This window comes from Medicago sativa, chromosome 1 (genome assembly GCF_051527215.1).
Source record: "Medicago sativa cultivar Bolivia chromosome 1, Bolivia_mono, whole genome shotgun sequence".
NCBI lineage: Eukaryota > Viridiplantae > Streptophyta > Magnoliopsida > Fabales > Fabaceae > Medicago > Medicago sativa.
Window position 1 is genome coordinate 31150989 of NC_140749.1, and position 72089 is coordinate 31223077.

General features: G+C 32.2%; 4 protein-coding genes across 4 annotated transcripts; all 4 read right to left on the minus strand.

Moving 5' to 3' along the window:
- Positions 1 to 26771: 26771 nt before the first annotated feature.
- Positions 26772 to 33220, minus strand: LOC146954251 (uncharacterized). Its single transcript, XM_085715488.1, has 4 exons — positions 32940 to 33220; positions 31115 to 31185; positions 28902 to 29037; positions 26772 to 27310 (listed from the first exon to the last, which is right to left on the minus strand). The coding sequence occupies exons 1-4, from the start codon at positions 33097 to 33099 to the stop codon at positions 27225 to 27227; spliced, it is 453 nt and encodes a 150-aa protein (XP_085571614.1). The 5' UTR covers positions 33100 to 33220; the 3' UTR covers positions 26772 to 27224.
- A 1878-nt stretch (positions 33221 to 35098) lies between these two features.
- On the minus strand, positions 35099 to 50234 carry MSH1 (MUTL protein homolog 1). Its single transcript, XM_085715492.1, has 22 exons — positions 49983 to 50234; positions 48535 to 48676; positions 48309 to 48406; positions 48145 to 48220; positions 47723 to 47842; positions 47147 to 47194; positions 46897 to 46961; positions 46639 to 46724; positions 45590 to 45754; positions 45133 to 45242; positions 44914 to 45019; positions 44765 to 44840; positions 43934 to 43992; positions 43750 to 43817; positions 42638 to 42811; positions 40897 to 41103; positions 40538 to 40794; positions 40286 to 40429; positions 39593 to 39650; positions 38477 to 38776; positions 36220 to 36948; positions 35099 to 35596 (listed from the first exon to the last, which is right to left on the minus strand). Exons 1-22 carry the CDS (start codon positions 50099 to 50101, stop codon positions 35387 to 35389), a joined length of 3417 nt encoding a protein of 1138 aa, XP_085571618.1. The 5' UTR covers positions 50102 to 50234; the 3' UTR covers positions 35099 to 35386.
- Positions 50235 to 62578: 12344 nt separating this feature from the next.
- On the minus strand, positions 62579 to 63392 carry LOC146954253 (B3 domain-containing protein At2g33720-like). Its single transcript, XM_085753753.1, has one exon. The coding sequence runs from the start codon at positions 63390 to 63392 to the stop codon at positions 62700 to 62702; it is 693 nt and encodes a 230-aa protein (XP_085609879.1). The 3' UTR covers positions 62579 to 62699.
- Positions 63393 to 69322: 5930 nt separating this feature from the next.
- LOC146954254 (uncharacterized) lies at positions 69323 to 70135 on the minus strand. Its single transcript, XM_085753873.1, has one exon. It carries the CDS (start codon positions 70133 to 70135, stop codon positions 69323 to 69325), a length of 813 nt encoding a protein of 270 aa, XP_085609999.1.
- Positions 70136 to 72089: the final 1954 nt, after the last annotated feature.

Genomic DNA, 72089 nt, shown 5'->3' on the forward strand with positions numbered 1-72089 from the left:
AGAGTTATGACATATAAATTAACGTTTTGACTTTGCTTCCACGATTATTTAATCTGGTTAAGAGATTAATAGGGTTATAACTTAGGAAAGGGTTTTGAGTCAAGAGATTGATCAAAACCACTTAGTTAATTTGTCGTAAAGAATGAATAATAATTGAGAGTAAAGAGAGGTAAACTAGTCATATAAAGCAATAGCGGATTCACCGGTTTAATCATTCATCTCAAAGTAATTTTCTCTCGCACTTTATTTACCAAGTATTGAACCAAAAATCTTCTGCATAGGGCAACCAATATAATCTTTACACATCCTAACGAATAACGCACTTGCTAGAATTGATATTAACACAGTCCTTGTGGATCGATATTTATTACTACTTCGATAGTTTTGGTACACATGCCAAGTATCTATCACTCATTGACCGCATTAATTGAGCCTATCGATATTTTAGACTAACAAAATGCCCCCCCAAAAATGTCATTTTCGACTGGAAGATACAAAGGAGAAAATTGGCATTTTTGGGAACTCGACGCCTTTCTTAAAACATGATGTCATCTCAATCATCACTTTCAAAAATGATATTTTCAATTTCCCCTTTACCGTACAACTTCAAGACTTAGTGGGCCACCACTTTGTAGTTGAAAAGTTATTGGGGTCTTTCCATTGTCTTAAGGCACCAAGTGTCACATGTTAACCCTTCATCTTCCTCTCCTTTGTGCTTCCTCAATTCTCATCATTACAGCGCCTCCTTTCTGGAGATTTTATGGATTTATTTTCCTCAAAACTTTCAACTTCCCACTAACTCAAAACTATATCATCTCTTTTAAAACATGTGGCGGTTACTGAATAGGGAAAATGAAGAGCTTGTCTCATCAGCCACCTTCATCATTTATAAAAAAAAAAAAAAAACCCATGTTCCCGTTCCTTTCATGAACCAGTCTTCCATTTATGTCTCTGTCGCAATGAAACAAACTTGTATGAAAAATCCATGGTATTTTCGAAAGTCTGAAAAAATTGAAAATAATTGGAGATTTTTCAGCATCCCATTATCTCCACTATCTTTCAATATGGACATATGACACAATTTTAGAGGATGTAAACTTAAAAGTTTCCTTTGAACTTTCCCCATTCATAACATTATAAAATGTAACTTCCTCTTTTGATTTGATCTTCCTATAAACCAACTCTAAATCTCTTAACACTTTTTCACAGATCAACACAATCTTTCCTTCACACCTTTTCCCTATACTTTATGGCTTCATCTTCAAACCTCTACATCTTCATGAGTAATGAAGAATTTCTAAAACTGAAGGTTAAAGATTCTCTTACAGCATTGAAACTCCTTATAGAAAGCAAAAGTCCTTCCTCTTTTCCTTTTCCAGGTTATCCCAAAAAATTTAACCCAAATTATTTTGAAAGTGCTCATGAGGGTCTCCTCCAACAATTTCAGGAAAAGGTTTTGAATGTTGACTTATTTCAAGTGTTACAATAAAATTCTAACATTGGCTTGAACTTGATTCTTTAGTCAATACTCTTCGCAACTATCAAGAATCTGATACGAATGTGTCCCTTCTTGCTTTTCTAGTCGAATTTGCTCCTATTTTGGAATAGATAACACAACTCCTTTACAACAAACAAAAGCTTGTCCAGAGGATAATAGAGTGTAGTGATCTTCGATTGCACCATCTTCATGGATATGCTTCTGCAACACATGAAGCTTTACCTTTTGAAGCCTAGGTCACAGAAGCAAGTGTGACGGTGCAATCAAAAGTTGTAAAAGCTATTGAACACCATGAAATGGTTGTCAAGTTTGGATAAGATGTAGCATTCTCGACTCCAAAAAAGGAATTCGTGGATGCGAAGTTGAAAATTTGTGAATCCATTTATGGAAGGCTGAAGTTTAACCCTCAACTTTAGATTGCCCTTTTTTCGACTAAATTAGTCAGTTTTTAAGCTTTAGTTTGTAATCTTTGAGAATGTCTATGGTTTAGACAATTGCCTCATGGCATTAATTTTTGTTTTGTTTGGAATTCCTGGTTCTTTGTACTTCTAACAGAACTACTCCTGTCTTATTTTAACTTCCTGCAAGATAGGCTTATATTTTTTCAAATATTTGTCATTTATTCTGAATACCCTGCTATCCTCAGAAGCTAATTCTTCGATTTCATACGCACCATTTGAAAATACTTGTACAATTTTAAATGGTCCTTCCCAATTTGGAGACCATTTGCCTAAGACCTTATCTTTTTTGTCCATAAGCAAAAGTACTTTCCACACATAATCCCCAATATTGAAGGATTTCGACTTAACCTTTTTATTGTAAGCTTTTGCAACACGCTCTTTCTGTCTTAACAGAACCTATAAGGTCCTTAACCTTTCTTCATCTACATCAACCATTTCATTCAACATCATGCTCTAGTATTGATCTGTTGGAATTTCCATCTGTCTATGCACCCCGGTTTTGATTGGAAATAAACTTCGACTGGTAAAACTGCATCGTGCCCAAAGGTTAGTCAAAAAGGTATAGAGTTTGTTGATTCTTTAGGAGAAGTAGACAACCCCAAAGAATCCAATCTAAGGTTTTATGACAATTTTTTGGGTTTATGATTTACATGTTTCCTAATCAAATTAATGATAGTCTTATTGACAGCTTCAACTTGAACATTAGCCTGAGCATAATATGGTGTCGAAGTAAGCAACTTAAAACCTGTTTGATTGGCAAAATCAACCATATTTCGTCCAATAAAAAATGAACCTTGATCAGTAATGATAGTTTCAGGAATTCCAAACCTATAAAGAATATGGTTTTGGACAAAACTAATAACAACTTCTTGATCAACATTTGGTAACACAATGGCCTCAATCCATTTAGTAAAATAATCTATTCCGACTAAAATAAAACGATGACCTCTAGATGAAGCAGGATGAATTTCAGCAATTATATCTAAAGCCTAACCTCTAAATGGCCAAGGTTTTATTATGGAATGTAACTCATTTACAGGTACATGTTTCTGGCACTATTGGCACCCTTTTGCAAACTCAATGCAATCTTTCAACATATATGGCCAATACAATCCTTGTCGAAATATTAACCATTTCATTTTTTTACTTGTTTGATGAGAACCACATGACCCACTATGTACCTCAGAAAAAGCTAAGTAAGCCTCATTTTCATTAAGGCATTTAAGTAAAACTCCTTCATAAGATTTCTTAAACAACTCATTTCCAATGATCACATAACTTATGGCTCTATATTTAGTCTTTCGACTTTTCCTTAGAAAATTTGTATCTTGAGGCAACTTATACCAAATCATTTGCCACTTGGTTTTCAATTTGAGGCACATGTTGAATATTAACATAATCAAAATTAGATAACAAAGAATTGGCAGATACGAAATACCTGATCAAATTTTCACTTATGCATTTATATTCTTTTTCCAATTGTCTCACTACCAACTCTAAATCACCTTTGATTTCAAAATTCTTTGCCCCTAGTCCTAGCAGATTTTCTAATCCTACTATTAAAGCTTCATATTCAGTCTCATTATTGGAGCAAAAGCCATTTATTTTATATTTAAACTTTGTTGGTATATTCAATGGAGATATTATAAAAATATCAACTCCAATACCATATTTGTGGCTAGAGCCATTAAAATATAAAGTCCAAGGCTGATTTTCCACATAACTTTGTGTTGCTTCGATCAAGGAATGATCAACTATGAAATCAGCAACAATCTGACCTTTGACAACTTTCAAAGGTTGATAAGTTAGTGAATATTCAGATAAAGTTAAAGTCCATTTTTCAATTCTATTACGTAAAATTGGCTTTGACAGCATATGCTTAATAACATCAAAGTGCGAATAAACATAAACAACTACAGGCTTTATATATTGCTTAAGTTTGGAAAATGAAAAGTACAGGCATAGGCACAATTTTTCAATAGGACTGTATCTAGTTTCAACATCATTTAACACTCTACTAAGGTAATAGATGGCTTTTTCGACACCATTTTCATCCTCTTGAGCTAACATGCTTCCTATTATCAAATCAGATGTTAAAATGTTCAATTTCATACTTTTATTCCTAATTGGAGGCAATAAAATTGGAGGCTTAGTCAAATAATCTTTGATTGCATCAAAAGCTTTTTTTATGTTCATGCCCCTAGTTGAAATTGTCCTCTTTCTTCAATCGAAGAAGTGGTGAAAAAGTTTGTGTTTTGCCACTTAAGTTTGAGATAAATCTTCTTAAAAAGTTGATTTTTCCCAACAAAGACTGAAGTTCCTTTTTCATCGAAGGAGGTTTAGTTTTCAATATAGCCTTGGTTTTATTTTAATTTATTTCAATACCTTTTTTGTGCACAACAAATACTAAGAAGTCACATGCACATACACCAAAGGCATATTTCAGTGGATTCATTTTCATATCCATATTTTCTCATTCTTTCAAATGACAGTCGAAGGTGTTCTCAATGATCATCTTTCAAAGTAGATTTTACCACTATATTATCAATGTAAATCTGCATAAATTTATCAATAAAATCATGAAACATTGAATTCATTGCTCTTTGGTATGTAGCACCAACATTTTTTAGGCCAAAGGGCATTACTACCCATTCATAGGTGCCTAAAGCTCTTGGACATCGAAATATTTTTTTTGATACATCTTCTTCAGCAATAAAGATTTGGTTATAAGCAGAGTAGCCATCAAGCATACTCAAATATTCAAACCCTGCTGCAAAATCAACTAGCATTTCTGCCACTGGCATAGGATATTCATTATTTGGTGTAGCATTGTTCAAATCTATAAAATCTATACAAACTCTAAGAGACCCGTTTTTCTTAATTAAAGGAACAATGTTTGCTAATCATTCAACATACCTTGCAAATCTAATGAACTTGCTTTTGAGGAGTCTTTCGATTTCCTCTTTAATCCAGACATTTAATTGTAATCCCAAGCAAAACAGTCTTTATACTTCTTTAGAAGTGCAATTATTTTAACCTTAAATTCTGGACCAATTTTGGAACTTATGTAAGTTGGCCTTTTTATTGATCCATCCCCCAAGTCAATTTCTTCCAAAGGATCCTAAGCTTGGATCTTTTTGGTCACAAGAAAAGGATCTTTCTCAAAGGTTCATCATCAAAGATGCAATCGAGCTTCTGAACTTCCACCATTATTTCTTTAGGTTCTTCACTAATTGTTTCGACAACATCTTTTTCAATGGTTCCTATAACAATCTTTTGTTGCAACTCAGCCTCTAAGGCCTTCTTGATTTTACTTTCGGCCAAATAAGTCGTAATCTTGTTCCAAGCATCTTGCTCAGACATATGTTTATATTGGTTCACCATAAACCATAGTGACTTTTAAGTCTCCACAAGAGGGACTTCCTTTACTATATAACCTGCGATTACAATACTAAGAGCATCCACCCCAAGATTTAGTGAAGTATCAATGATTAATAAGTCTATTACTCACATCACTTACTTGATTATCCAACCATGATGGGTTACTGAGCAATGATCATGACTTAGACCAATCTACTCCTTCTTCTCACACTTGTGTCGTCCAAGTATTCATAGTCACTTCAGACTATCCTAAGTGTTTAAAGTCTCTCCAGACTATTACAAAGGTTTCCCTACTAAAAGAGGTACACAATTGTGTCTAGGTTTGTATTGCTTGATACAAAGTCATTTATAGGATTAGTTACTCTCGACGAAAGGATGATACAAAAAAAATCATATATTAGTTAAAGATTACTTCAAACTACTTGATTGATTAATGCCATGATCTAGATAACTCTCACTTGAGAGGATTTTACATAAAGTTCCTATATTATGTTTTATGCTTTTTCTTGATTTTGTATTTCAATTGAAACACAATCAACTTCTTTTAAATGTGGTGTTAGAAACGCTTACACTGGTCTCTCTTCTTCAACAAATTTCCACGTATTGAATGGTTAATCACTTATACATAAGGGAATAGTTGTTGGTTAAGATGTATGATGTTGTACTTTTTAGCCGTTGTCTGCATTTGTTTGATAATGATCTCTTTATGATGAAAGACTCTTTAGTGATTCACATCTTTGGAATTCATGATATCTTTAAGATGATGAGCACTTTGTGCGTTGAGATTTGTTCTTCAGTACAATATAGGTGATTACTTTATTTTGCTCATTGTGAATCATCCAAAGAATTTCTGAGGCTTGATGATTAATCTTGACTTTGTTGAATTCAGGCTATTCATAGGATCGTCACGTCCAGATGATTTGATGAATTTTTTTATGTTCTTGTGAATAAAGGATTTATTAGGTACAAATGGTGTATCAGCCCCTTATTGAGTTTGAGTTGACAAGAGGATACACTTGTTTTATTTTATCAACTTATCTTAGCTTGTAAATCATTTGCTTTGTTCGCATCCTGACAAGTGATGTGCTTTAGATATTTCTGATTCCTTGAATATTCTATTAATCTCGTGTTCAACTATCTTGCGTGATATTTGCTGAAACAATTGAATCTTGCACACTTGAACATACATTAGTAGACAAATTGTTCCTTCATAGATAGAACTTCAGGTGAAGAAGCTCCTTTTCTTTGTTTTATATTTTATCATCAAAGCCTAAGATATGAGATATTCAAATCAAATTGGCTCTTACATTCTTTCTCCATTCAACCTTTTATTCTTTATCTCATTTACACTGCCTTATCTCCCTCTTTATCCCTCTCAAAATTATATCATCTCTCGACTCTATATGTGCGTGCCTCTAAGAGAGAGATATGAGAAAAATACACAAAATATTATCTTTTTTATCTCCCTCTCACATATATTATCTCTCTATTATCTCTATCTCTATCTCTATCTCTACCATATCTTATCGATCTATTCTCTCTGCTTATTTCTTCTTTATTCTTTCTATCTTCGATATATCCTATTGATTCTCCCTTCTATATATTTTATCCTCTCCCTACCCTTTATTGTCTCTCTCTCTCTCTCTCTTTAACTCTTTCATATCATGTTCATATTGGAGAAAGAAATAAAGAGATAATTAAGAGAAAGAAGCAAGAGTAAAAGATGAGAAAGAGATATAAGAGAGAGGTAGAGAAATGAGAGAAAGAGTATTTATTGTGTATCTCTCTTTCCTTATCTTCCTCAAAGAGGGGTACGAGATAAAATAATACATATCAAATATGGAAGAGGTATAAAGGGACCAAAGAGAGAATATAAAGGTAGAGACGAGAGAGAGAGAGAGAGAGAGAGAGAGAGAGAGAGAGAGAGAGAGAGAATCATTACTCTCTTCCCCCCTTCTCTAAACACTATTCTCTTTGCCCTCTCCTATATCTCTATCCTCTCTCGTCATCACACATTCCTATCTCTCCCATGAATCTACCCCCCCCCCCCCCCCCGCTCTCTCTCTCCCTCCCTCCCTCCCTCCCTCCCTCCCCCCCCCACTCTCTCTATCCCTTATATATATATATATATATATATATATATATATATAGACACACATTATTGTGGCGCCCTAACCAATTTGATATTTTTAAATAATGTAAAAAAATAATTGTATTTTTGCAATTATGTTCTTCTATTACACTTTGATTATCAGATATGTCACAGAAGAACTTAATAAAAATAAAAAAAAATATAGTACATTTAATTACAATTTTTTAATTTAAAACCAGACTTGATTTTTTTTAAATAATTTGGAGCATACATAATAACTAAACCGATTATAAATGAAAATTTTAAAAAGATAACATTGAATAAAATAAAATTAGTTACTATTTGGTTATATTTAGATTACTAAACGTTTAATCTATTACTCACTCTGTTCCATATTAAGTGCTACAGTTGACTCTGTCACACATACCAATGCATATTTTTTTATCTTTAATATGTTTAATTATTTATTATAAAAAATTATGAAAATTTAATATTTAGAAAATATTCATCGAGACTAATCCAACAACATCTTATTTGATATTATTTATCTTTGTATATTAATAGAAAAACATTATCAAAGTATGTCAGGTCAATGGTGCGCATTGTCAACTAGGTTATCTAATATAGAACGGAGGGAGTATTGATATCGAGGATTGAAAGAGTATTTTCATCATCACTAGAAAAATGGTGTGCTGATTAGAGGGTTAGAAGATTGAGATCACTCAATGATCCAATGACATGTTCGACTGAGCAACTAAAACAAAATTGATTATATTAAGATTTTGATGCTAAAGCGTGACAAAAAAACAAAAGACAAAAGAGGAATCTGATTTGTCTTAGGACACCTGTCACTAGGGCTTATGCATCTAGACACAAGGGGTCTGATGGGCTATATATTTAATAGAAGAAAAATATTTTTTTAACCCTAAACAAACCATTAAGTATCATTTGAAAATTATTATGAAATCTTGAGTTTGAACTCACATGAATGTTTTTAACATAATAGTATTGACATTATTAGTTGAACTATGTCTAATAAACCAAATTGTAACTAAAGAAAATTGTAACTAAAGAAATTAGACTCCAACAACATGCTTGTGATGTTCTTAACAACCAAAATGTTTGAGTTTCAAATGGAAGATATACATACATGTAAGAGTAGTGATATTTTAACAACCATTTTGGTACAATCTTTGAGACAACTTTGTTTTTCTCTCTTCTCATTAGTCAAAAAAAATAGAGAGAGAAAAAGGAAGGGAGAGAACAAAAACCTAATGTGAGTATAAGAGAGAAAGTTGTACAAAAGTTATGCAAAAATGGTTGTACAATTACCATTTCTCTACATGTAATACATCTTGCATTAATGTTGGATAGTACCTTAATTAAAACTAGGTTTTAATATGTTTTTTATCCATATAAACATAGTCAATTTCATTTTTAGTCCTAGTAAAAAAAAGTTACATGTTTTGATTTCTATAAAAAAAAAACTTCAGCATGTAGTTTTAGTCTCTAAACATAGATAATTATGATTAAACTTCATTTTTAGTTTTTCTATAAACATAGTTAATTATGCTTAAACTTTTAAAAAATTTGATCGATTTTTTACATACTTGGTTAAAACATTAAAAGTTGATTTTTAGATCCAAATTTTCATTAGATTTATCTTGAAATTTTGATTGTTTAATAAATTTCTTATTTAATTTATTACTTGTTAAAAAAATCCTAATTTTTTATAATAGAGTTTCTAAGAATGGTCTTAACATGTCTGTAAAAAATCAATAAAAAATTTATAATTTTAAGCATAATTAAAAAAAAAATTAACAAGGACTAAAACTATGTGTTAAAAATTTATAGGGACCACAAACTGCCACTTCTTTTTATGAGAACTAAAAACAAAATCCTTTATATTCATAGGGACTAAGAACTTATTAAACCCTTAAAATTACCAATGAAAGAAAACCATGAGAGAACAAAAAAAGAAAATAGAAAAGTTGCAAAACAAAAAAAGGTAATCTGAAAGGGAAAAATGATAAATGGATGACACAATTATTTACTTTGACACATCTTTAAATCAAAATTATTTAGATGCAAACAAAAATAAACAAAATGAAAGAGAATATAATTAAATAATGTTATTAAAGTTTTTTTTTTATGTGTGTTTAAACATTTTCATTTAGAATTGTGTCCGTGTAATACATGCTCTGAAAGACTAATATAAGGAATTGTGTCCGTGATATACAATTGCACTATTAACTCATTTAAAATATTCAAAAATTTAATATTAAAATACAAAGATTAAAAAATGATTATTCATTGAAAAATAATAGCGTTTAGACGAGCACTTCATGTCCTTATGTCTATTCTTTTTATTGTACTAATGTCTATAACTCACAAACTTTAGTTTTTATGAAATCTTGATTTTGATTAAAATTGTAAATATATATATTTTACCCTTTCATATTGTTACAAACTATATATTTTTATTTTTTTAGAAATATAACAAATATAATATAAATTCTTATCTTTTTTGAATTACACCCGCTCTATAACATTTTTATAGACAAATTTGTTTAAAGGTATAATTGGAAGAGAAAAAATCACCATAAAATCATGTATTCTCTTTATATATAGTATAGAAGTATTGATAATAAAGACTATAATATCAAGACTTACCCTTATATATATTTGTAAAATTTTCGACCACAATTGCATTATAAATCCAAAATATGTTATAAGTTTTTTTTAAAGAAAATGTGTGATAATTTAAAATTATATAATAACTATAAAAACTTTATTGTTCTAACCATCTTCCCATCAAGGATAATTTGTTTCATCGTCGAAATATTTTGGTTGATTCTCAATTATGTGTGGGTGGTTGTGGAGCGATCGAAAGTGTTGATCATATTTTTCTGTGTTGTGATATTTTTTTCGTGGATCTGGTCTCTGGTGTCGCATTGGTTAGGCTTCAATTTGATCCATCCGGAGCATTTTTCGAATCACCTAATTCAGTTCAGTCATTTATGTCATTTTCCTAAATGTTTTCGAACGTCGTTATACCTTATTTGGTTATCTTGTGTTGGAGTGATTTGGCAAGAAAGAAATCTTGCATCTTTTAGGAAAAGGAAGAACTGATGTACTCTCTTGTTGACAAAATAAAATTGCTCTCTTTTCGATGGGTTAAGGAAAGAAAAAAACCTACTTTCATCTTTGATTTGATTTTTTTTGGCTTACTCTTTTTATGTTGTGAGTAGTCATTAGTTTGCTTGTTTGTTTTGCCTTTTGTGGTTTTCTTTTCAACTACTAGGATATATTGTTTTGAAATCTATGATGAAACATCTTAATTATGGGTAGAAGCTTTTACTTTTGTTAATATAATTATGGACCTATTAAAAAAATATAAAAACTTTTATTTTTATTAACGAGAAAAAATGCTAACCAGTTCCCAATTGAAATTTGGGGTCTAACTCATCATTACAAAACCAGCTTATAAGGTGAGGATTGTCTCCTTTATATAAACTCTTATCAAGAGTCTTATCTATCTGATGTGAGACTTGAGTTTTTCCCAATACACCCCAGTCACGCCCAACACTCTTTGGGCTTGGTGCGTGAATTGGTAGGTGACCATTGAATTCGACAAGCTCTGATACCATGTTGTAATTTGAGGCCTAACTCATCCTACAAAATCAGCTTTTAAGGTGAGGATTGTCTCCTTTATATAAACTCTTATCATGAATTTTATCTATCCGATGTAGGACTTGAGTTTTTGCTAATATTCCCTAGCATTTTCCTAGAAACTTTATGTCGATATAAAGTTTTATGTTCAATTATTATGGCTGTCGCAGCCTTGAACGTCATCTAAGTGTGACAGGTGGTCTTTTCTTATCATGTTTGTAAAGATGGTGCTTGTGGATGATGTTGGCACCAAGTCTTTCAGGTTATAATAAATTAATAAAACATGGTTTATATAAATCTAGGATCTTTCATGCAGTGACAAAGAATGTTGAGGCAAGTTGTTTGGCAACTTCTTATCTTTCTAATAAAAAAATTATGGTGTATTAGTGCGTAAACTATTTGTTAACTTTATATATTCTTTTTATATTCTCTTTTATTAAAATAAATTTAGATTACGGACTCATATATTCTTTTTATATACATTTAAGATTAGAGAGAACCATTAAAATTTAACGAAAATTTACAAATGGAACATGTATTGCCTACTATAACTAAAGAGTTATATAAACTTGAATTCAACTCAAGTGGATGTGAGTGGAAGATCGATAATTCAATTGATGATGATATTTTTTTAAATTTCCTATACTTTATTGTACTTATCTTCTAAAAGGGATTCACTCATAGATACAGTATCATGATCTTTTAAGAATAAACATAGGTTATGACATTAAAAGTTTATTAATATTCTGATTTCCTTTATTATTGTTTTTTTGCTTTCTTCTTTACGTACAATATTTTCACTTACGTTTTGTCACATTCAAAAAGGAAGCATAACATATACGAAAAAAATCAAAGTAGGTATTGCTGGAAAATACTTGTGTGGACCAGGGACCAAACCTCATTGTGTGGTCACAACCAAAGAAATGAGAGAGAAGAGAGAAGAGAGAGAAAATAGAAAAAGTAAAGAAAGAAAGAAAAAACTATGTGTGTGACCAAACCCAATTGTGTGGTCCTGGTCCACACAAGTCTTTCTCACGTATTGCTACTCTATCTTAAGATAAAGTGATATCTCAAAAGCGGAAATGCAGTTTCCAATCCAGTGTCTCGTATTTAGGGGTGCATCTTATATATAACTCATAAAAGGGTCTATAATTTATAAATCATTACCATTTTAGTAAAAAATCTCTTTAGAATGCAGACGCATATGTATGAGTTGTTTTTAATTAATAGTTAAATGAGTAGTTTTTTTTTTTGACAACAGTTAAATGAGTAGTTATCATTTAATAAATATATTTTAAAAAAATAAATATATATTTTTACTTCAAAAAAATATATATTTTAAATGATTTAAACCAAATATATGAAACAAGTAAATATTATTTTGGCAATTTTCAATGATACATGTATTAGTAATAACTAAAAAACAACGTTTTTTTTTGTTTTCAAAACATTGATAGAAAAATTAAAATTATCAAAATGTTAGATTTGAAAAGAAATGTTTTAAAAGTTAAAACTCTATGTTATTCATTTAAATAAAAATTTCAACCAAAAAGATATAAATTAATTTAAAATTTGTTTATTAATATTAGTGTATCTTTTTTTTAGAGGATATATATATATATATATATATATTGTTGGTATGGACAATGCATAATAATATGCAAGGTCCGGGGTTCAAACCTCGGCCACCCAAAAAAAATATATTAGCAATATGTTCATTGACAACATAATTGTGTTTCAGTTTATAAAACAGTTCTTCATAACGCACAACAATTTACAAATAGGCTTAATTGCATGCTTGATCTCTTATGTTTATTTTAGTTTTCAAGCTGGTTCTTTATGTTTTAAAGTTTATTTTAGTTTTCAAGCTGGTTCTTTATGTTTTAAAAGTTTCAAGTTGCTCCCTTACGTTTTATAAGTTTCACATTTTATAAGTTTCAAGTTGGTCAAAAACGTTACTCACGTTGGAATAAGCTAGTCCCTTCAGTCACTTAACGTTTAAAGATTCGGGTTGACAATATGGGTGATAGAACTTAACTTATTTAGAAAAGCAGTTTTAAAACATTTTTTAAATTTTTTTGTTTTATTAAACTCAATATCATGTCGTATAAGAGACTAACTTATTTTAATGTCAGTAACGTTTTGGACCAACTTGAAACTTTTAAAACGTAAAGGACCAACTTAAAACTTTTAAAACATAAGATATCAACTGAAAACTAAAATAAACATAAGGGATAAACATGCAATTAAGCCTTACAAATACCTCATTGATTTAAAATTTGTTTTCCAAAAATTATTGATTTGAAAAAGTCTGATAATATGAATATATGATGTACTTGTGTACTTGCTTTAACTTAAAAAGTATCACACGCGCACACACACATAAGTGTTTTTTTAGGAATAGTCCGTGCATATAAGTATGTAGTAATCATCATATCATATATATATTAAACAAAAATCCTATCATACATGTACAATCAAAATATCATAGAGAACCAAATTTTACGAGAGAAGGAAACATCAGAATCAATTTTAAAATCGCACCAACATTTCAGTGCACCAAAAAGAATTAAAAAAACGAGAGAGGATCACATGTGATTCCTTTGCTTATAACAATTTGATTTGTATATGTACAATGTTTTGTTTTTGAGTGTCTTTTTTCAATTTAGATTATGATGAAGTTTCAGGATTGTTGTGGGGTCACACTAAAGTTATTTATATTCATCTAATTATCTTTCGGTTTAAATTATTTAATATGTATAGGTTTATGTTGTGGCATGTCTAGGGTTTCTAGGAAACCTTTTCTTAATATAAGAACCTTAAGACACTCGCCCATTTTTTCTCTTTGAACTTTACTGCGTTTAAATATAAATTTATGTCTTTCGTTGGATTTTGGAGAGTAGTGTGTGAATTCTCCTGTAATCAACTCAATTCTAATTAGATTGAGTTAAATCCACGACACAATCCACTAAATTTTAACTTCATATTTATATATGTTGAGTTGGATTCTCACTAAGTGCATGAAGCTAATAATGAAATGTACTTGACATCCTTTAGTTGATTACATCAATGAGAGTAGAAAATGACGCATATGATCTAAGTTATATGATTGTATTCACATAGAAGATTTGCTCTAATGGAAAATAATCGGAGCTGAATCTTAAAAGAAATTCACGGATATGGAGATTTTGTGAGCTCGATTTTCTGCTTATTTCTTTATGTTTTCTTAAAAAGGATATTGTAAAAAATTCATACATTGTGTGTAACTTATGTCCAAATTTGATCTAAGAGTGTGTTTGGATGAGATAATAAAATATTCTTCAATATTAAAATTTTAGGCAATTTAAATGCTTTAACTGCTTTAAGAGGGTGGCGGTGTGACGGGAGAGAGGGAGTACCGGTTGAAGGAAGAAATGCAGGAGTTTGGGTCAGTTGACAGTGTGAGCAGGTGTAGTGGGGTGTGGTGCGAGGTAGGGTGGGTGTTTAATGAAGATATTATCATTGAATGTGAGGGGGTTAGGGGGTTTTGAGAAGAAAATGGAGGTGAGGCATTCTATGAGTCGTCTTGACATATTTTTGTTATCGGATAACTGGTGTCTGACTTGGTGCATTCAAGTAGCCCAGATTAGAGGTTTGTCGGATCATTGTCCGATATTGCTTTCTGTTGATGAGGAGAGTTGGGAACCTGAAGGTGAGAAAAACACAAGAAGGGGGGTTGAATTGTGTTTTCCTTTTCTTCTCCTAAAACTGAAATCACTGAACAGTGTCTGATAGACTTCAGAGTCTGATCCAATGTTCAGAGTCTAAATGCAGCGGATAAGTAGAGAGAGAGAGAGAGAGAGAGAGAGAGAGAGAGAGAGCAACTATATAGGTTCCTTCCACAATCCGGAAGTAGTTATGTCCCCCTTGCACTTCCAAGGAGAGTTCACTAAAATCAATATCTGATTACAATTGCTCAAGCACAAAAGCAAGACACTTCAAACTACTCAAGCACAAAAGCAAGAGGTTTCCTATGCTCAAGCACAACTGCAAGAGACTTCCTATGCCCACAATCCGGAAGTAGTTATGTCCCCCTTGCACTTCCAAGGAGAGTTCACTAAAATCAATATCTGATTACAATTGCTCAAGCACAAAAGCAAGAGACTTCAAACTACTCAAGCACAAAAGCAAGAGGTTTCCTATGCTCAAGCACAACTGCAAGAGACTTCCTATGCTCAAGCACAAAAGCAAGAGATTTCTAATCAAACAGAATTACAAAGAAAATGTTTGATATTGAACACCTGATATACAATCAGTGATGTTCACAATACAAATCAGATAAGACTTTTAAGACTCTAGAATTTCTAAGATATGAAAGTTAATAAGAAATTCTAAGTGAACTTTGATGTGAAACAATTTCAGCGGAGTTTTGGCACTTGTAAAATTGTTGTGAGTCTCTTACAATCTTCAAGTCTTCACTCCTTTATAAGAGGTGTGAAAGAGATGTTGTTGATTGCCAGCACATCAAAAAGAGTCGTTGTTGAAACTTGATAATCACCAATGTTTTGTTGCCTGATTTGGTTATTATCCTATGAGGGAACAATTTCAAATCCATTCCATGTATAGAGAAAAACCAGTGCAGTTACAGCTGTTGTCTTGTACTACTGCAGACATGAGGAGTGGAGTAGTGGAGGTAGTGGTTGTACAATTGTATTATGTCCTTTTTCCTGCGCTCTTCAGTGGATAAGCATCCAATGCCTTCTAATTCCTCCGAAATAGTCGTTGCTCCAGGCTTCCATTCCTTCTGCAATCATATGCATTAGAATAACAACATTTAACTAACTGAAGCTTCCAGTCTTCAGACTCTGATGACGTCAGCTTTTGGTAGACAACTTCTGATGATCTTCAGACACTTTCTTCTTCAGACACTCTTTTCTTCAAACGCTTTTTTGCAACACAAGCTTCCTTTTTGTAAATTATATTGCTCTTATTTGTTCTTCCAGAACTTATACTTGATTAAAAGACATTTAAATTTTTGTCTATGGTCCTGCACACTTGAACAAATATTAGCATGTCCAATTGACATTTATAATACCTTGTTATCATCAAAACTCAAAGTGGTATTGTTAAACACATTTTGTTCCAACAGGACATGACAATTTCGTATGTTGAAGTTCTAGGAGAATTTTCCAAGATACAAGTTGCGCGATCAATGGAGGTTTTTTCGTGTGGAGGGGTAGAGATGTTATGTTATTAATGAAAGGTTTAAGATGATTAAGGCGGCACTAAAAAGTTGGCCCCAGGATCACTCCCAGAATTTGTCTGGTAAAGAATTATTTTTGAAGGATCGGATTTCAAAATTGGATGGTAAAGGGGAGAATTCGTTGTTATCAGCTACAGGAATGGAGGAGCTTCATGGGTTATTTGAAAAGTTGTTCTCTCTGTCTCGTATTAACACTAGTATATGTTGGCAACAATCTCGGCTACAATGGCTAATAGAAGGCGATGCTAATTCAAAATATTTTCATTGAATTATGTTTGGTCGGCGTAAAGGTAATGTTATTTCTTCTATTCTTATTGAGGATACGTCGATGGAGGGTGTGGATAATGTGTGCCATGTTGTATTTTCTCCCTTTTCACATCACTTTAAAGCTCATAGTAATGCGAGACCTAGGATGGATGATTTGCACTTTTGTACTTTATCTTATTCGGAGAGGTATGAGTTGATTAAGCCTTTTTATATAGAAGAGGTGAAGGCAGCGGTATGGGATTGTGATAGTTACAAAAGTCTTGGGCGTATGGTACAAATTTTGGTTTTATCAAAGAATTTTGGGATGTGTTGAAAGAAGTTTTCATGCGGTTTTTATCAGAGTTCCATCGGAATGCACGGCTAATGAAGGGCATCAATTGTACTTTTATTGGTCTTATTCCGAAAGTTGTTAGTCAACAAAGGTTGATCAATTTTAGGCTTAATTCGTTGGTGGGCAGCTTGTATAAGGTGTTGGCTAAGTTGTTAGTGAATAGACTGCGTAAGGTGATTGTGACAGTTATATCAGATTCTCAATCAGCTTTTATTAGAGGTATTTATATTCTTGATGACATTCTAATTTCTAGGTTCTAATGAGGTTGTTGATGAGGCTAGAAAATGTAAAAAAGGAATTGCTGCTATTTAAAGTGGATTACGAAAAAGCCTATGGTTTTATTGATTGGGGTTACTTGGATTAGGTTATGGGAAAAATTATGTTTTCGACTTTGGGGGGAAATGGATAAAGTAATGTATTGGCACGGCAACGACTTCAGTTTTGGTGAACGGTAGTCCGACGGATGAATTTCCTTTGGAAAAGGGGTTGAGACAATGTGATCCCCTATCTCTTTTCTTGTTCCTTTTGGTTGCGGAAGGGTTTCATGTTATGATGGAGGCTATGGTAGTGCGTAATTTGTTTTCAGGATATCAAGTGGGTGTGACTGCGCCTCCTGTTGTTTCTCATCTTCAATGCACTCATGATACTTTGATTTTGGGGGAGAATTCTTAGGTTAATGTGCAAGATATGCACGTCGTTCTTCTTCTTTTTTAAGCTTTGTCGAATTTGAATGTTAATTTTCATAAAAGCCAGTTGGTTGGGGTGAATGTCAGTTATTCTTGGTTGATTGAAGCAGCTATGGTAATGAATTGTCAAGTTGGAAGGTTACCCTTTTTGTATTTGGGGCTGCCTATAGGCGGCGATGCACGCTAGTTGAAGTTTTGGGATATGTTGCTTAACAGAATCAAGGCGAGACTGTTAGGTTGAAAAATTTAGGGACAAAATTTTCAAATTTAAAAAATTTATAGGGACTAATTTGCACATTTTTATTAATTATTAGGGACCAATTTATAGACTTTGTAAAATTATTCTTGGGACCAATTTGCAATTTAAAAAAGGGTTAATTATGTTTCTAGTCCCTATAAAATAGCGACCTTGTAAGTTTAGTCCTTACTTAATTTTAATAGCATTTTTAGTCCCTAATTTTGTTTTTTTGCCCTGAGTATTAGTCCCTACTCAATTCAAATTTGTTTAATTTATGCTTAAACTCTTAAATTTTTGAACAATTTTTTGCAGACATGTTTAGAACATTACTAAAAGTTCCTCCGCAAAAAATTATCGCAAAATTTGATTTCTACATCCAGATTTTATTACTTTTTATCTTTAACTTTTGTCGTTTTAAAAAATTCATATTTAATTCATTTCATGTCTGAAAATTCTAAATTTTAGTAAACGAACTTTTCATAGTGTTTTAATCTTGTCTCAAAAACATCGTTCAAAAATTTAAGAGTTTAAGGATAATTAATCAAACTTTGTTTTAGCAGGGACTAAAATTATAAGTAAATTTTTTTTTATAGGGACTAAAAATGCTATTAAAATTAAGCAAGGACTAAACTTACAAGGTCGCTATTTTATAGGGACTAGAAACATAATTAACCCTTTAAAAAATTTATAAGGAATAATTTGCAAATTTTTCAAAATATAATGACCAATTTGCAAAATACAACATATTTTTGAAACATATAAGAATCAATGCTAAATTACACCAGAAGTATTTTAAATTATTTAATTGTAACAAGTTGGTCATTTAAGTTTTTTTCGTACCACTTATGTCTTTTAAGTTAATTAATTGTAAGGCTAAATTACATATTTGGTCCTTTAAATAATTATGGAGTTTCGTTTTGGTCCCCAAATTAATAAAAGTTATGTTTTAGTCTCTTAATTCCATTTCTGTTTAATTTATGAACTGTAACACCCTATTTCTATTAAAGCGATAAATCACGCGAATATAACGAATATTCAAGAAATAGACGCTACGTCTAACACAAAATTCAAAATCCAAACATACATGTGTATATATATATATATATATATATATATATATATATATATGGGTTATGATAGAAGACACATTTTATGAAGGTGTCTTTTATCAAGTTACTCTATGAGCATTTCCGAAAAGACACCAACTTACTTTTAGGAATGTGTCTTTTATCAAAGTTATAACTAAAAAGTGAAAATCACACCTTAAGGTGTGACTTGATAAAAGACACCACCAAAGGGTGGCTTGTAACATAACCATATATATATATATATATATATATATATATATATATATAAAATATCTCAACAGTCACAACGGAATATAATTCATACATCTCCCAAATATATATATGCCATGGTCCAAATACAACATCATACAAAAATACTCCAAGTCCGACACGTGGACAAATCTCAACAAGATAAAATAAAACCAACAAGACATAGCAAGACTCTACAACCTAATCAGAGCCCTAAGCTACGACACCAGACGATAACGGAGAAAGCTCCCGCTATCCAAGCACTCACCTGAAGCAACTACTCCTACACAACGTCTACCCATCCATACAGACAGGTAGGCGGCAAAAACCACTGGGGGTAAGCATTACATTAATCATAATCAACATATGAAAACATAAGCATTCAGGGATTCAAGCATATCAGATAAACATAAACATCCCTACTAGAATACTAGCATCATATGATTATTACCCCCCCCCCCCCCCCCCCCATTACTTGCATCTCAAGCTATCACATTATCACCATGGCATAACAGACATATTCAATCTCTAAACAAGTCATCGACAAAAGGTCGTCATTTATCAACATCAATCAATGAAAATAATACCCACCTCATTACTCATCTAGCTTGCTTAACTCAACAAGTACAATCCATCATTTCAAAGTTATAAGCAAGCAATCATCATCACCACATAATATACATATATACATATACAAATCTCACCTAATCATTATTGCTAAAATAATTATCATCAATTGATTCACCAAGTGTATAAGCACAAATAGGCAAGACATGCAATTAGAGCATAGATCATTTATTCACAACTATCAACAAAATTCATCAATGTACATATACATTAATCCACGCAATCACAACATTCACCAAATTCCACCAATGCACAATTTCACCAAGTCACATATTTAAATATGACACGACTCATCAACTAATCAAATGACACAATAAGATAACAATTCAATATGCAATGCGCCTATACTTGGCACATATATGCATGTGGTACCATAACAACAACAATAGATGCCAACTGAATATCTAAGTAAGAGAACACCTCCTCTCTTACCAATCACCTATGTAAGAGAACACCTCCTCTCTTACATTTCACATATGACTCAATATGATCATGATGCATGGACATACAACAAGGACCCGACAATGCACAACTTCAACATAACAAATGTAAGAGTACACCTCCTCTCTTACAAATTACCAATGTAAAAGTACACCTCCAATTACATTGACTATCTCGACAACAATTGCATTATCAAGTATACATGTCCACACATTCAACAATCACAATTCACATAAGAGTCATCATCACACACATCAACTTACCAAATATCACAACAATTCCATATACTTTTCATAAACCAAGTAAAATGGCACAACACATCATTTCATGATAAACATCATATCCAATCATCAACCATCTTCCACATACCATCAGTTAACCATATAGAACTATCCACAAAAGATTTGCCAAGTAATTGGATTTCAAGATTATTTTCGACAAGTTCGTCTCTAGTTTCACCATTTTAAAATAATTGAAGCAATTAAACCAAAACCAAGTAAACAAGATTCAATGTCTCAACTAAGTATACCTCTAGGCTACTTATAAGTACAGTAGAGGATACAATTTCGTTTCACCGGCCAAATGCGACGAAATCATGAAAATCACGAAGTTCGTCTCACTTTATCACTTCTCAAGAAATTTTTCATTTTCAAATCAAAACAAGTTGAATCCATCACACCATAGTTTAAATACCATTAAACACCTTAAATGAACTTAGAGAACATAAGTTTGAAGTTAAGAAATATTCCACAGAGTTTGGGTTGACTTAGAAATAGTTATGTGGAATTTTCGTAAAATTTCCCTAAGACCTCTTTGGAGTATTTTCCTCATAACTCACAAACCAAAAATCATTGTCAAGTCAAACCAAAGCCTCTGGAAAGCTAACAAAATTCTCTACAACTTTCATGTTTACGTCGAAAGCCAAATCAAAACAAAAATGTGAGAAAAAGATGCAAGAACACAGAACAGGCGTGTTGTATGAACAGTAGCGCTTCTGAAACAGTGCTTCTGAAAACGGTATAGCGTGAACAGTGCTTCTGAAACGGTAACGCGTGAACAGTAGCAGATTTTTTTAACCTTCGCGTTTTCGCGCATAAAAACCAAACCGTTAATCCGTTTCCGATGCCGTTTTCGCCTACATTCTCCTAACACTTAGTTCTATCATAATCTACAGAAAAATTCAAGTTTCAACCATCCCAAAATCATTTCTCCCAAACCTCACATACTCATTTCTTTTGCAAAAACGCTTAAACATCGATATTTCACACGAAAAACCCGTTTTCTCCCAAACGACTCGACTAACACAACCACCACATGAAAACAGAAATTCTACCAAGTCTAAACCAACAATATCAAAAACACAGCCAACAACCTCATATTTCAAAATTTCATTTGGGTCCTTCACATGAACAACTTAACATAAACTTCACCAATTTGAACAACAACAACAAATCTCATCATAATTCATCATTTCAATGATACCCATTGCATCAATTCATCAACAACACATATTAAAGCAACAACAACAACAACATTTGAACATGAATTCATCAACAATTCAACAACCACAACTTCATTCATCATCAATTTCATACAAAAACATATCATGTTCATATCTACCCATTTTGACATACAAATTCAACAACAACAACACAATTAACATTCAATTCATGTACATAATCATGTCAACAAAATTAGGCACGAAATTCTACAACCAAAATCAAATTAAGCACTTAACCACAATTATGCAAAGAATTAGGGTAGAATTTAAACTAAAGGATTATGATTAAAGTCCAACCCCCTTACCTTAATTCTGCTCAACACCAACTAAGGCTTCACTTTAGCTCCAATACTAGCTCCAATCCTTGAAGCTTGACCTCCCCCTAGCCTTCTCTAGATCTCCTCTCCAAACCCTTGTCTTCTCTCTATCTCTATCTCTATCTCTTTTCAATTGAAAATGAAAATGTTGGCAAAACCCCATTCCCTCTACCAACTAGAGCTTATATAGGTTCACCTAATTGGGCTTAACTCATCACACCTTAATGGGCCTAACCCATTTCTATTCTAACGCATAAATGTTACTACTCACTTAACGGTAAAATGTAACACTAACGGTCAACTACCGGTAATCAAAAATAAATTACTACAACTTCCTAGCACTTAGTAAAATAACCACTCTTACTAAGTACTAAAAATAATCCTCAGCAAAGTTACAAAATTACCCCTACTCTCAAAATGACCAAAATACCCCTAAGTCCAAAATGACTAAAATACCCTTCTAACACTGAATTCTACAATTCCCGACCAAAAATACACATAGAGGCAATTAATCACAAAAGAGCACATATAACACACATAAATAAATAATAAAATAACTCTAGCGAAAAACGGGCTGTTACATGAACCGTCATAATATTCAGAAATACTCTAGAACCCTTGGAAAAGGCTTAAAAGCCCTTTAGAAGGACCCAGACGCCTCCAGATGGGCTCCTAAGGCCCAGGCGCGTCCTTCCCAAAGGACACCGCCTTTCTTAAACTTCCAGAAGCTTCCAGAAAGCGCTTAAGACACCTAAACCGTCTAGGGTCAGCTAAAAAGACCAAAAGCCCAGCTTTCTTGGGGCCGAAGTCATGCCAAACCAAGCCCATCAGAGGGCTATTAATACCACCCTTGAGAGCTTCCTCAGGGCATTCAATAATCAGTCTAAACCCTAGAATACGATACTCAACCCTAGTATCCTTTACCGTACTTTTTGCAAGTACAATTTAGAAGTGGGATATTTTCCTATGACATTCTAGGCAAAATTCCTAAAGCCTTCACTAAACCATAGTTGATTTGCATTGCCTTTAATGCATGAGATGTTTAAGAATACGCCTAAAAACATATTGTGCGTGGTTTAATGTTAGAGATAGATTTCAAGATTACGAGTCATTTTAATAAAATCTGAATCTCATTCATTACACAAAGGTTCAAGTTGTGGACAATTTTGCTAATGCAAAATCTTTAAAGAAAACTTATGATCCATTTTTAAAATTCAAGTTGGAGATTGTTGGAACACTATGTGTGTTTTTGTATGAATTGAAAATTTTGGAATAGTCTCATATTAGAGGATTTAGACATAACACTAGTGTTTATATAATGGAGGTAGAACTCATAATGGTGTGTCCTTATGGTACACAATTTTGTAAACGGGTGATGACTCACTCCACATGACCACCACATGCTCGATGACGACAATGATGTTGTATGTCTACTTGAGCCTAGACTTGGGCCTGGGTTGTGTGATGTATTATTTTTTAATGACTCAAAACCTTAAATTAATTAATATTTTTCTTGGAAATTTTTTCTTTCAGTACACGTCGCCGCCACGTAAGCATTTTGCACATGTCAGTATGTGTTTGGAACATGCCAACACACGTTGAACACATGCATGCGCGTGTTCTCCTCTAGTCAACTCTTGTCCATGTTGATCTTAAATGAGGGAAGATCACTAAGTTGGTTTTGTAACGGTCAAATGTTCTCAACCATTAGTTTTGTAACCGATCTTGACTCTTCACCTATAAATACAACACCTCTCCTTCCTTCTACTCACACATAAACTCAGCAACGAGCAAGTTTTCTCTCTTCTCTTTCTTTCTGCTCGACGCACTTCCGAGCCAATTTCTTCCTTTTTCTTTATGTCCCTTGATAGTCTTTAGGTTGTCCCTTCAGAAGTTGGAGTGATCTTGAACCATATTGTGTTGTCTAAGGGCCATATAGGCGGTGTGTTTCTAGAATGGATCCTACAATATAATAGGAATCCAATGTGGTTGTAACTGGACTATTTTATCCAAGAGACGACAAGATTGATAGTCTGCTTGCACTATTTTAGACAGTGTCACAAACGTTTTAAAGAGAGCAACATTGTCTGAGACTCATCTCAATAATTTCTTATGTGATTGAAGTTTTTGTAGAACAACTTCCTCTCTCATACTTTCATTGTGTTACCCTCTATATTATATTTTCATATCGATATTTACGTTTTTTTATATATCTTTGGTTGTCGAATGAATTATTAAAAAAATGATTGTTTAATTAACATGCCTAATAAAACAATATCATCATGAATTTGAAAATTTTGAGACAAGCACAATCCACATCAAAAACTTTAGTACATTATTAAAAGATCTTAGTGCAAACTAAACTAATTTATTTTTGATCTGATCTTCAATGTTATAGCTGTTTCCTTCACATATTTAGCTAATGTCTAGTTTTATTTGGACAATAATGATAATAACCTCAAGAAAGTGTTATTAATTTATTAGAACTCCCATATTTTTTCCCCATCTTTTGTCACTTAGCACTGAATTCATTTGGTATTGGTAATCCCAATTCAACTAGAACACTCTTTATATATTTGACTGGCATCCAAATACAGAACCCTTTCCTTTTATCCATTTAAGCTAACTTTTTGACTGAAAATGTGAAAGAGGGGATTATGAAACTTGAAACATGGACGGTCAACTAATCAACCATTGCATTATCATTCTCTTATTTTAAACAAGCTGGCACACACATGGTAGGCTTACATAGCCATCATTCTGATCATAATCCAGTATCTCAATCATGCCTTAATTTGCAAGAGTTTAAAGATATTTTTCTTTTTCAATTTAAATATTGGTTGTATCATGATTCATGATATAATCTATCCATTTCGAATAAAGGTCCACTACTATCAGGAATTCCATCAACAAATTCTTTCTAATACATGTTATATAATCAGTCAAATTTTAATGTGATTTTTATTTAAAATTGTGAAATTAAGTAAAAATTTAGTTAGATCAACATCAAGTTCACTCTAAATAGTTACATTTTTTATGAATTAATTTAATTTCAAAATAATCATTCTTGTCAAAATTAAATGAAGGTAAAAAAACACTTTTTTTTAGAGAGAAGGTAAAAAACACTTTGTTCCAATTCCAAAATAAAATTGTATTATTACTAAAATTTGCAAATGTTCCATTTCCATTCCCAAAAAAAAATATCTTGTAAAAAAAAATACAAAGCAATTAAGTGTATATGATTACTAAAAAAAATTAGGAAGATCGTATCTAAGAGAACTTAGGTGTTTGATAGAAAATAATATTTTCCACTTTTCAGCATCTTTCAGCATAAATAGAATTTATTTGGCCGGTTAGTCTTTGGGTCATTTAGAAGGTGAGAAGATGTCGCATGTATAAAGAGTCTTGGATGCACCAATTATTTAATAAAGTGAAATTTTTATCTTTTTGGTGGTTAAAAGTGAATAACGATAATTTATCTTTTGATTTTCACTTTTGGAGGCTTAACACTCTTTGTAGTATTTGTTTTGTTACATAGATTTTGTTCTTGTTCTTACTTTTTTGTTGTAATGTTGGTTTTGTTCTATGATTGTTCTCGTTAGGATTATCAGTTGGCATTAATATATTGACCCTTTTTAGTCTCACCTCATATAATTCTAATTCTATCCAAATTTATTTAAAATTTTATAATAATACTGAAATTGCCCTCTCCATATAGAATTCTAAAATCCCCCTTTTCATGATAATTCTGAATCTTTAACCCCTTTCACCCACAAATCACCGTAGATGTAAAACCAAGATCAAAGATTGAATCATTTTTTTTTCATTGATCGGTGCTTTATTCATAAAGGTTAGTGAATTTCATTATCGAAGAGTTTCTATTTATTTCTTGTTCATTGTGTGTTTTCTTGTTTTGCTATGAGATTGTCTGTGTGGGTGTGTGGGCGACATACAAGGTAGATCTGAATTTAGATTAAATAGGTATTATTACGGTAGATGCGAATTTTGACGTTATTTAAGATTATGTATCTAATATTTATGTAAACGTAATTTGATTTTACGTAGGCACTATTATTCACTGTGAGAGATTAGTGTAAATCCAGTCTACGTATGTACAATTACTCATTGTGAGATCTTAGTGGAAATTCAGTTTACGTATGTACAATTACTCACTATGAGAAATTAGTGTGAATTAAGTTTAAGTATGTATAACTTATGTAGAGTGCGCGTGAACAAATTTTTACATGCACATACTTAACTTATGTAAACTTAGTTTACATTAACTATGTAAACTGAGTTTGCATAGTTTAAAGGGTATATTGGTCATTATGTGGTGTAACTTGGATTTTTTGGGGTGTGAGTAGTATTTGTCTAATATATTATTCTATTTGACTTTAAAAAAAAAATTGAGTTTTTGGTGCAAGTGACGTAGTTAGATGAAGTTTCACCTCTTCAGATTATAGATATTGTTATAAGCTCCTCCTTATCTGATGGATAAGTGAACCTCCAAATTGGTTCAGATATGGCTAAAGAATAAGGGGTGAGATTTGTGGGCACTATGTTCATTTGAGAAAGAAAACCAAGTCAAGTGATTGTTTATTGAGCTCTATGATCTAAACACATTACTATAATCAAATAGTTGTTATTTATAGTTCTATTTCTCATAATAAAGAAAAATGATCTAATAATGCACTCTATATATAAACATAAAAATGGTGTTATAGCTTCCCTGAGCAAAATGTTGTAGTATATTTCACATTATTTTACTTGCACACTATCTCCAAAAAGTAACAATGATATGCTTATAAGCAAATAAGATCAAGGCATATGGTAAATTATTATTTCTTTATATGTATAATTTTTAGGAAAAAGAAAAAACAAAACGAGTAGGTGAAGGTGAGTCACAAGAAGGAAGGATGTCATTCCGGATATGGATCCTCTCCGTCTCATCCTCTCTGTCTCTCCTCTTTTCTCTCTTGTAAACTCTTCCTCTCTCTATTCTCTCTCCACTCTCTCTTTGTTTTCAACATAAGAGTCCAATGTGTTACGATGATGATGCTATGTAGTATACATACACTAATGACCTGCTAATTTCCCTATTACACATTTAACTTAGCAAGTCAAGTTTCACTTTATATCAGAAAGTATATAAAGTCAAGATTGAGAGGAGGTTGTTCCATTTTTCTCCAATTGTCTTTGTCTCGCCCTCTCGATTTTCCTTTTACGCCATTCCTCCAAAGCTAAGAATCACGAACATCAAAGGAAAATTAAAACCAATGTCAATACAGGATTCAGAAATCAAATTGAGAAACTAGAAATTTGAACAATATAAATATTGTACAACAAATTCTACAAGAACAAAGAATATACATTTGTTCTTTTTTCTGAAGACTTGGTTTATGCCAAATATCATGAATCGTTTAATCCAAATATTTGGCATAAGCCAAGTCTTTAGAAAGAAGAACAAATGGAATATAGTGAAACAAAATCTTATGTTTTGTTTGTATCAGCTTTATAATACAATAAATTCATGTAAGTTCAAGGTGTAAGTTCTAGATTTATATTAGAAGCATGAAGGGTATAAAAAGATTGCAGGTGAATACAAAAAGAACTTGAAACCAAATATCAAAATTGTAAATTTGATTCCAATGAATTTTAAATATTTAGCTGGAAGAAATATATAGGACCCCCAGCTGGTTGAGTCGCCATTGCCGAATGATTAATGCCAGCATCTTTTCATTTTGTTTTGCTTAATACAAGAATATAGAAGTAATATTCACCGTGTCTTCAGTCGTTATATTATAAAAATAGGTCATGTTTGGCACATGTGCAGATTTTCCATTTTATCATTTTAAAAAACCCAAAAATTCTCTTTTGCAACTACGTCACCTAGCAGAAACATGTAGTGGCGGGCGCTATTGCCCTTGTAATGAAACTAGGATAGCAGCGAGGTTTTCATAGCAGATTCATCAAAATCTGCTATGCTATAATTCCGCTATCGCATTATTTGACAACAGTAGTAGGCTTTAAATCGAGGAAAAGGACCCTAGGTTCCAGACATAGTGTAATATGAGCAAAATGGGACTGCCCATATAATTGAGCATTTATTGAAAAATGAAATAAGTACAACTACAAAAAGTCATAGAATTTGTCAATACTAGTCCTATAAGCAGTGGCGGATATTGGCCAAAATATTAGGGGGGCGGGCAGCAAGTACTAACTAAAATAGTATAATTGAAATTCACAAGAGTCCTATATGATTTAATTGACATTTTCTTATGTTTAACCATTATATCACTCCTAAAAAAATGCACAAATCAATTACTAATAATACTAAGCAGCAAGAATTAATTTTTAAGCAACATTAACAAAAAAATGCACAATTTATCACTGTTTTCCAAACGTCCAACCCCGTCAATTTTCTAATGTTCAATCCCATAAACCAAATTGAAAGGACTAACACCCTTCAATTTATCATTGTTAATAATACTAAGCATATTAACAAATATTGTTACTTTTTTGTTGAAGGGTGTCACTGCACCTCTCAGCCACTGCCTATAAGCATTCAAACACAAATCATCACCCAATTACAAACAACACTAATTAGAGATCCTCGGCTGATATGGCTGTGGTTCAACTTATAACCACAGTTTATTATATCACACTAATCTAAAATGAAGAACTTGAAATAATTACTAAAACTCATTGGAAAGAAGTCCTGAATAATTTTATTTTTAGGAAATAGGGAAGTAATGAGCATGCACATTTCTGTGTTTGCAAATAAAAAATGGTTATGATTAAGAAAGGTATGTAGGGAAAAAAGAGGAAAACCTTTCAAGCTGGCGGCATCGTTCAAGGAACGGAAATCCTTTAGCCTTTTAGACAAATCAACCGCAGCTGTCTGCTTCGTGTCTTTCTTCTGGGCTGTTTCTGGTTCGGTGTACCCTTCCTGCTCAATCTCTCTCACCTGAAGGAGAAGACACTCAGATTCACACACATACAAAAATTCATTCCAAAAAAAACAAAACTTGGTGCTGTTATGCTAATATAGATCCTGCCATAGCAGGGTCCAGGAAAGGGCCGGGACCCATTGTGAATCCATTATAGGAAACCTTATCTTACCGATATGTTATGAGATGAGGGAGTAAAAATTAGTTAGTAAGCAGGGAGATAGAAGAAATAATCATGTTAGATATAAATTGGGGCCTTCGGGCATTTGGTTGCAGACCATCAACTGGTATTAGAGGCTGATAAGAAATGTAGCCAGGACTCAGGATCGAGATCCTGCGTAGGATCGGCTGGCCGGTTAAGGAACATAAAAACGAGGAACGTAACACAGTTCGTAAGTAGGATCGGTAGGTTATTGATAGAGTTGGGAGAAATAGACAAAGAATATAGAGGAAAAACGGAGGAACCAAGCTAAAAAACAAAGAAAATAGAGGAAAAACAGAGGAAATAAGCAAAAAAAAAAAAAAAAGAAAGCAGAGGAAAAACAGCGAAAAACAGAGGAAACAGGGGAAAACAGAGCAAAAACGAACTGGAGTGAAGTCGAAGCACAGTTGACGTGCCGTGGCACGTAGAATCGTAAGATCCTACGAGCCAGCACTGGATCCTGGCTACAGCCACCCTGGGCCTACCTTAGCCCCTCAAGAAGAAGAGAATCAAGGACATTAACATGAAAGGTCAAAAACAAACCTTGGTCCACCCGAGAGTTTGAAAAGTTCCTTGGCTAATTGGCTAATATAAGTAGAATTTTCAGATACATGATATGCCTAAAGCTCACACACTACAGAGATTAATAATTATAGCAACAAGGCTAGATCATACTTAGTTTTCACTTTTCAAATCCAATACCAAACAGTTACCATGATGTCTAAATGTAGACTCTAGAAAGTATATATCCTACATAGCAAATGGAATATTACGTATTTGACTACATGGTGATGGGAATTATTTGGCATATCAATCATGTTTTTATGTTTCTTGGGTTGGACCTAATTCAACCGCACAAAATCAACCTGTTAGTGACGTGCACCAGTTATAACTACTATTCATGTCATCATTATCCAATGTGGAACGCTCAACACACCTTCTCACACTCAGAGAAATTTAAAGTGTGACCCGAGCAGTCCAATAACAGGTGGCTCAACAAATCTAGAATAGGTTCTGATATCATCTTAGAATTTAGATTGGGCCTAACATGATTCGACTAATCTAGCATATAATCTATAACCACTACTCAGGGCATATTAATTTCCAATGTGGGACTTTCAACAAACCCCTTCAGTGCCAAAGATATTTGAAGTGTGAACCGACTGGTCCAGCAATAGGTGGCTCAAAGGATCCAAGATTATGATATCTCCTTAAAATTTGAATTGGGCTTAATGCAAGCTTTCTAATTTGACTTATAATTTATAACTACCATTCAAGCAATATCACTTTCCAATGTGGGACTCTCAACAGTGTTCCATTCACATGACCAATCACTGTAGAATAAAACAATTACATTTTCTATCCCTCTTATTCGACTATGTTTGGGGGAAAAGATTACATATTTTAGACAATTGAAAAGTATGATGTTGGTGAACTGCAAGTTACTGTCAATGGCTGTCATGGTAATAAAGTATTTTATATTCCATTGTCTGTCAACTGACTTCATAATCAAGGAAATTACTTAATGATTTCCAGGAGACAATAAAAAATTCAGCTTTGTACCAGAAAAATGACATTGGATATGTACATTTTAATTCAAGTTAACGGTAATGAGTATAAGGCAAAGGCTTTGTGTGTGAACAATTTAAAAAACGACCTCCAAGTCTTCCAACTAGAGGATGAACTGGAAAAAGAAATCCACAAAATTGTTTAAGGTGTGTTCCAGAACTCTGCAAATTAATCAATCATTTGCAGAAAAATGTATGAACTACCCTCAACAAAATTTATTTTTCTGTGTTTTAGTTAGACTTCTGGCATCTTGGCCGTAGTTCATGTATAACAAACATGTTCATGATTAATATAGTGAACAAAAAAAACAATTTGAAACTCACTCTTTTTATTAGTTCCAATGGTAGCATGGCAAGACGAATCTCTTCAGATTCCTTTATGTAACTGAGTTCGGCTGCAATTTAAAATCAAAGCATATCAGAAGCAAGTTTAACAAATACTTTAGGTATACTAGTATATTCAAAGCATTTCATAAGTAGAATCAGTGTCATCTATAAGTTGCTTATGCAGTTCAATGCTCAAAAGTGAATGTTTTCTTTTTTCTATCCATGAATCTAATTAAAGTGATAAAAATCAGTTCTCAATCCTATACATAACAGGTAAAGCATTTCGGATAATTGGTTCCTTGCCATGGTATCAAAGCTTCTTTAACCAAGCATACTATGAGTTAAATACATGTTTGCCTCCAAACTTCAATCAGATAAATGAAAGACAAGAATTGGAGAAGTTGTGGCATGTACACAGCAGCAAAGTGTATTTGCTTGCTGCGCATGAAAATAATCTAACAAATATGTTGTATGTTACATCTTAAAATGCAATTGTTTTTTTAGCATCCTTATGATTGTTCCATGATCTTGCATTATGGTCTGAACCCGAATTTTGATCCTCTAATGTTATTTTCTCCTTTTTTTTTTTGGAGTCATGACAATGGAATGGAAGGCACAAAAAACAGTTACTGTTTTAAGTCACCATATCTGTCACAAAACGTCATTCATAAATTGTCCATGGCAGTTGTCAAAACTTTTGCCACAGCAATCCGCCGATATTTGATAACACTGACAATCTATCATTACTTTCGTAAGACACATCAAATTTGTGTGTGCCTTTCTCTCTAGTAACATAAAAAAAAAAAAAAAAAAAAAGTATGTAAAACCAACACATTAGTCACTAGTTCCAACTTCATCACTTAAACTAAGACCACCCACAAGCTGATCTGAGAAAACTATCGAGCAACAACAACCACCAAGCCTTATCCCACTAAGAGGGGTTGGCTTGATGGATCAAATGCCGTCATAATCTACGAGTCTTCTCTTTACATGCCCAAACCACCTAAACCAAGTTTGTATCATCTTTTATACGATGTGTACTATCCCAACTCTCTCTGATATTTTCATTTTTGATTCTATCATTTCTAGTCTTAGGACACATCCAACACAACATTCTCATCACCACTGTTTAATTACTCTCATGTTAGTTAGATATTGAGGGGTAACCTTGGCGCAACTGGTAAAGTTGTTGTTATGTGACTGAAAGGTCACGGGGTCAAGTCTTGGAAATAGCCTCTTGCGTCATAAACAGGGTAAGGCTGCGTACAATACACCAAAAATGATGGGACCCCTTCCCGGACCCTGCGTATGCGGGAGCTTTAGTGCACTGGGGTTAGTGATATCGCCCAACACTTTGTCGTAGCAAACAAAATATGAAAACAATTTACCAATAATTAGCAATCAAAATTCATGTAATTGAACAGAATTTATCTTCTAATGTTAATAACAGTACATTAATTCAACATCCAATCCAACTCAAATTCACAATCCTAAAGTCTAAGAAGCACCAAATACAAATAGTCACTAGCATTTAAGTTGGAAAAAAAAAAAATTAATATCCTAGTAAATCAGAATCTAACAAACAATCAATAAAAAGTAACAAAGTCAAAATCAAAATAATCAACAAATTCAACCTCATTTACCTCATAATCAAATCACCCAAAAAAACAAAGACATAATTTTCACCCCAAAAGGAAGAAAAAACTCACTTTATGACATGATCAACAAAATACGAAAAACCCATGATTGATTTCAAGTTATAGGATATAAAATGTATAAATTTATGAGGAAAAACAGAGATAGAGGAAGAGGGGTAACCAACCTGAGTTGGTGTTTTCAGAGTAGAATTTGGTACGGGTGTAAGGAGAAGTGAAGAAGAAGCCATGAAGAAGGAAGATAGCAGTGATAATATTGAGGAAACAGACAAGAATGGTTGCGTTCTTGAAGGAGAATCTAAGCTTCCACCATTGTTGTACCTCCATTTTTTTTGTTATGATTGAAGGAATAAAAAGTTGAAACTTTTTAGATACATTGATTTGATTTCTATTTCCTATATTCACGCCGTGGGACCTTGCTTCTTGTATTGTCAATCAAGATGTCCACTGTCTATCCTCTTTATGGAAAGTACAGTAATTAGTCAATTGACCGCTGACCTTTTACAGTATGTATTTTAGAAAGTTACTCCTTTGTCTCAGTAAAAAAAAAATTAAAATAAAATGATGAAAATATACATTTTAATATGTTATAAGTTGGATTAAATAAATAAATAAATAATCCCCTTAAATATATCAATATTTATATTAGTTTTCATAAAATATTTTTTAGGCTTTTGATTCTTCTAAAATTTGTTATTTATGAAATTAGTCCTTGTTGTTAACTTCTCTATAACGATGCTGACGTGACAACGCCACATGTGCATATCACATGAAGTGGCATTGCCATTGGATTTTTGACAGTGCAGACGTAAAATTTTCATTTTTAATATTTATTTTTAAAAGAAATTATTTTTTTTTTAAAATTAATCAATGTCTTCTTCTCTAAATCCTAAATGGATTCAGGTTCAATTCTTTCCCACCTATCAATTTAAGTGGCCTAATTTAGTTTCTTACAAAAATGATTTATTTTCAATACAAAACTTCAATTTTTATATTTCATTGCACCTCTTATTGAATTGGAAATGAAATAATCCGTAAAAAAATAAAAATAAATTCTACCTTTAAAAAAGTTGTATATTGTTAACATGGTGTGATTCGTCGGTTAATCTTTGTCTCTTTGTTGTGTCTTCGTTGGTATTGTTGATTGTCACGTGAAGATAATTTCATTGTTGTATCTTGTTGTTGTTCTATGTCTCTTTCATTGTTTGATCATGGTTTTGCGGCTATATTTTTGTTTTTAAATTGTAGTCGATAGTTTGGAGTATGAGTTTTGATCTAGTTTAAATTCAAATTTTTATTAAAGTATTCTGGCTGTATTGTATCTCGAATTTTATAATTTTTCCGTATCGGTGCAGTATTGTATCAAGGAGCTTCATTGGATTGAATATGCGATTTGAAATGACAGATTTTATATTATACTCGTAAATTGAAGGGTGTCAATACATGTGTTTTCTAAATCAATAAACTAACGGAAAAAAAATAGAATTGTATAAAAAAAGTTATATTTTATCCTAAAAAATAATCAATATTCATTATTATAAAAAAAAAAAAAATTATTTCACCAACACTTTTGATAAATAATATGTAGTTTTCCTTAAAAAAAAAATATATTTAGTTATTATAATTTTAAATGATAGAAAGTGTTTTTCTTAAAAAAAAAAAAAAAAAAACTCATTTAACTATTAATTCAAAGATCAAGTGTACTTATACACTCAAATTTTCGAGTGTACTCCATGGGATTTGCTACCACCGTTGCATTTGAAGTTATTGGGTTAATTGAAAGGCAATTCCGAAAAGAAAAACATTAAAATATTGTGATCCTCTTAGTTTCTTTTGTTTGGTGAGGTTTTGACTTGTGTTAGGTATGTTGCATCATCTAATCTAATCATACTAATTTCACGAAATTTACGCCCTAATTTCAGAGGACTTGAAAAAATGTGAACTAAACTTTTAAATTTAGAAATAGACCCACCAAAATTTAAAGTTGGACCAAATATATTTTTTTTTTGAAGGAAAGTTGGACCAAATATTTTTATCCTCTAAAATTTCCTATGTTGCATTTTTTTAATCTCACTGTATGCCTCCTTCAATTGCAGATGTGACTAAATATCCCATATAACCACCGCCAGACGTGATTAGTCACATATCATTCTATTAGCCATGTCATCATATGAAAGAATTATTGAGGTAAATTTAAAATAATCAAACGGATGCAAGCAAAAACCACTATTTAATGTGAATGTATATCCCTTTCCAATTTAAGGGTAAAAAAATCAGCTTCTTATAAAATGCTTTGTAAATACTTCAAAAACAAACAAACTGAACATTTTTACCAAGAATGATCTGTGGCGCTAACAAGCTGCATTAATGAATATACCTGTTTTAGTATGTTGGAACTAATATGTACTTACAATCCAATACAACATACAATAATTTCTACATTTGCCGATGTGAACATAATTGCAGCTGCAGCAACTAATTCTAACAAAAATGCTGCAGACATTGCTTCCTAAATTTCATTAGCAAAACTTAAAAGATGATTAAAGTCATTAGCTGTATACACCGGCCAAAATAATATTCTGAGTAAACGATTGTTGATGTTTATCATATGCAGTTACGCGTAAACGTTGGATGTGCCAAAATTCCGATGCTTACCATCAGCTATATTGCTTAACAGGAAGCCTCGATTCGGAAGTTGGTTGATTAGCAGAGTTTCTATTTGGCAGGCTAGGCTTTTTCCTGGAACTAGGAAATAAAGGAATGATGCATTCTGCATCCCTTCTTTCGATCGATGTGCACGAACTCGATCCTCGAGATTATCCGTCTGTCATCAGTCCATCACAGCATGAAATCAATCAAATGATAAACATTCCAAAAAGGCGTAGTATAAATCAAGATAGATGTCCTTGACAATACAAATCAAGATAAAGTATCTTGTTCTAAAAGTCGTGACAAATAAAATGCAGGGAAAGGCAAACATATGAGCGGCACAAAGAGAAATGAACCGTCGATCTGATTATATGTATTATATTTCTCTATCTATCTCTCCAAATGACCTGTCAAGTGAGATGCTCACATCACTTATGATATTAGAAGTTCCTAAGGTTTACAAATCTGAAGTGTAAAAATTGATTCTAATTCACATAGATGCTGCTTGGCTCAGCTTTCTGTCCTATAGAGGTTTTGACTAAAAACAATTGTTATTAGGTGTCCCAACAAGGTACTGAACCAATTCTGGTACCTACCAGTTTAATTGCCTGTTCTAGGGGTATTAGGATTATTTTTTTATGTGAGGATCAAAATTAATTGATAAAAAGAATGAGTTGGTATTTTTTTTTTTTTAAATTGTCTTGTCCAACAACCACCCTTTAACATAGGTAAGTGAAGTGATAAGAAAAAATGTAACAACTTCACAGTTGAGAAAACATAAAAGAAGTCGTGATGTACCTCTCCTATATAGAGTTTCTTATCTGGTCTGAGCATCACGTAGACGCTTGAAGAGCCTATAGTCATCGGGGGTGGCCATTCCCTAGTGCCAATTAAGAAACACTTTATCTTGATAAGATCTGATGCGATCTTTTTCCTTTGGAGTTCTGCTATAAAATCTTGGCAGATTACAGTGATAGCACTCTCAACCTCCTTATGTGAAACTTCAATTGGATTCGCTAAAGAGATTCCCTCGTGAGAAATTCCTGATAAAAACTTTTCGGAATGATGTGTCCCATTAGAATTATTACCATTGATGTAACTAGACAATTCTTCCTGTTTGGCATAGTTTTCTGCAGAAAGCGTTTTCTTAGCATAAACTGACAGATAAAGATCTTCAGCTCTTTGGATAACAATCTCAGGAATTCCTTCCCTCTTGGCAGTTTCAAAAGCAAGACTTTCTTTACAAACTCCATCTTGCAGCATCCAAGTAGGTTTTGTTTGTCCATCAATGCAAGTTGTGCCCATTGCTTTGTGTACAGTGTTCTTGATGTTCAGTGGCAAGGTAAATATATCATGCAAGTGAGTAGACACAATCCCCAAACAGCCACTTCTATCAAGAGTTTCAATGATGCTGCCTGCAATGCAAGTCCCTTTTGCAGTCTCTGTTCCTCGGCATATTTCATCAACAAGCACAAGGCTCCTTTCGGTGGTTCCAGCAATGATGGATCGAAGTTCGGACATCTCCACCTGTAGCCGATGTTAAGAAGGATAAAATGTTTAAGGTACTTATGAAATTTCATAAAGCAACAGACAACATATAGTATTCGGGGAAATCCATAAAGCAACAGACAACTATTTAATTTTCATGAAAATTATGTCGACTCTTGAGATTTCATAATTGTTGATTCTAGTTTTGGAAATTACACTTATCCCTTCCCCGTGAATACTTTAATAGTACATAATTGTACAGCAGACTATAACAGAGGAATGAAAAGGATATCCCTGCTGTTTCTGATATGGTGATATTAGAAGGGAGGAAATTGTAAATTTATCAAACTTCAACAGAGACTAGAGTATGATTTATATTACGACTAATCAGAAAGTTCCAAGCACAAAATATCAAATTCTTCATTTACAGCAATTTACTAGTGTTAAAAAGAGCTTACACATAAGAGCTATCTGACTTATTTTTATCAATTGCCGTACTCTTTTTCTCTTGTTACCATATACTGTTTAAGTTATTAATTGCTGGCTTGGTGAGAATGATCACTCTTAGAATTTTCAGTTAGGCCTAACTCAACCTTACAAAACCGGCTTGTGAGGTGAGGACTGCCTCCAACACTTATAAACACATGTTCATGCCTTTTCTCACCCAATGTGGGACTTTTAAGGACCACAAACATACATTTTTTACTAGACACTAAATCTTGATTAACCTACGAGAACAAGCTTGATAAACCTAAGGACATAGAATAGTGGGATCTGTTACGCACGTTCCCTCTTAATTGTGTGATCTTCCCACATTTGCCTCTTCCTCCTTGTGAACAATGTTCAGTACGAAGTATCTACCATCGGTCAGCACAAGTACTCGAGTTCTTTTTGTTTTATCAAAATTGGTGAAAGTCTTGTGACTTTATAGCAGACTCTTCTTTTGATTAGAGAAACTAGAGTCATACATTTTATAGCGGCAAAATCTCATACCTGAGATGAAAAATGAAAATCTTATGTCAAAGCTCTTCAATATTATGAGAATGTTCTTTTGAGCAAGAGTCAAAAACGAAAATCATGTGAAGTAGCGCTATTAGATGGACACCACAAACAGAGTCATGCCAAGTAGCTCTATTAGACACTAAGCTGGATAAAGATCATATGTCACTAGCTTCTTACAAATATGGTGGATTTGAAGTTACGTACTTTGTAAAGATGTTTTCCAACTATCCATTTAAGCAAAAAGTTTCACTAACTTTGTAAATATCATATGCCTTAATTGCAGCCAACCCTTTGGAATTATTTTATTGTTTCTTGGGATTTAAGGAAATTATTCTATGTTTAGATTATCTGAAACTCTTAATAGGATTGGTTATTATTATGATATTTGGTTTGTTATTTTGATGTTTGGCTTTATTTGGTCGATATATGGACCTTATATAAACTTTAAGATAATTTAAATAAATAATTGATATATAGTTACCTTATATAGACAATGAAGCAATCAACATTATATGATATCCAACTATAGATGAATTTAAGGGCAAAGTATGAACCAATAGCAGACCTGAAATGAACTTTTGTGATCAGCTGGACTATCATATGACTTCATATGAAGCATGATAGAGTCAAAATAGGGAATCACGGCAGATTCAGCAGGAACCATAAGTCCACATATCCCAAGTAGTGCAGCAGCACAAATTGACCGAAGTAAACTTGATTTACCACCACCATTTGGTCCTGTCAATAGAAATAATGATTGCATATCAACAGTATTAAGCACAGCGCCTCCTTCTGCTATGTTGAACCAATATGGTAATAAACCAACTATCTTCATCTTGCGATTTTTATCGGATGGCATCCCATCCTGCAACAACAGTTTGACAAAGTTCATTCATCGCATTATGAATCTCAAACAAGTTACTAATAAAGAACAGCTAGTAAATGGATGATAGACTAGAAAACACTACACAATACACATAAAAATAATCCTTCCAAAAAAAAAAAATACACAAAATAATGTTACCCCTAAATACATAGCTTCAAAACAATCACCTCACATAATGTCAGCCCTCATGGAAGAAAACACTTAGCTACAATTCTTTACAGAAAGAGGTGTATTAGAGTTTGTATTTCAAACTAACAATATCAACTAATTAATTCAAGCTCCATTGCTGTGAAGTATGAAGAACATTGGCATCTCTCTATATCATCAGATGGAAAAGCTATTGCACTTCATTTCACCATGCAAACTATTGATCCTTTGTGTGGTAAATAGAACTCAATCTGACAGGATCACAGTCTACGTCCAAAACCAAATTCAGCACTACTGACAGATACACTTATAGCTTTACTTTGACTCTGATCATTTTACAACCGTACCCTAGGGGATTTAAACTTTTGTCTCCTGAGGTTACATAGCTGGCACTTCATGGACTACTTCAACTGTGACCATTGGTTACATAATAAAGGCATAAGAAGATGCAGGTAAGTAACATTGTTCTGCATGTATATCTTGTCGTACATCGCAGGAATAAAACGGTAACTAATCTTGAAAAATAATGAGATATGTATTATGAATATCCTAGAATATTCAACGGAAGCATCAAACAGTACATCTATAATAGAAAATCCTATGTCGTGATTCAATTTCCCCATAACACATCAAGTTTTTATATACTACCTCAAACTTCTGGGATTCTACTATTGTAGGAAAAACCCATTTCCTTCTTCTCCCTTCACTGCAAGACATCAATGAACATAATTAGCATAAAACATGCAAGGCTCCAAAGAGAAAAGTGATGATTTCAGTAGAACATTGATATCTAACATTTTACAACCCCAGTTCAAAACACAGTGGAATGATGTAACATAATCACAGTGAAATTGAAATAGTTAAAAACAGTTTCTAGTCATCTGCAATATTTTCCTTGAAATGTGGAAGTATGATTGAATTTGTGGTATATTTAATCTACTTTGTTAAAAACGTAATAGTATCCAAGAAATTTGACCACTAATGCAATACACACTCCATAAATAAGCCAATACTATAAAACTATCACTGCTACAATAGTGATTTCACAATTTTGGTGTTGCTCTCCAATTTTTAAGATAAACAAATGGAGCAAAATACTATGGTAGTGCAGCTCCATCATTGACAAGATTTCAAGACACCCATAAACGCATTTTTCAATCAATGCATGCAATAATATAAACCAACATATTGAAAAATTCATAAAATTTAAATCGAATCTTCAAAGCTAATATGTTGAAGATCAATCAAATCCAAAGAGGTTAGGTGAAAATCATCAATACACTGCAAGGTCAAATACCATCCACAAAAATAAAGCAGAAGCAACAAAGGATGTTTACAAACCTCACATGAGCATATAACGCTTTAGTAATCACAAGCAATGTGGAAGAAAAAACAATGATGTTTATATGGGATTGCAATTCAGCAGCAAGTCCCCTTAAAAGTTCCAAAACTCTAGTGTTTGCCTTGACATTTGCTTCATGGTACCTATGACAAATTGTTTTGCATATATGATTAAAATAGGAAAGGACAAGTGTTTGATGAAATTTAAAAAGAAAACATAAAACACCAGTTTTATTTTTTAAAAAAACACACCTTGATAAGGCGGCCTCCACCTTCGTAGTGGTAAACCATTCCTCACCTACCTTTCTACCTTTAGAATCTAAAGCATGTTTAAGATGTTTAATTTGTTCCTCTCCAGGGGTACCAGTCCATATATTTGGTATAAAGTGTTTACCCTTGAACCACACTGCTTCCTGTTCCCGGGAATAAGATATTTCTCCCTTAGGAGCTCTAAGTTGAGACATGGAAGCTTTTATTCTAGAAACTACGGGAGTGAAATCTTCAGTGACCTGAAAGATTTTTGGGACAATATAAATGAAACATAACATGTCTCTCAAACTACACTTAACTTGCAAATAGCTATAGGCAAGGTGTCAGTTAAAGAGACCTACTGCTAAATTCAAGTCCTCAGCTGCTTTGTCCACGGAAGTAAGCACATCATTTATGTGGATTGTTTTTATTCGACCTTTCCATACAGACTCCATATCGTCAAAAAATTCATCAGGAATAGCAGAGAAGGAACTGGCTTTCTGATCTGTCTCACCATCCAGAGATATTACTTCGTCAATCTTACGCGATGCGACTTCACATCCAGCAACCTGGAAAAAAAATATAACATTATGAAAAGTTTACATTCCAATGCAACTTGAGGCAGATAGATTAACCAGGAATGAAATGACTGAAGAATCATATTTTCAATGTGCCTGCACGAGAATTCCAGCTTTAAAATACATAAAATCATCAAATTTAGTATTGTGATAATATGTTTGGCCAGGGCAATCCTAGATTAAGTTTGACCTCGTTCTCCAAAGTTCAATCTGGCTCTGGCTATCCCAGCAGTAATTTGGTTCAGGCTCTGGCTATCCCAGCTGTAATTTGGCTCTAGCTATACCAAGTTAGTGATGAATTAGTTGTGAGTCATACCAATGGTGACTTCTACTATCTCACAAAAAATGTATGTGATGAATGATCAACGGTCATGACGCATATCAGCTTAAGTTTCAATTTCAACATTTTTATATCCTAAATTTCTTGTGGTGTAAACTTTGAATTCTTGTTCTTCGTGGATTTGGAGAAGTTTTAGTTCTTGTTATGTATAATAACACCTGGAATTGAATAATATTCCAAAAGACTTTTCTTCCTTCGTTATGCAATATTCAGATTGATGATCATGTTGTGTTAACTTTCTGGTAATGTTGTTCATCTCTCTAAGATCTCCAACATCAAATAAGTTGTGTTTCTATTCATGTTTTTTCTTGAGGTGTCCATATTATAATTTAATTTCTCAAGGGTTTATTTGTAACACACTAAAAGCTTATTAAGCTTTAACCTTTCACTTGAAGGGCATTGTTAGAATAAATGAAAAATAGCTGATAATATGATGTTGTATCAAGTAGTATTTAAGATAACTTAGATTGTCTCTTAAAGATCAGTGGATTAGGATTCGAATAATTATCAATTTATCATGATTAGTATCCTGATTTAATTAGGATTAGGAGCCTAGTATATGCACAAAAAATTATTACTGCTTAGTCTATTGTATCAAATCAAACTACACCCAAAATTCAAAGTCTCTATCTTTTCTTTTCCTTTATTCCTTGTCTAAAACCCTAAATTTCAATACTAACAAATCTAAACGATGCCTCTTACCATACACCCCCATAATTATTTATATTCTTAGTGCTGTTTAACTAACTAGCTAGCTGCTCTAACTTCCATAATTTTTTTCATGTTAATTGAACAGGAGTATAAAAGGAACTGGGCAAGAGGAAAAAATGAACAAAGTTGATGAAAACGGAAAAAATTACTTTCCAAACATCTGCTGTCTTAGGATAACAATACAACCTTTTTTAGTTTCATAAAAACTATGACGTTTAACACCTACCTCAAACACCACAATTGTAAACTGAACAACAGTTACTATAATAAAAACAACATAACCAACACGCAATGCAATTTGACTCTAGATCAGTAGTCCTAAATATGATAAGGGGATTTTGGATACTGGAAGAGGACATAGCTTAAGATAGACATTTTCTAGTTCGACAAATGCACATCTAAGAGGCTGTAAAATATCCTTTATTTTCATATAAGCAAAGTGGAAGGAAACAAAATCCAAGTTTTGGAGCTCACCAAGGTTTTGAAGTCAATGTCTAACCCAGTAGCCACCCATGTGGGACCAATTAAATGTTTCAATATTTCATTGAGCTCAGATTTTCTGTACATGTGCAATATTTCATCTAGCACATTCTTTATTCTACAAAGTTCAATATGATTGGCCTCCTTCCATTCAAGTAGCTTAGCAATCTGCACAAAAATAGTGACGAGTTAAACAGGAAAACACATTTGCATACACAATAAAACGGTTGATAGAAAAAAGGGGTAAACACTATATATAAAAGAAATTGAAGATGCAGTATTAAAAACCAAATTGGAAAAAGAAAATTTACATCAAGAGTAATTAAAATAAAATAAAAACAGCTAGTCACATGAATCTTTTTAAGGCAAAGACAATATCAACTAATATATGAAACAGCAGTCATGACATGTACTAAGCTAGAAAACTATTTTCAAGCAAAAAGGCTCTAATCATAGTAATTAGGATATTCAAAACTCTTGTAATTATTAGTTTTCGCTTATAAAATTGAGCATTGACTTTGTAATTAAGACCGATTTCATCAATTTTCTCCCGTTTTCTCTCATCTTTCCGGATAGCTGAAATACCTTTTCACTAAATAAACGTAATTTAATGTCTCCCAGTCAAAAATGTACTTGAATGTTCTTACTCAATGTTGGAAAACTTATGCAGGTGGTGCAGTGAAATCTATGTAGGCCCTGTTGGACATCCATTCAAGTCATGTATAGGTACATAAGCAGACCTCCGCAAGGGCCTTCATGAATGGACAAATGTAAATGTTGAACCCTAATTCAACTTAAGAATTCTGGGAAAGATGACTGCTACATAAGCACAGTATGACATGTCGCAGACACCACATGTAAAAGTTAACTGTCAACTCAGCTTTCATTTATCAGAAATAGACAAAAGGAAAAATGTGTATAGCGTTGCAAAACATAAAAGACCAAAACAAATCACAAAAAAGATAAAGGACCTAAATAAATATTAGGTAAAAGTTAAAGGACAAAAAGTACATTTTAGCCCAATATTTTATTTCAGAGGAAATAGAATAGCATGCATCAGGTTTCACTTGAAGCTCATTCAAAAGTAGCAGAAGTAAATAGATAACCTTTGCTGAAGAAACACACGTAAATTCCGGAATTGAGCATGTTACACTGCTCATAAGTCTACATGTTGCTGCCAAACAAAAGCAGAAGGAAATGAGTCCAAAATTAAGTATAAAATACAAGCTGAGATAAAATTTGAACTGGAAAACAGTTATACAAAACAAGTTTATAATAATTTGAAATAACCTTGAATTTTGGATGCAATCTCATAAGAAGGAGGGTTCAAAAGAAGATCCCTAACATACCTGAGAACCAAAGTAAACAGACAATGATGTTAATTTGGTAAGGAATCAAGAATTAATCACTAAAAGACTGCACTTTGAGCAACATTAATTATTAAAATAAAAAGTAATGCAATAAGAGGAACAAGGGAGAAATATAATTTTAAGTGAGATTTTAGTGCAGTTAGACAATGATTGTACGATTATTTAAATGATCCAAGTATAAACAAGTTTAAAACAGTAAACAGACAATTACATAAATTTGGTACAGAATCCAGAATTAATAACTAAAAGACTACGCTTTTAGTTATATTTAATTATTAAAAAATAAGCAGAATAAGGGAGGTAAATAATTTAAAGTTAAAATTTTGGTCCAGTTGAGATGAACAGTGAATAATACAATTATCTAAGTGGTTGAATATTGAAAAATATAAACAAGTTTAAAATATAACACGTAATTCTCTATCAGCAAGACAATACACCCACATCCAACAACTAGGATAAACTTGGTTCTGCCAGAATTAAGGGAAACAAAAGTATGTCTTAAAAACAGAAAATAAGAAAATAGAGCAGTGTGAATAAAAGGAAATAACAATAACAAAAGATATTTTAACCTTAGAAATTACAATTCAATCACATAACATATTAAATTAATACATTGAGAACAACTGTTTAACGCTTGTTTAAAAATAGAAGTTTTTATGTAAAATTTTAAGCGAACGGTTTGCCAAATGTCAATAACTAGCATGGAATGATTTTCAATAGGTTCATAAAAACATAAAAATCCTTTACTCACAATATTGGTAATCCACTGCAATGTGGTGGAAGTAAGACCTTCAACAAAGAAGGTATTCCATCCGTCGGAATGACACCTGAGACGCAGGAAATCCAGATATAAGAAAAAGAAAATGACCAGCAAGCATAATCAATGTTTAAGATACCAACCAATTTGAGTAGATGTTCCAAGAGTTAAAGGTTGAGCCCTATTTCCCGAAGACACAGTTACATTACGAAACAGAACCTCAGGATCAAGACCATAGAGCTCCTTTACCTATGTTCCAAAGTGAAATACACATGTAAGAGTCTAAAACAACTTATTTATATCAATTAAATTCAGAATTAAATAGAAAATGCAAAAGACATATATCCTGTTTAGAATCACACCTTGACCAAAAGATCAGAAACAGGGTCGCCATCGAACCATTCAGAATGTCTGGAACTACATTCTCCCCACAACAGGCCCCCTTCACCAAATTCTGCCCACTTGGACGTTCCTGAAATACGCTACTAAAATACATAACACGAATACATGAAACTACAAATATGCCATAAATGTGTTTGAGATGAGAAATTATCCGCAACGTTTCCCAGGAAATCAAGCATTCAGAGAGAACTTTACAATTCTAGATCGAATGAATTAATAAAAATAATGGTTAACAATAATATATTAGTTACAACTATCTCTGCCAAGCTAGTTAAACTACATAACTCTGTACTCTCTAACAGGGAAATTTACAATCAAATCAAGTAGAAGAAAGGATCCTCCGAAACAGAAAAATCTAGATATAGCAATGTATTTGAAAATATGTGATGAAAAGGTAGAGAAAAAGAAAGTACGAACCACAAGAATTCCTCCTCAAAGATGTATGCAGAAATAAGTGATGATATTGACAAGTTCGAAGCTTTGTAACAACTGCTTCTTCTGTCAAGCAATCTTCTGAAGAATATGTCTTCATGGTCTCTAGGACCATACTTATGCAGTACCCCCTTGCCGAATGAGAAATTCCTATAAAAAAAGAGGCATTGTTAAAATTGATCATTCCAATGTAGTCTAAAGATGTACTATCAATGGAGAAATGTGAATAGTAACATATGACAACTAAAAATTAACTGTATCCCCTCCGAGTATGGTAAACCAACAATATACACATTTTTTTCTTACGAACTAAGAATACCTTACATATATTCATAACTCATAAGTTTCAATTTTTATGACAAAACAGTGTATACAGAAAAAGAAATGAATAACAGAACAAGACCAGTGCGGAAAAATGTGTTGTAAACAGAAAAACAGATAAGTTACGAAATAAATAAATCAATGGACCCAAGAGCTCTAACCCCTCTGCATATCCTTTTTTAGGGTGGGCATTCTCTTGCATATCCAAATGAGAAATCCTTTCAAATTGCAACATTGGCATGTCATGGTTTTTCGACTTTACTATACGAGGGTCATCAAAATGGGGCAAATGTAAGACAAAACTAATGCTATTTAATTGATTATGGCTTAGAGTTAGGAGAAAAAGGGAGGAGAAGGCTTGGAGAAAAAGGGATGGAGGAAGGGTTTTCAAGAGTTTTGTAGGGCTTTGTCAAACTCTCTAAATCATTTTCCTCTTTTTATAATAATTCAAAACAAAAAATATCAATCTTAAACGTTCTCCTACTTTTTCCCTTTAAAACTTTTTTCTCAAACAATTTGACAAACTCACCTCCCTATTCCTTTCCCTCCCCTAACCCAATGCCCCTCCCTCCCTTTCTCTCCTATCTTCCAAACAAAGCCTAAAGAGAAATGACGTGACCAGATATATATTATATAATATAAGTTACTATTAGAATATTAATGTTCTAATAATCTAATTAGTAGTATAATTAGGTAAAAAAAAAAGTCCATACCTACTACAGGCATAGGTTCTGGAAAGTCAATATCATGATCAGCCCCAATAAGTCCATATACATAGGGGTTTCCTGGATGAGCATGCCTGAAAGTTTTAACATTAAATCGGTCACACAACATACTATCTAAAATTTATTTTATAAGGAAAAGAAAACATTTCATTTTAATGAGCTGTACAACAAACAAATCTTCTAGAGATGATCTAAAAGAGAGAGGGAGGACAGAGACCGCTGTCAATTGGAGAATACTGTACTTACCCAGATATAAAACGACGTTTCTTGGTTCGAGCTTGAGCTGGGCCTTGAATTTCCTCCACAATACACTGTCAAGACAAAAATTTGTAAGCAACATGTATTCGTGAACACGGCAAACATCATAACAAGGGGCTACTAATTTTGGGTTGTGAAAGATGCTATAAATGACAGGCAATAGAAGAAGGATAATACAGTCATGTAATAATAAAATTTAAAATATGGAAGTGGAAGAACATTTAATCGCTAAACTCACCACTGAATAACCATTGCGTGTCAGATCATCCAAAGTTTGCCTAAGATTCTGAAACCAAAGAAAACACCAAAGGTACATTAAATATATAACAAATCAGCAACCACATTGAACCACAGTTTTATTGAAATAAATACAAATTTATCACCTTTGGTGCACAAAACGTAACACTCAAGCACCATTAAAATTTCTTTTAGCTTAAAAAATTAAGTTCACTAAGATAACAGACTCCACCCTCCCCAAATCTGACATCAGCAGAATGAACACTCAGAATATTGATCAAGGTGTCAAAAACCATTAACGAAAGATCAACATCAATAACAACTCAAAGTCTAGCAATAATCATGGAATGACTCTGAATCATGTTTCTTGTTGCACAAACACTAGGTATAAGAAATACTTGACAAAAGCTGGACCATATTTTCTTTTGGCATGCTCTGTTAACAGTTACCAATGTAAATTAAACAGCTTGAGAATACAAGCATAACCATTAACCAATCAGGGCACTAATATAAAATTTTCTCGACAGAAGATACAAATAAAAATACACAACATGCACAAGAACAAAAATGCCAATACCACAACAGGGCAACCAGCTTTGGGGATGCTATCTGATCGTAGACCACCAAAGGGATTTAAACCCGCATATTCAACAAGAATACAAGCGTCTATCCCAAGAGCTTCATAGAAGTCTCCAACCTGAGAACATATTTTAAAAAGAAAAGGGGAAATGAAGAGATAACAATAGAAAGTTAGCTCGAGAATTATCATGGTGTGCAAGCAAAAGAGCAAACAGAAATTTGTTGAGAATGGCAGCTTTGTTTCCCTTAAACTAAATACACAAGACTACCAATGCCTAACCAAACTCTCATCAAATGGTGTGTGTCTATATATATATATATATATATATATATATATATATATATATATATATATATATATATATATATATATATATATATATATATATATATATATATATATATATATATATAACATACCCTGCAGAGTAAAACTTGACGTGGAAATTGCGACTTGAACTGCAATATGTCATAGTTAAGTGTTCCTGCCTTCAGACTGCACAAACAAAAAATTATTCTTCCATCAACTTTTTTATTACAAGTATTAAAAGGAAAAATGAAAATCATCAATTTCAAGCACTCGCCTTCCGTTCTTCAAGTTAGAATCTATGCCAAGCAAATTTGAGTATTCAAGCCTTTCAATTAGATTCATTGTTGAGGGTTTTTTGCACATCTGCAACTCCTGCCATAGTTTGGAAAGGAAACAAGAAAAAGAAAGCAAGGTTTTCTATAAATATTCTGTGGTTTATGATCAAAACAATAGAAAAATAATAGCCATGTTCACAGAGGAAAAAAATTAAGGCGACTTACCTCCTTCCACCACAATATGTGAGAAAGATCTTTTTCGTCTAAAACATTATCTGATACTCTAAGCTTCTTGGTCACTTTACCACTCCCCCTTGAAACTTTCCGGTCTTTAAAACATGATATCTTCTGTACACGTCCATTTGTTCTATTCATCGAAATTATTTACAATTTAGACATCATACCATAGAACAATAGAAAGTTACATCATTAAGATTATATCATGTCAAGAAAATACTGCATCCAAAAAACTAGAGCATTTATCCTTCTAAATTTAGAATGAGGACTTCACATGGTGATTCCCATGCCATCTAACAGAAACAAAGGATCTGTATTTGAGTATACCATTTGCATTCTACCAATTTCAAATACACATATGGTAAGTTGGTAACCATAGCATAACATCTTAATCACAATTCATTTGTATTGAATGAACTATCTAATGCTCTAAATAGATCTGCACGTACGATAGCCAACAAAATGGTTGGTACATTTTGTGGCCTTAACAAAAAACTGCGAATAGGTACCTAGAATGAGCTCAAAGTCATGAACTATTATTAACATGCATAACTCTTGCCCAAGGTACAAGCAGCACAAGCAAGGGTTTTAGGCCACCAAAAAATTGGGTTTGGCCGGTTGTGGACGAGGAGGGATTCAAACCCCTGAAATCGTGGTTCGTAGCTACATGCTCTAATCCTATGAGATACAATCCCCGACCTGTTCCCCATAGTAGCCTACAAAAGCAATATCGATCTTACTAGCAAAAAGATTCAATCTATAGTTCAATCTATAGTCCTCTCGCATAAAGCCAAAAGGTCTCTCTGACAGTTTTCTTTAAGTCTCGCTCACTCTTAGTTTTGTCATGCTTGCTGAGTTAGCGCGTGTTTAGATTGACAGTGAGTTTGGTTGAATCATAGCGATCTACAACGATTTAGGCACAGCTACTTAAATTCATTTGTAGCACCGACACTTTTGATCGAAGGAGTGACCGTGTCCGACATGTGTCTGTCTGACACTAACACTACACTAACATTAACACTATGTTTCAATTATGTCATTTTCTCAAATTACTAATGGTGTCCACATGTCAGTGTCTATCTCGTGTCAGTAATTCATAATCACCACTACTTCATTCAAACAATAAAATTACAGCCTCAATGCACAAAAAACCTTACCAATAATATTTTAGTGTTTACCTCCATTTATCAAATTGGTAAAAAATTCAAAAAAAAAAAAAAAAAGAAATGAAATGGTAACATAAATAACTCATAATCTCAATACAGTAATAAGCTATCGTTGTTGCAATCAAACCCTACATTCAACGCAGTTGAATGCATTTGCACAAAAACCAAAAATATTTTGAAACCAAAAACGATTTCCACAAAGAAGTGAGTGAGTGAGAGAGAGAGAGAGAGAGAGAGAGAGAGAGAGAGAGAGAGAGAGAGAGAGTATACCTGAGGAAACGAGAGGGAATGAAGGAAGAAGGAGGAGAAGGAGAATTCCGGAAAAGAGAAAGGGAACGAAAGCGAGGGAAGAAAACGACGACGTTTCGAGAAGTAGCTAGCTTGTACATTATTCAATTTGTTGAGTTGAGGTGAAGAATGAATGTGTGGTTTGTGTTTTGTATCAAAACCTTAAGAACAGACACCGAGGGACTCTTCCCGCCACACGCACACCGAGTGTGGTTTGTGCTGTTGTTGTCTCTTGGTCTTCCAACTTTCTCTGCATCTATCATTGCTATTTTTTTTTTATTCAAATTTACTCTATTACTCTGCATTTTTTTTTTTTTGTTGAGGAAATTACTCTGCATCTTATGATAAAGATAGAAGTAATAAGCGTGTTCAAACCTATGAAGTCCGGATATTTCAAAATGGTGCCGTACCCGTGTCGGATACGTATCGGATACCGATACTCCGCGGATACTCCCGGATACGTATCCCAGAAGTATCCGAATGATTTAATTTAATTTTTATTTAAAATTTTTATTTGTATCTTGATCACAAGTATTAATTTTTGTATTGGGATCATTATATTGGCCATTACTTGAAAAGGGTGACTATCTTCATACTACCTTGGTATCATCATAGTGCAGGTTGTTTATATGGTATGTTTTGGTTTAAAGGATATCTTAGTTGGTGAATGGTCCATTGTATTTTGACTTGGAGTTGGTGTAATTAGTTTTAAGATTTCACGCTATTTATTTTTTGTGCGTTTATGTCTAATATATATATATATATATATATATATATATATATATATATATATATATATATATATATATATTAAAAAAATTGTAAACGTATCCAAGCCGTATCGTATCCTAAATTTGAAATTTTTGACGTATGCGCGTACCCGTATCGTATCGTACCCGTATCCGTATCCGTATCGGGGCTTCATAGGTTCAAACCCAACTTGCATCGAATGTGATTGGATGTCATTTTATGAGAACCGCTCAGATTGGATTGGATTGATTTTTCAAAATCGGATTGAACATCATACATATATTTTAATACATATTCCTATTTTTTATAAGGACTCTCTCCGATCCTATTTTTTAGTTAGATATATTAATTTTTTCGAGGAATTAGATACATTAATTTTTGTTGACCAAAATTTCTCTTATAAATAGAACCAGAAGAAGTATGATACTTTATATTAACCTATTTTTTTTTTTTACTTTTTAATTCTTTTAATACTACATATTAGTTTAATTTGATATATTTTGTTACTATTTCAAATGTTTCAATGATAACTATCATTGTTATTCGATACTAATGATTTTTAATAAGTCATATGTTATATTTTGCATCAAATTTATTATTTTACCATATTCTTATAATATTATAATTAATTAAAATAATTTAGGCAAAATTACACAATTAGTCCCTTAACTTAATTTTAGGTAACATTTTCGTCCTTTATCTTTTTTTGTGTTAGGATTTAGTCCTTTATGTTATAAAATAACAACATAGTTATCCTTTTTTATGAAAAAAATTAAAAACTTTAAAAAAAATCATCAAATTCATAGACAAACGAAAATCTTCATCATACAAGCCTATATCCAAAAACCAATCCAAATTAAAACGTATTAAATTGGATCGGATCATATCGGGTTTTTAAACTTAGTCATCCAAAACCAAACTGAACCGCATATAATTTTATCATTGGATCAAATGAGTTTTTGCCTCAAAACCGATTCAAACCGCACCGCGAACACCCCTAAGAAGTAGTATTAGTTATCACTTATTTGAATCTCGCAAAGTTTGAAAGATTAATCACCTAGTTAAAATTTGTTTCATTTCTTCAATTTAGAGAGATAAATTGAAAAGAATATAAAAGAACTAAGAGTAATGTTAGGAATACTCTCTTTTGAACCTCTCATTTTGATTTAAATCATTGTGGATCTAGACTTTAAAAATTGAACCCACACAAAATGATGGGACATACATTGATTTCATCTAGTAAAAGAGTGAATGCTAGAGAGTGTTGAAGAGTGAATGTTGCTAGCATTCCTCAAGAACTAATTATGGCTGGACTCGTTTAGTAGTAAGATCAATTATTTATTTTTTGAGTTATGAGCATCTCTCATTTCCTAAATAAAATTGAAATGTCAATTATTATAATTTTGATTGACTGTTTATAAAATAAAATTTTAGTAATAGAACAAATGAAGAAAATAAAAAATGGAAAAGAAAAAAAAATCCTAACTAGCCCACGATAATCTAACTAATTACATAATCATTGATTAGACAACCTAATCTTAGATTTCATGTCTTAAACTAAAATACTTACTTGCCTCATACTAAAGGATTTATTTGAAGATAAAATGTGTATGATTAAAAATATATTAATCATAAACATTTATTAAAAAATATTTTCAAATAAGGTGTAAGATTTCTCTAGATTTTTCTCTTATTCTATCCCCCAAAGCATTCCCCCTCCCCTCCAAAAACAAGGATGTTACATCTAACGTTGGGTTTTATGCATTACGATTAGATATATTAGATTAGATATTGATCTAGAAAAAAAATTTAAAAATTCTAATGGGTAGTTTGTATGATTTCTTTTTTACACAGAACTAGTTGTTCTTGATAAATGCATTTTGGTGAAACGACTTTCATTTTGTTCGTCAAAACATTTGAAATGATCGTGTAGATTACATTGCACAAGGAGATATGTCTCAGGCCCTTAAGGTATTTTTTGTTATCTTTCTTCAAAACAAGGACAACATTGGTTTTGACAAGACTAGATGGAAACTCACTAGACATGGCAACAAAACCACCCCCACTCAGACCCAGTCGCCCCGCCCTGAACTTAACGGGGAAAAGCCGATTTAAATGGGTGCGGGGGAAATCTAGGTTTTTAACACGGGGGCAGGGCGGGGGGATGCTTACACCCACCCCCGCCCCGCACCCGCTTTTTGAAATTTACCTTATTCAATTTTATAATCTTATTTCCATTTTTTGACAAATAAGCACCACCCTATTTTAATATATTATTACTCTTTAGAAACATGTTTATTTGAATTATTTTTCTCTTTAGAAAAAAGTTTATTAGAATTTTGATTATTAATATAATTATTGTTTTTTGTTGCTATGAAAAAAATGAAAAAAATATGCATTTTTTTAAATATTTAAAAAAAAAAAGAGTTTCCGTGGGTGGGGTGGGGCCGGGAAACCCGTCCCCATTGGGGACGGGGTTGAGTTTTCAATTTTCACCCCCGATATGGTTTAGCGACGAGGGCGGGTGCATGAAAGCGGGGGCGGGGCGGTAATGCTTAAACCCGCCCTGCCCCGCCCTGTTGCCATGCCTAAAACTCACCATGTTCAAGCCACAAAATATCTGTATGAAAAATCTTGGGTCCACATAGGTGCCAGTAACGTTTAAAGAACGTCGGGTTAAAACCGTCTGGTCCTGGAGCTTTATCCGAGCGCATTCGAAATAAAGCTTGACTAAACTCTTCAATTGTAAACAATTTCATCATATTCTGATTATCTTCCTATGTGACAGCTCGTTGGACTAGCTCTATTATTTCGTGCATGTTCCCTTTGTTTTCAGTAAAAAAAAACTCGTGAAAATATTGATTTGCAACTCCAAACACATCAGCGTGATCATTAACAGTGGCAGTGAAACTGCCCGGCGACCCCAGGCACACACCCGGGCACCCGCCCAATTTTTTTTGCAATTTCTTATGTAATTCCTCTGAATTTCTTATATAAACCCCTATAAATTGGGCAATTTCTTTATATTTTTTTATTATTTGCTTGCAATTTCTTATGTAAACACCTATAAATATGTTGCAAAATTTTTTCGCACTGACTTTATAATAATCCTGGCTCCTCCATTGATCATCAATCATCTCTTTGTCATTCCTTCTCCACCTAGTAATATGATTCCTCTTTGTACGTGCGCTAGCCATGACATGAAAAAAATTTCGAATTTGTGTCACTATCCTTCAACCAGTTTACTTTTGTTCTTTGCCGTATCTTTTTAACCTTATTATAAAAAGGGTTAATTATGTTTCTAGTCCCTATAAAATAGCGACCTTGTGAGTTTAGTCCTTACTTAATTTTAATAGCATTTTTAGTCCCTAATTTTGTTTTTCTGCACTGAGTATTAGTCCCTACTCAATTCAAATTTGTTTAATTTATGCTTAAACTCTTAAATTTTTGAACAATTTTTTGCAGACATGTTTAGAACATTACTAAAAGTTCCTCTGCAAAAAATTATCGCAAAATTTGATTTCTACATCCAGATTTTATTACTTTTTATCTTTAACTTTTGTCGTTTTAAAAAATTCATGTTTAATTCATTTCATGTCAGAAAATTCTAAATTTTAGTAAACGAACCTTTCATAGTGTTCTAATCTTGTCTTAAAAAAATCGTTCAAAAATTTAAGAGTTTAATGATAATTAATCAAACTTTGTTTTAGCAGGGACTAAAATTATAAGTAAATTTTTTTTATAGGGACTAAAAATGCTATTAAAATTAAGTAAGGACTAAATTTACAAGGTCGCTATTTTACAGGGACTATAAACATAATTAACCCTTATAAAAAAGCCACTTTTGTCTTTTATTGATTGGACTTGTACCAAGATCTCTATGCAAAAAATGTGTCTAGCTTTCTCACTTGACAATTGCTTTTTAATTTGACATTTAGAAGTTCCTAATAACACAAGTAAATTACTAAAATACCATCCAGTGGTAGTTAACTACCGTTGGGTTATAACTAAAAATCCAGCGGTAGTTAACTGTGTTGGATTTTTTGGTCTTTTACTTGTGTTGCAAAGACATATCAAATGTCAGAAAAGCAATCGTCTTCTCACTTTAATTGCCATGTGTTGTCGCAATTTTATTGGTTCATAATCATAGATTGTTCTTCGTTATGATCATTTGTGTTTTTAAGTCCAACATGCCAAAACTTTGATCCACATTTAAGATGTTTTTTTTTGTCTTTGATTCTTAATCCTTGCTTTCCTACGTTTGCATGTTGTTTTTTTGCATGAAGTCCTTATAATGACTTTCTTTAGTCCTTTTTGGAGATCAATTTTCTAGCCATTCAAGCTATGAGGAAGTTCCACGTCTTGTATGGTTGTGACATAGCTTACTTCTTGATTTATCTTGTGACTTAATTAAAAACACTCAAGCAAACAAATTAAATACTAAGATAAGCAAAATCTAATAAAAATGTAATTAAAATATGTTTATCATCTTTAAAACTTTAATAGAGATTTTGAATTTGATCTCAACATCTACTTTTAATAGAGATTTTCCCTCCTCCAACCAAGCATTTTCAATTCTCAATTGTTTCTTGACCTTACTTCTCACTCTATCCGCCAGATGCATTAATATTGGCGAATGATCTGATATATCTGCAAGGAAAATGCTATTTCTCTAGAAAAATAGCATCAAGAATTTTTCAAGACACGGTTGGCAAGTTTTAATTGCATGATTTATTTGTTCACTTCCTATTTTTCAGTCACACCTCCTTGAATTGTGGCAAATAGTGCATTGTGATTGGCTGTTCTTTATTCTTGAAGAATTCTTGATGTTATTTTTCTAGAGATATAGCATTGCTCATATCCGCAATGAAGTTAGTAAGAGTAGCATGCATACATAGAGTGGTCACTTGTGTAGGTTTGGAAGCACCTCCTATTATTAAAAACTTCATTTGGAGAATGCTTAGAAATTTCCTACCTACTCGAGCCCATCTCAGAAATAAAGGCGTGCAATGAGCATCTATCTATATACTATTTATTAAAATTAATGCCATGTGAAATTCCAATTTTGCCCCTGAGGGGCAATTCGGTAATTATATAATTCCATACCCTTGGAGAGTGCCACTTCATTATAAATATTATATATTATATATTATATTTTATTTTATATAATTTTATTTTTTATTTTTTATTTTATATTTATTTTATAAGAATAAAAATAATCCTAAATTCAGTTGCTTCTACATTGCCGTCGTTGTGGGAGATTAAGGTGTTGTTTGACCCGGCTTTTTTTCAACTTTTCTACATTTTTAAGGAGAAGTTAGGTCAAACACAATATCAATTAAGTACTTACTAAAAAAAAATACTTTTTTTGAATGCATAAAATTGAATGGAATAAGCTTTGGCCAAAAGTTGTTGAATGTTATTTTATAAAACTACTTCTCGACAATTTACTTCACAAGCATCTCTTTTCAACTCACGCTAGGAACCTTTTCTTTTATTTTTTAATATTGTATTTCAATATGTTTTTTTTCTTCCATTTAACTTTATTTTATTTAAATTTTTGAACCGTTCCATTTAATTTTTCAAGGAGGTTCCATTTAATTTTATTATTTTTTTTCAAAGGAATTTTATTACTCCCTCCGTTTCACAATACTTGTCCATTTTGAAGAAATTACACATACCAAGGAATCAAATAAATGTTGTCATTTTTGATGAAATTCTTTGTGTTTTTTCTATAATACCCTTACTTATTTATTATTTCATTATATTATTTCTCTCTCTACAATAAATAGGCAAGCGTATTATTGATAAACCAATAATTAATGTTGCATTGAAACTTGAAAGTGACAAGTAAAGTGAAACAAAATTATTCTCTAAAATGGACAAGTATTGTGAAACGGAGGAAGTATCTTTTTATCACTTATATATTTAATTTCAATATCGTTTAATCATCGCAACCTCACAAATATTTTTATTCACGCTGTCATTTAATGATATCAAATATTTTTATTTCCTTTATTCAACCTCATGAATATATACACACACACATTAACGTTTAGAGTAATGTTTTATGTCTGTCTGTCTGTTTTTTTGTTACGCTGATGCATATAATTTTTTTAGTGTTGCTTGGTTGAATGCTACCTCACCGATTTTTTTAACTACTTTCCAATTTTTATATTTTTTATTTTTTTAACTATTTTCCAATTTTTTCTCCCAAATTCAGTTGCTTCTACACTGTCGTTGTGGGAGATTAAAATATCGATTGACCCGGGTTTTTTTCAACTTCTCTACTTTTTTAAGGAGAAGTTAGGTCAAATACAATATCAATTAAGTACTTACCAAAGAAAACACTTTTTTTTAATGCATAAAATTGAATGGAGTGAGCTTTGGCCAAAAATTGTTGAATGCTACTTCAAAAAACTACTTCTCCACAATTTATTTCACAAGCATCTCTTCAATTCACGTTGGGAACTTTTTCTTTTATTTTTTAATATTATATTTCAATATGTTTTTTTCTTCCATTTAATTTTTTTTGAACCGTTCCATTTAATTTTTTTAAGGATGTTCCATTTAATTTTATTACCTTTTTTTCAAAGGAATTCTATTATCCTTTTATCACTTATATATTTAATATCAATATCGTTTAATCATCATAACCTCACAAATATTTTTATTCACGCTGTCATTTAATGATACCAAATATTTTTATTTTCTTTCTCAACCTCGCTAATATACACACATACACACACACCTTAGCGTTTGGAGCAATGCTTTATGTGTGTCTGATTATTTTTTACAAAATTTTGATTTTAATTAAAAGTAAAATTGTAGATGTCTTTTCTTCAAAAAATGTATAAATGCCTAAAAAAATTATACTTATATATATATATATATATATATTGCACCTTTATATTGTAACAAACTATGCATATCTTTTTCTAATTAAAAAAAATTAAACATATTTGTTTCCATGACACCAACAATGTAACAAATATAATATCATGTAATATAAATGCTTATATTTTTTAAAGACACCAAAATTATGGTATTCTTTTAACGAAATTTGTTATTGAGTATAATTGAAATAGAAAAAACCAACTATTTTGATATTATTTATGTTATTATTTCAGGCTCCTTAAATTGTTTCTCCTATTCAAATATTTAACAAGTCATTTATATGATGATACAAATTTGTATTCATGTTACACAAAATAAACGTTACTGAGTAAATATAGTATTTGTAAAAAAAAAAATCTTTTATTTTTTAACATTTTTAGCCTTCAGAAAATATTTTAAACATTTTTTTATTTATTATGTTAATTCATAATAAATTCAAAGTTTTGTCATCGTGAGCTTAGCTCAGTTGATAGGAACAGTGCATAAATATATGCCAAGTCCGGGGTTCGAACCCTGGACACCGTAAAAAAAGTAATAAATTCAACGTTTGTACAATATTTTGCCAAACAACATTTAATTTAAAAATAGCTTTAAAACTAAAGAAACCAAACAACTTTAGCTTATTTCTTAAAGGCCTTTATTTTAACTTTGTTTTGAAGTAACTTTTAGACCGTAAAAAACCTTTGCCAAACGGTATCTAAGTTCAGCTGGGAACACTGTTTCACTTTCTTCTTCATAAGAGGTCATTTTCTTCTCTTTTTCATAGTTCTGAGATCATGCATGACTTGAGTTGATTGAATTTTATGAGGGGTTCATTTTTCGACACTGGTTTAGTTTTTGCTTCATCATAGGTGGTTTTCTTCATTTTTTCATGATTCTGCATTTTAAGGGTTTTTTTTTTCAATTGTTAGTGGATTATGTACCAGAAATTGTTATGTTGCATGGATGTAGAAAAATCTTCCTTTGTTATGTGGAGTATAGTAGAGGTCATGATGATTGAATTTTAGCTCATGGTAAGGTTTTGACACAATTGTTATTTTAGCTTCTGCTACTATAGTTGAAAAAAATTGATGCATGTGGGTTATTTTATTTTCTGTGAGTAATCCTAAAGCTGTTTTCATATTTGGTTTATTCTTTCCTATATGATTGAGTCGTACGAAAGTTGATTGGTGTAAATTTGTTTTGGTCATATCATTGAGGTCCAAAAAGTTGATGATACAGAAATTTGTGCATTTAAGATCAGGTAGATTTGATGATACAAAAATTGATCACATAGAAATATGCTAGCTTCTTTCGATATCAGAATGAACAAAGGGAATAAAATTAAATGATGTATTATTGTATTTCTATATAGGACTTTCAATGTCAATGAATTATGACTACATTAAGGATCTCAAAAATGATTTGGGCATTTGGAAAATAGGATTTGGAGTGCTGGATTCTTGGATTGTGACTGGTAGTAATGAGAATCAACATATGAAGCTCATTATTTATGATGCAAATGTTAGATGAGTTAGTTAAGATTTGTTGTAATTTCCTTTATGATTTATCAATGGTACTTATTAGTATACATTTTGATTTATTTATATTTTTTTGGTTTCTTTCTCGGATTTAGGGTGATCGAGTTCATGTAATAACTCGATATAGAGAATTGGAGCATTGGAAGGCTTTGATTGAGGAAAACAAGACTTATACTTTGTATAATTGTCATGTGTTTGATAATGAAATTGCATTTAATCCCTTTAAGGTTGTTTTTGGTTCTGGTACAAAGGTGCAGAAGTATGACAAGTTAACTATCGTTCTTACTCGTGAATTTCGCTTTAAGTCATTTAAGGAAATTCAAGATGGAAAATTCAAAACTCACGTTTTATATGGTATAGTTATGTGCTTTAATTTATTTCTGTGTTTTCTCCGATTATAATGTTCTTATAGATGTAATTTTTTTTTAAGAAATCATCGGGCTTCTTCATGAGATTGTCAAGACAACACGAATTGGGACTGGAAAGAAATCGTGTACGAACATTGTGTTGAAAGATAAAAGGTATTATTTTCTAATTTGTCAGCATCAGATGATAGGATTTTGTATACGTTTGATAATGACCTGAAAGATGTATTTCCTTATGCAGTGGGAATATGGTTGATGTAACACTATGGGAAAAATACTTCGTAGCTTTATCATTTACCATCTATTTACCTTGAGTTCTTTGCTTCCATTTTGTAGTCAATGACAACCCAAATATATGTAACAATTTTTCAGGTTCGATGCTGCTCATCAACCTACATCATCCGGTTGTTGAGAAGTTTAAGACTTAGTAAGTTTGCATTATGATTTCACAATTCAGTGTTAAAGTAACTTATTATTTCACAATCTGATTTGATTGTTTTTTGACCATGTTTCTTGAATTGTTGTCGTGACCTTAACACTTCTCAAGCTCTTCAGTCAGAACTTAAGTCAGAGTTTGGCTTCTTCTCAACGTACTTCGTACAACGATTTTTCCAATATGTCTCAAGTTAGGCCAATTGTTGAATTTATAAACTTAGTCAAGGTCTGCTTTTTTTTTATGCACAAACATGCTTTGAATTTTTTTACGCACAAATCAAAAATATATATTGCATTATTCTTTATTTCATGTGCATAATTTGTGTTAGGAAACATATTGCATCGCTATTTGGAAAACAACTAAATTCAATCCTAACCAAATTGGATTGTATTACGAGAGTTGCACCAAATGTTCGAAGACATCAATGTCAAATGGTGCTAGCTATAAAACACATGCAGGAGCGATGCTTAATTTTCGTTTGTTTCAACAATGTTAGTTGGACAACGGGGTACATATATACCACATGCATGCATTTATCTAGACTTTATAGGAAGATAATAGGAAGATAAATTAGAAGTCATGGTACATTTTCTTTAGCTTAATATCAGTTATGCTACCTTCATTTTATAAATTATATGTAACTATATTCGCATACATTTTATCCATATTAATATGCATTAGACTAATATTCCAGTTATTTCCCTGTTTAGCATTTCTCAAACGATGTGTCAAGAACAATTCTGAAAGAAAAGCGCAAAACAATCACTCTTATTGATGATCAGACACATAGAAAGTATAAGTGTCGTCTCATTACCGCCGAAAGAGCAAGCTATGGAAAATACTTGGGTGGGCAGTGGTTCAATTTCTGCAGAGAACGTGTGATGGAAGAAGGTGGTAAGCTCATCTTTGATCTCGAAAAGTCACCGAAGAACTTGCATGTTCGAGTTGTTCCAAAGTAGATCTTTGCTGCTGAACTATTTGAACTTCTACTATTTTGGCGTATCGCTTTGGACTGTAATCGTAAACTATCTTGACTTTGGGATGTCGTTTGTTCTTTTCATTTTGTCTGATGTAAATATTGGCAAAAATCCCTTTTTGGTTAGTCTATGACACTTGCAGTCTCTTTTATAAACATAACTATTATGTAACGTTAATATGCACATTGTTGGTTTCTTCATTGGTTCCAATTAGTATCATGTTAATTATAATGTTGTTTTCCTAATCTCTTGAACAAAATGAGATTTGTGCAATATGCTTGCTTGATTTTCACATTTATGAACGACAACAATTTCTTAGAAAGATGCAGCTATTTCCCTTAATTTTCTCATTTCTCCTTTATATTAAAGTTTTTTAAAAATATAGCAAAAGTGATTTATTTAGAATATCCAAGTTTGTGCAATATTTATTAACTTGCTCATTTTTTCTTTGGATTTTTTTTTTTTACAAGATACGTTATTCAACCCGTGCAAAGCACGGGTTTGTAACTAGTTTTAACGAAAACATAAACATTTTATTATTATCAATTCTTAGAAGCATGAGCATTTTTTAATACTTCAAGTCAATACCTTTTAACAAAAACTTCAAAAGAATAACGAACTGAATAAAGAGAAACATTCAAGTAGACATTGTAATCAACACCTATGAAGAATTACAAAGGAGTACCTTGCATCACTCTTTTGCCTAAAAAATAATAATAATTTAAAATAAAAGTTATATTCTAAATGAAGGGAAACGAAAGACCAGACCTCATCTCTACATAAAAAAGGAATGAACGACGAACTTTTCATACATGTTTTGTTACATTTAAGCAAAAAGAATGTGTTACCTTTAATTTTTATAGTTTATGTGTATTTTATTGTTACATTTAATATTTTTTTATAAATTACAAAACTTAAATGAAAAAGAATTTGAAATTAAATTTTAGAGAATTATAGTTAATTTAATAATATATTGGAGATAAAGGATAATTAGCAACTTACACTCACTTGATTTTGAAAAGAAAAAAAACACCTTTTACTATTTAAAATCTGTCTAAGATAAAGGACAATTTTATAACTTAAGTTTTATTTTTTAATTTTTTAGGAAAACTTTACTTTTATTTAAAAAAAAATAAAAAAATGGCTACATGTTTTGTGTACAATTTACCAGAAAGCTTGCTGTTATTAGTTTAGAATTTACCGGTTAACATACTTGAATCGTTAGATAAAAAATAAACTATGACAACTACAGCTACAACTTATGCATATGAATTATATGGGCTTGTTAATTTCCAAAATTTCTATTGCATTCACTTCCATTTACTACCTCACAGTTTGAATTTTCACTACTTAGATTTTCATTGATATATTTGTACTTGCGTATCTTTTATGCTACATATTATCAAAAGTTTCAATATACACAGCAAAAGTTTCATTGATAGATTCTCTCAATGACTCTGCAATCCAATCTCTGCAAATCAGATCATGACAATTCAAGTAACACATAAACCAGAATGAATAATGGAATGACATAATGAAAAACTTTGAAACCAAAAAAACTATGTTGTCAATTGTCATTCTTATATAATAACACATGGCTTAATGAAATTGAGATAGTTAGAAGTACCAGAGTTTAATACAATTAAATCAAGAACCTAAGAGGGCCATCAAATATGTGTAAAGTTAACTACATAAAGACAACACATATCAGATGATATTGTTAAAGTAAACTAGACAATCATAAAAACTGGAAACTAATGTTGGTCTATAACTTGACGACGATAGGCATGAAGAACTTTGAAATCAAACCGTATCTTGTATGGATCCCAATGCATGCCGATTTCATCTCCTTTCTTCAAACCCCTTCGAAGTACAAAATCCTTGATCCACGTCTCTTTGAAAACAGGGCTTTTATTGGAAGGCCGTATCTTGAAAACGAGGGAATGGAGAGAGTTGGTGTCGACATCCCACACAGCAACATTGACTCCTTCATTCTCAGCCGCTTCAGCACCCAAAACAGAAACCACAAAATCTTGGGCCAATTCTTTGTTGAGCAAAAGTCTACTGTTATTGCCAAGATCAGTTTGTGTCAACACTTTCTTTATTTTCCACGGATCATCGTATAGCATCAACTGAGTTGAACATTCCCAATTTCTTAGGGTTTCAACATCAACATCATCAACATTGCATGTCTTCTTTTTCTTGTTGTTCTCTGTTGAACAAGAGAGGGAAGAACAAGAAGCACCACCTAGTGATAAACAGACACAAACAACATTGGTTTCAATGGATTGAGAAGTGAGTCTTCCCCAATTGTTATTTCTTCTTCTTCCAACAAAATCATCACGTTTTCTTTTCTTGTTTCTCTGATCATGATCATGATCATGGGTGGTACAAGAAGAAGGTGAACCAACAACGTTTTTGTTTATGGTATGAGCAGCCATAACCATGAAATCAATTGAAGAAGAAAAGGAAAGTGGGTGTTTAGGGTTTCCTTTGAATTAAGTGTACTGTGATCAGTTGAATTAAACAAAGCCCCTCTCACTTTCACTTATATATAATAGTTAGGGTTTCTCTTTTTCGCAAACAAATTTACTATTTGGCCCTCTAGGAAACTTCCTTCATAACGGCTAGTTAACTGATACTTTGTAGCTCAGCATTATGTTTATTTTATCAATAAAATATTGGGTTAATTATGTTTCTAGTCCCTATAAAATAGCGACCCCCTACTTAATTTTAATAGCATTTTTAGTCCCTATAAAAAAAAATTACTTATAATTTTAGTCCCTGCTAAAACAAAGTTTGATTAATTATCCTTAAACTCTTAAATTTTTGAACGATTTTTTTGAGACAAGATTAGAACACTATGAAAGGTTCGTTTACTAAAATTTAGAATTTTCTGACATGAAATGAATTAAATATGAATTTTTTAAAACGACAAAAGTTAAAGATAAAAAGTAATAAAATCTGGATGTAGAAATCAAATTTTGCAATAATTTTTTGCGGACAAACTTTTAGTAATGTTCTAAACATGTCTGCAAAAAATTGTTCAAAAATTTAAGAGTTTAAGCATAAATTAAACAAATTTGAATTGAGTAGGGACTAATACTCAGTGCAGAAAAACAAAATTAGGGACTAAAAATGCTATTAAAATTAAGTAGGGACTAAACTTACAAGGTCGCTATTTTATAGGGACTAGAAACATAATTAACCCTAAAATATTTTCTAGATTATGTTTATTTTTTCAATCAAATCTTTATGTTAATAAATCCGTTGAGTGAAATATTAAAATCATTTTTCTAAATTATATTAGATTTTTAGGGTTAAATAAAAAAATAGTCCCCCTAAATATACCAACATTTGATTTTAGTCCCTCTAAAATATTTTTTAGGCTTTTGGTCCCTCTTAAATTTTTCATTTATGAAATTAGTCCCTGCTCTATATTGAGTATTACACTAGAGCAGAGACTAATTTCACAGATGAATTTTTTTAGAGGAACCAAAAGCCTAAAATATATTTTAGGGGGACTAAAATCAAATGTTGATATATTTAGGGGACTATTTACTTATTTAACCCAGATTTTTATGACGACTACGCTTATTAAATGACCAAAATACATTATATTTGTTCACAACTGTTTTATTCATTTGTATCTACTTTTATTTTTAAAGCAAAACAAACTCCATTCATTCAAACGATATAATATGAAGAAAACAATTAAGAGGGTCATGAATTAAGGCATTCTCCATCTATACTTTGAGATCAGTGCAAGTTATTAAGATAGCTAGATACATACTAACGATACGTTTAGAAATTTTAGAAGTCAAGGCGTTAACAAACCAAAATTCTGATCCTAACAATCAAACTAATTTCTTTCAAAAATGGCCGAAGGTCCATGATAATTTGAGATACATAGTCTTTGATTTGATCCAACCACAAAAAAAAGAAGATATTTACAGATGTTCGCTCATATCAACTATAAGTGGTCTCTAAGATGATCAATGCAACCACAAGTTGACAAGTCATTTGTATGACTGAAAGGATGCATATATTGGTGATAGTCGCCATGGTCCTCTTCCTCAAGATATAGTACCGAAGAACAATGATCTACGCAATCTTTCCAACAAATACATGGAGTTCAAACTTGAAACAGACTAAGAACGACAAAATATAAAAACTAAGAGACATAACAATGAAACCATAAAAACACCAACATAAGCATTAAATCTCAAACCGGATAAACGTGCATTAGCCAAACGATCGTGTTGCCATGGAGGCTTTTAAGGGAGACGTGAAGGTGAGAAAACACAAGAAAGGGGGAGTTTTAATTGTGTTTGACACTTTTTGAAATCTTTCAAAACAAAGATAACAACATAAAGTAAAAAGATAATGGAAAGAGATAAATACAAAGAGTTTATCCTGGTTCAGCGCACAACCCAGAATTACTTTCAGTCCCATTGCACTTCCAGGAGAATTTTCACTATAATCAAATCATGATTACACCAACAATACTAAGACAACCTTTCCCTACATTTCCTTGCCTCAACCTAGAGGACTTGCTATTCTCAATCCAGAGATACAACATGTTGTTTATAAAAGATAGTGTTTACACATACTCTAGGGGTAGTAAATGGATATAAAGTTCAGTACACTTAAAGTTTAGCCATACAAATGTTTCTTTTCTTTTTGCTAGACAAGTATATAATATGAATAAGTATGTATATATTTAGAAGTATATATGAACATGTCAGACTTTATATGTAAGCTTAAATGTAGTATTGTGTCGTAATATTTCAATCAAACTTGATCTCTTATATAGTAGTGATGTAGATGACTGTTGATGAAGAAATCCTTATCTTTGAATGCTAAATGAATGCTGAATATCTTGAAGATTTAGAGGTCAGTGCTTCCATCGTTCAATTCCATCAATGATGACCATAAAACGGTTTTATTCCATTGCATAAGTTAGAATAAACTTTTCTTCTTTGCGATACCAAACCAACAAGATTACTATTTCATAATTTGCTTTTTATTAATATAACAACTTCTTCATTTAATTTAAGTCGACATTTATGTCTTTATGTATACATGTAATATAATAAAATATCGAACATATACCATATACGTTAAAATATCCTTTTCTTTCAGAAAATAAATAAAATAATCCTTACATAATTATATCATACAAATATTAAATTTTAGTAAAATTTTATAAATACTATATTCATTATCTAATAAAAATATATTTGATTATAAATATATTTTCTTATTCTTTACAAAAAATATCTTATATAATGATTTTTTTTAACATTACAATGCAGTGACTCGGTCATTCGGATTTAATGCTATACAATTTTTTTACTTTTAACATTACAATGCAGTGACTCGGTCATTCGGATTTAATGCTATACAATTTTTTTACTTTTAACATTACAATGCAGTGACTCGGTCATTCGGATTTAATGCTATACAATTTTTTTACAAAAGTCAAGTTTCATGGACGAGTTATTCAACTAATAGAATTCTGTCTCATGTTTCATTATGCTGTAATGTGTATTTATACAATGATATTGTCTTGGACCTCAAGTATCTCTAACTTTGACATCAAGTATCTTAATTTGGTCCTCAATTATCTCTAAATAATATCGAAAAATTTATATAATGAATATTTTATATTCTAATATCAACACCAACAAATCGATAGTCATTTGAACTAACAAATAATGATATATTAGCACCATTTCCTCAAAATCAGTCTTGGTCTGTGGAAAGTATGTAAATTAAGAACTTGTTATTTTGAAAATAGATTAAAAACAATACATGTATGAGATGAATAAATTAAGTCATGTATCGGATAAGGAATTGTTGCATTCAGGGTGATTTGAATTTATGTGACAAATAAATCTTAAGGACAATTAATGACTTCCTCATGCATTGTCCTTAAGGATTTATTTGTATGCTGTTAAGGTAAAATTGTAGCCTATAGATAAATTAGACTGTGAAATTAGAGTCATTACACATATTACCACAGACAGATCTAAAAGCAAACTCTAAAAGGTGAACATATTAATTTTTTTTCTTCCAGAAAACACATTCAAGATAAGGCTGTTTATGTTAACAATTCTTGAGCATGTAATACGAATATGACGAGAAAAACATTACAAGGCCTACGCAAAGTAAATGAGTTATTAACAAATCTTTTATATTTCAGAAAATAAAAGTAGAACAGTAAGAGAAAAGAAAGTACATAGATCAATAATCGCATAGCTAGAGAATAAATTCTGCAATGTTTTATATAGTGCATCAATGTTTAATCAAGATGAATGCGAATGAGCATAACAAAAAGAAATCTCATTACCGCTGCAAGGAATAATATACTATGATGAGTGAACTTCAAAACTAGATCAAATAAGGAATCTCTAGCTTGAGCTGTGTATACTATAAATAATCCTCAGAGCTATGTTTAATAGAAAAAGAATGATAAAATCAAAAGAAAATAAGCAGATTACAGCATTTGGTATTCAATCGAAAAAGCACAAGAGAAGTGAAGCACAAAGGAAATTACAAATATTGAAATCTTCGACTGATCACTTGTTAGAAGGGTTTGATGATGCACACTTTTGGAACCTCTGTTGGACATGGAATCGATTCCTTAAGAGTTAAGCCCAACAAACTCAAACTTGTCGATGCTTGGTTTTATGAAACTTGGACTCGAACATGGTGGAAGGATGAAGCTTACATGAACCCTTGTAACAGGTTTCTCGGAACTAGGTGAATAATTGTTTCATAGTCACAGAATTCGCACTGTAGCTGGAGAACCGCGATCCGGTTCGCACGAACCGGTTCGCAGTACTTTTACGAACCGGTTCGTCAGAATTCGTTTAGAATTCTTCGAAAACCAAGTACCCAGCGAACCAAGACAAAAAAGACAGGAAAAAAAGAAAAAAATTGAACTAATTAACAAAGAGTCTAGGAAAGCGACATCAGCCTTAGAAAGCTGACAAATCACTGGTCCCACCCATTAAAAGTATGGGAAGCTCTCTGTTACTCAATGAAATTTGAAAGTAGGAAGATGCTTTATTTATAATATAGCTTTCCCTTCAATGTTTGTGGAGTAACCGATGTGGGACTAGTTCAAGTAATATATCTCCATGTTTTCATATCAGTGAGGTTCAACTAGTATGCCACTAAATTTTTGCAAAATTTTTATTATTTCTATTGATAGTATTAATATTTTCATTCTCTTTTTATATTTTTAATTAGTTTTTTTTATTATCTATAATGTATTGATTATTATATTTAAAGTGCCACGAACCCAAGCGTACCGACTATGTATACCCCCCACGTACCGAATTCTTTAAGAGTTGCGAACCGCGTACCCGAACCCGTACCACGTACCGAAGCGAATTGCGAACTGTGTGACTATGAATTGTTTGGTTTTCTGTCATTCTCATTTATTGCTCTACCAAAATGACTATCCTGCTGTATAATTGCGAAATACCAGACAATGTCTTCAATTTTTCCATCCGATTGCAAAAACAATTAATGCATTATGTGACGAAATTAAAGTTATCCTTCTTGAATTAAGCATATAAACTTGATGCAGCGAGTCAATTCTTGAGAGATGTTTAACTCTACTACCGTTTCAAACACATACCAAAACGAAGCACAATGATTATTTTTTCTCAAATAAAGCACCAAAAAGATTAACCAACATAAAAGAGCCTGGAAAGAGGATGGAAAGATTTGAAGAATATTGCTAAAACAGGAAACCGAAACAATTTATGTAAGACGTTCAATGCAAAACTTATGTAATATGAAGATTTATTACTTCACTTCCACTCAAACCGAAGAAAACCATGTTTCGATAAGCAGCAGGGAAAGCAATAGTACATTTGGACAGCTATAAGTTTTGAAACCAAAATGTCTTACAGAGACAAATCAGATTCTGAATCAATGAGGGTCAGTACGCAATTTTCTTATAATGATTTTAAATTTTTACTGGTCGAAATTCTTATACATAAGTTCCTTGCCATTCAATCATTATATTTTAATGAAATGAATGATACGGACAAACAGTGGAAGTGAATGTAAAATTGTGTTAATTGCAAATTTGCATATATATATTTGGCAGCCGCATCCGGGAAACGCTTACTACCCCAACCCAAACAATCTAGCTGGCAACAAAAAACCGTAACCAACGACACATCAACATTAACAGATATAAAGTAGGCAATGATCAAAAGAAATTAAAACCTAGATATAACCAAGAAGCAACAGATTCTTATCAACAAATCAATTCTTTAACGTTAAACAAAAACTTAATTCAAAACAATTACGAAGTGAATCAAAGCAATCAAGTAGACATTGTAATCAACACCTATGAAGAATTACAAACTAAGATTTCTCGATGTAGAACGGAGAAATCAAATCGGTTGTTGAGTTGATCCCAGCGAAGGCCGATTCGATCACCTTTCTTCAATTTTCTTCTTTCTACAAACTCTCTGATCCAAGTCTTCGTGAAGACGTAGTATTTGTCTGAAGTCCATATCTTGAAAACTAGCGAATGTAGTTCTTTTTCGTCAAAGTCCCAAACTTTAACTTGCACTCCTTCTGCTTTCCGAGCAGCTTCAGCACCACCCAACAAGTGAGGAATGATAAATTTATCAGCCAAATCCTTATTCAACATAAGCCTAATTAAACCGGGACAGATATCACTCGCTGTAAGAAACTTTTTGATCTCCCATTGTTGATCATTAACAACATCGATTTCTTGACCCCCAAGCTTTTGTTCCGTATCGATTTGATTGCAGCCGCAGGAGGGGGAAGACAGTAAACAATGGAGACAGACGGTGGGATCATGGATGGGTTGGAGGAGTTTCAAGTTGCTGTGTTTGCCAACAGTAGAATCATCATTGCATGTCTTCTTTTTCTCGTCATCATGAGTGGTGGTGGCCGTACGGCAAGAAAGTGAAAGACAGAGACAAACATCGTTGGTATCATGTTGATAAGGGTTGAAAGTGAGTTTCCCCGAATTATTGTTTCTTCTTTTTCTTTTTCTTTTTTCAGGAGGAGCATGATCACGTTTTCGTTTGTTGTTGGTGTGAGCATGATCATCATAGGGTTTATTGTTACAAGAAGAAAGAGTAGCAACAACGTTGTTGTTAATGTTGTTGTGAGAAGCCATAGCCATGAAATCAAATTGAAGAAGAAAAGGAAAGTTGGTGTTTAGGGTTTAAAGAGAGAAGAGAGAAGCTATGCGTGTTTAGGGTTTCCTTTCAATTAAGTGTACTGTGATCAGTTGAATTAAAGAAAGCCCCTCTCACTTTCACTTATATATATTAGTTAGGGTTTATCTTTTTCGCAAACAAATTTACTATTTGGCCCTCTAGGAAACTTCCTTCATAACGGCTAGTTAACTGATACTTTGCAGCTCAACATTATGTTTATTTTATCAATCAAATCTTTTCTAGATTATGTTTATTTTTTCAATCAAATCTTTTTGTTAATAAATCCCTTCAGTAAAATATTAAAATCATTTTGCTAAATTATATTAGATTTTTATGATGACTATTATATTAGATTTTTATGATGACTATTCTTATTAAATGACCAAAATATATTATATTTTGTCACAGCTGTTTATTCATTTGTATCTACTTTTATTTTTACAGCAAAACAAACTCCATTCATTCAAACGATAAAATATGAAGAAAACTATTTAGAGGATCATGAACAATCGTTATTTTACTAGACTCTATGACCTAAATAAAACTAATCTTAATCCTAAATGCAAAATTAAATGGCCTGACTCTATGACCTAATTTTACTAGACTTGACTTAATGGAGCTATTATAACAATCACTATTTTTACTACGACTCTCTAAAAAGCAATGCGACTAAGTAAGACTCTAAGAAAAATAAAAATAAAAATAAAAACGGGTTATTTCCTAAATGAAAAATAAAAGAAAATAAAAATGGTTAGTACTAAGATGGATATAAATAAACTAAATGAAAAACAGAAAAATAAACTATGTTAGTAACGATAATCTATATGATAAACTAGACTCTAAAATAAATACGGACTAAATATTTTAAGTATTTTTAATTTTTTTGATTTTTTTAAATAGAAAAATAAAATGCGGGAAAATAAATGACTGAAGAATAAATGAAAGAAAGATAAAGATAGAAATAAGTAATTTGAATTGTTAGTCGAAAATATCAACAATCCCTGCAACGACACCAAAAACTTGATGGTCGGATTAGTCAAGTGTACCAAATCGTTTACCAAGTAATAAAGTGATAAGTAGTATATCGTATCCACAGAGATTGTCGTTTCGTCTAAACAATTCGCGTTACTTATTTTAAGTTGATGATATAAAATAAAAGAGATTATGGTTAGAGATTGCAACTTTTATCTGTTTGCAACATAGCAAGTTAACTGTTTTTGGTTGTAGAAAAGGAAACATCAGTTGGGACTCTTTGAATCCTATTGTTGGATAATAAATAACATTCATGTCGTGTTTAGTTATCTTAAGCAGACTATACAAGTGATGAGACCGTTGGGACGTTCTAACCTAGTCGGTTGTCAAGCTGCACCTACTGATTGCACGTTGTTTATACTATCTCGGTTGATCTAGGTCTTTCCATCCAATGGCTAACTGCACCTGCTGATCACACGACGATCCTTACGTGCGGGGTCTTGCTAATTCAAAGGTAATTGAAACATAAACTTAAATTGGCGTTCCAGGTTTTCCAATGACAATGAATGCCAATGTTCTAGTAGGTCGGCCCATATATGAATCTTAGGACACTCATAGCACAATCTCCTCCCCCCTAAGTAGTTCTACAAACAGACAGCCCTATCAGTGTCTACCTTACCTAGAGGTCGAGGACAATGATTCTACTTAGGTTTCTTCCTTTCGGTGCTTGTTTCCCTAATCCCTAATTACTAAACTAGTTACATCGTAAGTTCAACAGATTTTACTCAATATTAGTAATGTCACCTCTTAAGTACTTACTACTAGAGTCAACTCTCTTTCGGTATCTTTCTCTAGTTTACTAATCACTTACTTCCTAGACAGATAGTTACTAGTATAAGGACATAAATATCAAGATATAAGCATCCAGATAGTAATAACAATGTT

Bases quoted from the DNA above. Each gene is read 5' to 3' on its own strand.
- LOC146954254 (XM_085753873.1), bottom strand. From the start codon at position 70,135: ATGGCTATGGCTTCTCACAACAACATTAACAACAACGTTGTTGCTACT.
- LOC146954251 (XM_085715488.1), bottom strand. From the start codon at position 33,099: ATGGAGGTACAACAATGGTGGAAGCTTAGATTCTCCTTCAAGAACGCA. The intron at 31,186-32,939 runs GTTGGTTACCCC...TTTAAATTGCAG, and splicing joins CTCTGAAAACACCAACTCAG to CCGAACTCAGTTACATAAAG. The intron at 27,311-28,901 runs GTTTTCCTCTTT...CGTGATTCTTAG, and splicing joins CGATGCCGCCAGCTTGAAAG to CTTTGGAGGAATGGCGTAAA.
- LOC146954253 (XM_085753753.1), bottom strand. From the start codon at position 63,392: ATGGTTATGGCTGCTCATACCATAAACAAAAACGTTGTTGGTTCACCT.
- MSH1 (XM_085715492.1), bottom strand. From the start codon at position 50,101: ATGTACAAGCTAGCTACTTCTCGAAACGTCGTCGTTTTCTTCCCTCGC. The intron at 47,843-48,144 runs GTATGTTATATA...ATATGTTCTCAG, and splicing joins GTCAAGTTTTACTCTGCAGG to GTTGGAGACTTCTATGAAGC. The intron at 46,725-46,896 runs GTAAGTACAGTA...TAAAACTTTCAG, and splicing joins AAACGTCGTTTTATATCTGG to GCATGCTCATCCAGGAAACC.